Here is a 72,089-nt window from a genome sequence, read left to right as displayed (position 1 = left end):
GGAGCGAGCTCGTATCCATGCAGAGGAAATGCTGCATGCTGAGTGTAGGCAGACTCAACTGATTAACCAGGAGTGGGAAAATCTCAAAGAGGCTCGAGACACGGCCGAGAAAAAGGTCCAACAGCTTCAGGATCGACTGCGCTTGGAGCAAGAAGCTTGGTTAAAAAGAGAACAGGAACTGTTACAGAAAATGGCTGAAGTGTCCGAGAGCGACCAGAAAGTTCTGCATCAAGAGAGGAAGAAGTCGGAAGAAGCTTTAACTCTGTGTAAGGACATGGAGGAAAATATCTACTCCCTCCAGACGGAGAATAGAAATTATCAGATGGAGCTGAACGCAGCCATCAGGGAAAAGGAGAGTATGAAGGTGGAAATGGGCATTATGGAGGCTAAGTTTGAGAGTTCATGGAGGAATCTAAAAACTGAGTTACAATCCAAGATTGAGAAAAAGCTTGCAGATCAGAGAGCGGAAATTCATAGAAAGACTGAAGAATCAAAGACTGAACTACTACAGAATCACAGACAGCAGATTAAAGAACTAAATCAGAGGTACACCAGAGACATGGAGCGAAACAAGGCCAAGTACCACAGCGATCAGAAGAATAGGGAAGAGGAGTTCCGAAAGCTTACACTGGAATACGAGGAAAAATTGCAAGAGCAGAGGAATGAAATTATATCTCTTCATATTGTCAATCAGAAACTAGAGTCGCAAAAGTCAGAGATTCTAATGAAGCTACAGTACATGATGCAGTCTCGGTGGAATGAAGCCGTTCAGATGTTGGCCACTTCTCCTCAGAGAAGGGCATATGCTAGTACACCCATACAAGAAGATACCAGCACAAGCTCAAGGGATTCACCAGCCGTCAGTGAGAAGAGGGTAGGTGAAACTTCTCAAATCTCGGAATCGCAGTTCAATGGATTTAGGAATTCCTCAGAAGTATTCCACTGTTGGGAACAAGACGGAGCATTACATGAAATTGTATATCACATTGTTTTTGTGTGTTATTGAACTGTTGTTGAACAGTTGGTTAGTGGATTCATGGTAACATAAATTGTTTGTATTTGTAAATGTTATGAAGATTGTATTTGTTGATGAATTTATTACATGTGCAAAATCATTTTTATCCCCAAGATTCGAGGACGAATCTTTTGTAGTGAGGGGGTGATGTAACGATTTTGACTGTGTATATATTTGAAATGTGTGTATATCTATTTGTGGTTGTAATTTAATCCGACCGGAAGACTCGTTCATCATTATTGTATGTTTATATTACATTTAAACATGTTGTACATCATTGTTTTTACCTTATTTATAAGTCATTCTGTCATTTCACATGTTTACTTTCGTTTTCCATTACTTCCGGTCGCGGGAAATTATGTACAAGTCTTACCTAGAATGTGTCGCGAATTCGCGGTTTATAACGTCACGTTGGGTCGTGCGACGTCACTTTGTGTTAACGTTTTGTTTTAGAAGTGAGTTGGGATTTTTAGATGTTAGTAGACGGACGTAAAAATATTTTAAGAGTTATTTTGGAAGTGTCAGCCCTTGTGGATTTATATGACCTGATTATAGTCGCTACCAGACTAATATTGTGAAATGTCCAGGTAATTTAATTGGAATTTGTGATAATTTATTTATTTATATTTAGGAAATTTCGTAGTAGAAATTTACTTTAATTTTATCTGAAATTTGGGGAATTATTTGAATCTAGCAAGTGACGTTGTACGCGTGTGACCATATTTTTGAAATATAAATTGTTTGTTAATTTATTGACTATCATTATTAAATTTTGGAATAACAGAATATAATTTTTGAAAACTTTATTAGCTTTGAGTTTATTTCTTTAGTAAAAGACCGCTACCAGGTTTATTCATAATTTCGCTACCAGAAATTATAAGACCAGATATTAGCCGTGACCAGGCATATACATTACAAATACCAATTTTCTAATAAAATAATTATTTTATCCTATCTTACGAACTCGTAACGGCGAAAACGTTACACTTTAAATGAAGATAATCCACCCAGATTATGCTAAATGTATCATTTTCCACCAAGAAATTGGATAATAAACAAGTTTTGTTTTCACTTCCTTCAAATTTTGGTAGACTTTTGATACAATTCTTGACAGGGGGCCCTTATTTCCTGACAATGGAAAAAGACCTAAGGGGGCGCTTAAAGGGGCAGGGCGGTTAATAGGGATTATATGGTAGTAATTTTTATATTACATTTTCTTATCCTGCTAATGGTATTGACAATTTTTATGTCTCAGCATTGGTCCATGTGGGGTTTATATTTAACTTTTAAATTGATCAGTGATTATCATAGTGTACAAGTCTTTAATCTACATGTAAAATACAAGATTACTGTCTGGGTGAGGATAAAGAACCATGCAGGCTTGCCAATTTTTGCCCTCCCTCACAGTTTTGACCTGAGCCCAAATATTGCTTTATTAATTTCAAGACAATTCTCATTGATTTTGTATATCCTGCAACACAGTTTTACATCTGACATCCAAAACAAGCTATTTTCAAGTTGAAACTACCATAACAGTAGAATTTTTAGCGAGGATTTAATTTTGGCATTATTAGCAAAGGTTCTGAGATCGCTAAAATTAAATATCGCTAAAAATAAACTGTCTTTTATTTGCAGTAGCTCTATTAGTGAGCATTTTCATATCGCTAAAATTACGTACTTCTTGTTAAAAATAAAATACCATATTTTAAAGACAAATCGCTAAAGAACTGCGAACGATAGTATTGTTCTCCTGCCTACCTCCAAGTCAATTTTCAAAAGTTAACATATTCGATTAAATTTTAATATTTTTATAGATAATTATATGGATTTTCATAAAACATTACTTATTTGGGAAAACAAAGAGAGATAACTCTAAAATTTTGGTAAAACGTGTTTTTCACTATAGAAATCAACGGAAAATATTTTTAAAGCATCTTTCCCCCCCGTGTCACAAAAATTCCTTTTTACAGGTAATTTGGAATGTTATTTCACGAATTCATACCAAAGCTTTTTGTGTGACACGGGGGGGGGAACATATGTTTATTGACAAAAAACGATAAAAATGCTTATTTTCCACCAATTTCAAAGCGATTTACATCTGAAACATGATATTTTATTGATATATTTATGTTTTATTTATTTGTCTAAAACATTAGAAAAGATATAAGGAACATTTAATCATTTCCAAGACTAGTTCAAAATATGGTGATGCTTGAAACTCCGATTTTAGAGGAAAATATCGTCAACCCCCCCTTTTTTCAAGAGCTGGAATTATGGATAATTTACTGTTTAGCACTGGTATTAAGACAATTATTCAATTACATTGAACTGTTCTTTGTATCAAACAAAGATTTTATGGCCAAATTGCTATTTATATTGAATTAAATGGTTCCAAAATGTAGGCAGGAATCGAGAGTTAGCGTGTGTATTTCTTTGTGTCTTGCTAAAATTTCCACTTATACGGTATAATGAGGAGATGGCTTGAATATACATGTAGATGACATCACAACTGATGCTTTTAAAGGCATCGGAATATATCACTTTGTTTTATTGGATCATACATCTTAGGTCAGTCAATGCAAGAAGTGGTTGCAGGATTAAAAAATAATTATCATAATGACAATCTCAACCTAGACATAAACTGTGTTTTCAAGAGTTCTGAAATAAAATTATCTTAAAAACTTTGAAATAAATATTCTTTGAATATTTCCAAAAAGTGTGTGAAAAGTATCTGGATAATTTCCAGTCAACTATCGATATTAAACGTGTTTTTTTTGCCTTTAATATAAAGTTTTTATTGATAACAGATTGTTATAATGACTTTTTATTCAAAGTAAATACAGACTTGAATAAATTATGTCAAAGTCAAATACCAAGTAGTCGTGTTAAATTACACAGTTTCAACTTTGTTATGATGTAACAAAATTGCACTTTTTCGGGTCCTCTTCATATTGTTCAAATACATGTATAATTAATGTTACCATGCAGTTACCTCCCCCAACTATTTGAACCATCTCCCTTAAACAATATTTAATTTCTTAAAATTAACAAAAAGACTAGCCATTTTCGATTATGTTGAATAAGCTATAGGAAATAATTGATCGTTATGAGTTTAACTTTTCTTGAACTCTCTCCTTAGTGACTGCACACATATTTCAGGTGTTCATATATACAACAGTCTATTATCGACCACAGACAGAATACAAATTTTGAAGAATTTTCATGCCTTCAAATTTCATGAGTAAACAAATATTCCTTGACAAATAAATTGTTTGTCGGACCCCAAGTCCTTATCAATGTCAAAAGTGTTCTCAAATAATATCAATGTTTGAAGTGGAATTCAAATTGAAATATCGACGTTTAAAAGCTCTGGCTACTCTACAAAATGAATATTTGTTATTGCTCCCCATTTACCACTATTATATGGTCTGTTACTAAACAAACTCTGGGTAAATGGGACTCATTTAAGTAAATTTAAATTTCATTAATTTTTTAATAATGACCAAACAATAAAAATATCTATATTAGGAATATTTATTAGTTTCATGAAAGGTTACAGGAAAACCCTGATGTGTAGACTGTATATTTTTTTTCATGGAAACTTATTTCGTACACCATGGGCATCTGCCAACAATAAATAAATTACATGTAGCCTTATATAAGCACCATTTTAATAAGTCTTATTTGATATCTACCAATAATTTGATGTATGTTTAGAACCCACAGAGTGCTATAAACTAATTAGTACAAAGATTCAATCATATGAACTAAAATTAATGTCACCCACATTTATCCAAGATGTAGGTGTTATCTTTGAGATTCTGTTAGCCAAATAAAACCAATTGAAATTTGCTCCTGGGCATCCTTGATTGAGGAGACTTTAATGAGTTATAAAAGAATGAGTGGTGGAGTTGCTTTGCAAGGAAAAAAAATACTGTTGTAAAGCTGGAGTGATTCAATCAACAAAAAATCCTACACTTGAATGTAACTTACAACTATACTCACAATAGGCATACAGTAAAACATGGTTTTGGCGAACACGCATGTTTTAACATGTATTACGAATTGACACTTACATTAATGAAGTGTTTTTCATTCCCTGTGACTTTATAATATATATACATGTATTATAAACTTGACACTGATTTAAGAAAATTATGCTTACTGTATATAACAAAGGAAAATTGTCCATCCCTGGCACCTGGTTTTAAGCATGTTTTACTGTATATATGTTTTTGGGTAAGAGGGTTGTTTTACAATCTGAGATTCTTTTATTTGCATAAATTCAAATCAAAGTTGAGATATATATCCTTTCCAATTGTTTGTGCTTTGTAGAAAGGGAGATTAACAAGTGTATCATCATTAGTGACAATCATTTCACATTTGTCTTTGATATACAGGTAACATATATCCGCTAATAAATATGACACACCAGGTTATTGTAGGTGATTTTGGATGTTGATCTTACATATTAATTATTGACAAAAGGATTAGACAAACTTGGATTTCATGATAATTAATTCATTATTAGGGATTATGTTGAGGGTGGAACAGAATTAAAAATCCATAATTTAATAACCAGGGTTGCAAACATTACATGACTTCAGTATCTCACTTCAAATACAGCTTGTAATTGTCATATAGATCATAGAGCTAAACATCGAATGGAAGACATATAGATTTCTGATTAAACCTTTCTTGAGAAATGACAGCCAATCTTGAAAAACTGACTTAGTTTAAGAAGTGTATATCAGAGAAGGCCAGTGACCTATAGATCCTTGATTCTGTCTCTAATGATGAGCACAATTACCATGGAAAATGTGGCCCATCTCAAGGACTCGCATGTACATGTACAAATACATCAATATAAATAGCAGCATACATACCCCGGTATATAAAATATTAAATTGAATGGGCATTCATGTACAAGTGGTAGTATACAATGTCATGTATAAAATATTGAATTGAGTGAACATTCATGTACAAATAGCAGTATATAAAATATTAAATTGAATGGATTCATAACTTTAAGCATTAACCTTTGAACAGTTCCGTTTCATTCAATGCCTTCATATGTAGAGGAGTTTATTTAATTACTGTGCAAGACTTCAATCAATCTAAATAATCTTGAGGGACTAAATTAATAGTTTTTCCCTTAAAGCAGAATTGTAGCTCTCTGCTTGTCTGCATTTTCTCAAGCAAAGAGCTACAGTTCTGCAGCTAGTTTCTCCCCTGAAAAGGTTTTCCAGTGAAATTCTCTCCTGATCATATTTTCACATGGTCATATATTTGATATGGGTATTTTTGAAACAACAAAATTATCTCCCCTGAAAAATGTTTAAGGTCATAATTCAACAAAATATTTTACTCTTAAAAATGTCTTCATCTACAGCTATACCATCATCTGATATTCTCGGGTGATCTTCTCTTTTACTCCTAAAAGACAAGATCATCCGTGGGTATCCCATTGTGCAGCTACAGTGGAGCCTTGTTTATCCAGATGTTTTGGTTTGGATACTGAATCATTCGGATACCTGAATCACCAATTAAACATGACAAAATAACATTAAAAAATTCCGTTCCGATGAAAAATCGTCCGGATACTGAAGCGTCCGGATATCTGGTGTCCAGATATCTGAAGGTCCACTGTATACATAAAAGACAAAAAATTCAGTATGAATTGATTAACTTTCTTTCTTTTTTACAGCATAAGCACCACATCATACATCGTGATCTCAAGGCAGAAAATGTGTTCTACGCTGGTTCTCGGATGGTTAAGATTGGTGACTTTGGTTTCAGCACGCACTGTCGCCCTGACCATACGCTGAACACTTTCTGTGGTTCACCCCCTTACGCTGCCCCTGAACTCTTCAAAGATGAAAGTTATTTTGGCACATATGTAGATATATGGGCATTAGGAATTATGTTATATTTCATGGTTACGGGGGTAATGCCATTCAGGGCAGATACTGTGGCAAGACTTAAAAAGTGCATTCTGGAAGGCCAGTATACAATTCCATCTTACGTATCGGATAGCGGACAGTTTCTCATTCGGAGTATTCTTAAACCTGTGCCTCAAGACAGATTCACGCTAGCAGAAATTCAGAAAAGTGAGTGGTTAGAGGGCCAGGATTTTCCTGTGGAATTAGAACCATATAATGTAAATCCGTCTCAAGATACATCTAGTCTTTCAAGAGAGGAGAAAGATGCTCGTAGAATTTTGCAAGACTTAGGAATCACAAATGAACATATCCAGTCGGGTCACAGAGACTCTCGAAGCAGCATTACAGGAACGTATAGGATAGTTCTACATCGCGTGCAGAAAAAGAAATCGGGTTTGAGTGATTCGGAGACTGACCTTCTTGGCTCGGAAAAACCGACCAGTAACGACAAAGCCAAATCTGCTCCGTATATGAAGAAGGAATCCAAAGTGTGCACAATCTTGTGATGTTTCTTATAGGTATAGGAACTACGATAAAGTGCTTTGAAACTCTTTAAACTTAGTCTGGACTAAGGATTTAGTTCAAATGGTGCAATTTTATCTCTTTCTTTCTCCTGGCACAGTAATGAAATTGAAGGAAACTGCAGAGAGAGAGAACTGTTTGTGATCAGATGGTGTGATTTTCTCAATTTTTTACCAAACTAGAAGCTTTTTAAACAACAGTTTTGTGAGTTTTACTATTGATTTCTTTTTAAAGTAATGTTTTATGGAAAGATTTAGAAGAGTATTTTTTACAAATCTTTGTAGGGAGACACAATTGATTTTATATTAAATCTCCGAAGTCTTTAATGTCAACATAATTATAGCTTATAACATCTCATTTTCCACAGAGTTTTCACTCAGCGCAAAGTTCAAATCAATTTCTTTTTTGTCAATATAAGCAAAGATAAGAACTTTACATGTATTTCCGTACATTTTGCTATGAAATGAAGACAATGAAATATCTGTAAAATTTAAAAGAGAAGCCAAATCTATGTGTTATGTACTTGTGTTTACCCTAAGATCTAGACATTGATTTTCATTCTAGTGTATATTTGAATTTCTCTGTAAAACCCTGACCAGAATCTGTTGTGTACATGTATTATTCATTACTAAAAAGGAATGTAGCCCAAATTTCATACATTGATTGGTTGTAAAATAATGGTCTAAGACCTTGTTCATGGTTCAATGTTAGGCGATCGAGTTTGTCTATTTTGTTTTGTGCAGCATCAAGTTTAAATACCTACATGTATCTTGTTTTCTTCCCCCTTAATAAAAACAATGTTTAAACATTGTCAATGTTTTTTTTTCTTTTCTTTGTGAGAGTTTTGAATTTTTTTGTATGTTTGCAGGTTAAAGTTGTTCAACCTACTTAGAATTATCATGTTACTTTGTACAACGTGCTAATAATATAAGGTTTCCAAGGGCGTGAGCTTTAAAATTAATACAAAACTGTTTGGGTTTTTTGTCAGTATTTTTATCAACTTTGTAAATCTTGGTCACGCTTACAATATTTTATAGAAGCAAAGATAGTCAAGACTGATATGGTGGTTTAATTAAGTTTGTTACAGATGGAATCATACTATGCCATACATTTTAAATGTTAATTATTAGGATATTTTATTATGGTCATTATTTATTTGTTGCAATGCTGCAGGTGAAGTAGTTATTTACACAATCTTAGATCATTTGGAAAAAAAAAATGTGACCACCTATATCTGTTTCAAAATGAATTTATGATAAAAAATACATTTACCCAATCTATGCCAGTTATTGGTCATGGCATGCTATCCTTTAAAAATTAACAGTTAAAAATATATGAACCCTTCAAAAAATACTTCCTGCAAAAAAACTGTGACATTTTCAAATGTATATTTACAGTCATTTAGCATAAAACTCTTGTTGACTTAAGATTTTTTTTCCCTATATGTCAACAGTTTTGATATACAAGTTTTCTTAACACTTTATATTGAATTTCTTTGTTGAAATGAAGTAGAAAATTAGATATCACTCCTATTCAGGTAAACTTTACTATTATTTATATTGATATACAATGTCAAAAACATATCATTTGAAAACTATATATTTTATATAAACAACTGAAGTGTAAAATTGCCCCCCTACAAAATTTTTATTCATATATGATTCTACAATTGTCTTATAAGAAAATTCCTAAATAATCCATGCATTCCTGTGAAATCCCCAAGGGGTCGATGAAACGCGGGGGATTCGTCTCTCACAACCCGTCCTTGGTTGACCCATTGTCTGTATACCCTGTGTACAATATTCTATTATAATAGCTGTGACTGTGATGTTTGTTACTGTGTCTACACATCATCATTACTCTAATAGAGAAGTTGTTTCTTTCTATGATGATTATTTTTTTGGAAATAAATAATAAAAAATCGATCTGGATTATATTTTATTTATGATGATGAACACTAGTGTTCATCATTAATATTGAAAAACCTTAATAGCTTTTAGTCTTGTAAACTGTGAATGTAATCATCTGTTCAGTCATAAAACTAAGGACCAGTTTTTGAGTACAAATTCTAAATACAATGTATAATCAATAATTGAAAAAAAAAAAAAAAAAGATGTGTTTGTGAAACACTGATGCCCCCATTTGGCAACTTATGACAAGGTTTGAATTTTCTCAGTAGGTTGTTATACTCCAAAGGTCCTGGTCAAAAGTGTTAGTACCCAAAGGAAGGTCTTGTTACATGTACAAGGAATACACATTTGAAATATGAAAGTCCTTGGGCCAAAATGCTCACCTGAGCCACTTTCACCCGGCTATTCTTTTTAAACAGATTATTTTCAAAATATATGAATCTATAAAAATTTTCTTATTTTGAGAATTATAAAAAATTTCAACTATATCCATATTTTGTATGGGCAAAATTTAACATTGCCCTATTAAACTTCCTGAAGAGCTTGCATATCAGTGTGTTACTAGCTATCCTCTTCATTATTCATTATTTTGCTAAAAGTTGATTTATTCTTTTGGGGGAGGGGGTCATGACCAATCATCTGTTTTAAATATACACTGACACATTTTACATTCATTACAGTTGAATTTTGACTTCCTAAACTTCGGCAACTCAACACCCAATCTGATTAAAATCAGATCCTTTGATCTGCTTGTTTAGATCACTACACAAAGATCTGAAGAAACTATACATTCAGAGTTATCTTGTAGTTACCTTTCTTATAAAAATATTCATTAACATTTTGAGCATGCAAATTAGAGATTGTTTGTAAGTGGGAAGCTGAATGTAGAAATGAAAGTAGCTGTGGAGAAGATCATCATTTCTTACCAAACAAAGCGCTAAAAAACATGAAAAAAAATTCATTTAATTAATATATTTATGTACAGAAAAGACTGTGATCTTTTTTTGACAGGCTACAGAAACCATCAAACCAAGTCACAATTTCCTATTTGTGTATCCTCAGTGCTTTTACCTCTGTAACTAAATTTTGAGATGCTTCTAAATTTTTGGAAGCAAACCTTTGATTGGATAGTTAAAAGGTCACCAGATGACCCTAAATGGGGTCTCTTTAGATCTTCGTGTAGCCATCTAATGAGCGGATCAAAGGTCCAATTTTAATCAGATTGCTCAAATATGTTAAGGTGAGATGTTTCCAACTGTTCTTAATGCATTTTAACCTCAATATCTCAAATCCTCAGATATTTCTATAATTTTTGTGACTGTCCCTCTGAGTTCAACATTCTGAGGTTTTACTGCATGTACATTCCAAATAGAGAAGTTTACATTCAAATACTGTAATAAACAAATTATAACAAGATTAACACCAGTAATATTTATTTTACATACGTCATAGTACATCACTGGTACAAAAATATGTGTTTTGAGTTGGGATGACTGTAGTAACAACATGGATGGATTTGTAGGTCAATATAGAATACCTTACAACATAAATTTACAGGTAACCAACACCAAATCTGGAGCATGTCATATTCTCCAATTCTTCTGGTAAATAACAATTGTGGAACAACATGTCTTATTTTCCTTTCTTCAAAAGATGCACAAAGTACTTGGAAGCATTAAAATACCCCCCCCCCCCCCCCCTAAAATTTATAAAAAGAAGCATTTTGTTTTGGCGCATAAATTATTTTCTTGTGACAGCATACAACAAAGGGAGAAAATTCTAGTTGCAATGACATCACAATGTTCTGGGTATCCTTAAAAGCACTGAACAGAAACTACATGGATCTTCACTATTGTGAGTACAAAATAAAGGATTACTATTCTCTGTATTGAAAAGCATATCTACGTTTTATCAGCAATACAAGTGTTATCCTACCAGCTCGTTTACTGAAACTCTCTAAATGCAAATAAAATATATGTACAGCTTTCTTTTTGAAGTTTTACTTCATCTTATGGTAGCATTTGTTAATATACTTTACGTGGAACAAATTTAAAAAAATACAAAACATTTTTCTACCAAATTTACTCTTCTCTTACACAAGAAGAAAAAGGAAATAAAACTTAATTAATCAAATAATTATACAAATCCATCATAATTGTTTATGAATTTAACATGCACATCAGATCTTTAAGTTTTCATAAAATTAAACAAGAAAATCAAATGTAACATTATTCTTTTTAACTGTATAAAAATAAATCAGGAATTGCATGAAATTACTGTTTATGATAATTAGAACAGAAACAATTTGATCAATTATTTTTTTATACACATACAAAACAATATACTCTGTTCCTTTCAATTTTAAAATTGAAAAAAAAATCTTACTCCCTCATTATATCTTCTTCCATATCTAGAGCAACATGTTTTCGTTAATGTTCATTCTGAAATGGCGTTTTAAACATGCCCTTCTGAAGTTTTCCCTTTTTCAAATTAAATCTAGAATCTAAGTTTTATGTTGTCATTTTGGAGGTTCGTTATCACCATCTGAAATTTAAAAAAAAAATCAGTTTTTTTAGGCAATGGCATCCATGTATAAAAGAAAAGAATCAACAGAAACAGCAAGGCCTTTCTTTATTACAAAGACACATTCTTTAATATTACTGCTATATTTATGTACAGTGAAACTTGTCCAATTCAAAAGTTGTGTATTCCCAAATCTTGTCTATTAGGATGTAAACTTCAAGTCCTCTCAGTAAATTTAAATTTTTTTCAAAATGTTGTCAAATCTACAGTGTTGTTTTATCTCACCAGTTTCCATGCAAACAGAGGTTGCCAAATTAGACAATATTTACTGTATTTATAAACAGCTCAACTCAACAATTATTAAGGACTATACATCACTCTGTATTTCATCATTATATGAAGGTAGACAACTTATGAAGCCCTGTGAAACATGAAACGTTTATATAATTTCTATACAAAGATTTAATCTTTTACTCTATATGTAATAAAAATACTATACGGAAAGAAATGCAACATTCACTCTGATTGAAATTTGATTAAACAGCTTGTACACTTACTTTGTTGTCCAGGGTCACTTCCTGGGGGTGGGCCTCTACCAAACTGTGACCGTAGCTGTGCCACTAACTCAGGGTTGGTTTGTTCCATTTGTTGGGCTAATTGCTGACCTCTGGAAATAATTCAAATGAAACATGTTTTATTCTAAATGGTATAAAAACATTCTTATAAACTTCAGACTCTTGAGCCTAGGATGATTAACTTGATGTTAAGTAGATGCTATTACAGCAGAACTCGGTTATAACGAAGTCACTGGGACCTATGATATTACTTCACTATATCCGTAATTCGTTATAACCTTGAAAGAAATTCATTAAGTTTATATCGCTGGGGATCCAAAATGACTTCGCCATATCCGTGAATTTGCAATATCTTTCGTACTAAACGAGTTTTACTGTACAGGACAATAATATCTGCATGCAAGTACCATATTTGCCTTTATGTTCCCTAGAATCTGAGCAACTAACAATTGAGCTACAATAATTATTGTAGAATTGTGCAAGAAGCCCTATGATGTTAAGAGAAGTTTTAGATAGACTGAAAGATAAGCAGATGATTTAACATTACTCCCGTTCTTTATTTAAAAAGTGTAAAAAAAAAAACAAGAGGCCCCTGGGCCTTATAGGTCACCTGAGCATTATTCAACAACTTCCCAGTGACTGAATGGATCCTGTTTTTTTCCAGATGCTATAGCATTTACCATCTATCATCATAACTATACACTTAGCAGTTCCTTAGTTTGGCACTTTATACCCATAGGCAGGGTAGGAACAAAAAATGCATTTCAACTAATCAGTAATATTCAGCAATAATCAGTAGTGCCGCTACCACACATGAACCCTTGACTCTTAGGTTTTAATCCACACATTGCACTATTTTTGGAAAGGCATACTTGCTTTTCAAAAATATTTGATTAATACCAAGGAGCACATTTCAAACAATTCATTCATTTTCAGTACATAAGTACAGCCCCCCCCCCCCCCCCACTATGGTACAACTGACCCTGGGGCCTTGAAATTTTTCTTGAAGATTATTTCTAACTATATAGGTAATTCATCTGCTTAAAACCTAGGAGCAAAGAAGAAAATATTCAAAGATTTAATGTTTTTTCACTATACATGTATAATCAATACAGCCCCGCCCTAACACCAGAATCCCTGACCCTGGGGCCATAAAATTCACAATTTTGGCAGAGGCATTGCTTGTTCATCATAACTATGTATATATTTATTTAATACCCAGGAGTAAAGAAGAAGATTTTCAAAGAATTCATGTATTTCCTCTATATAATCAAGAGACCCTGACACCAGAACCTTTACCCTGGGGCCATAAAATTCACAATTTTGGTAGAGGCACTCTTGCTCATCATAACTTTGTACTTAGTTAGTTTATATAAAACCTAGGAAGAGAAGAAGATTTTCAAAGAATTCAAAATATAATCAATAGAGCCCCGCCCTAAAACCAGAACCCCTGACCCTAGGGCCATAAAAACAATTTTGGTAGAGGCACTCTTGCTCATCAATATGTACTTTTAAATTATATAAAATCTATACAGAGAATCCAAAGAATTCTTGTATTTTCACTACATAATCAAAAGTTTTCACCAGAATCCCTGGGGGTGGGGCCATAAAATTCACAATTTTGGTAGAGGCATTCTTGCTCATCATAACTATATACTTAGTTAGTTTATTTAATACCCAGGAGTAAAGAAGAAGATTTTCAAAGAATTCATGTATTTCCTCTATATAATCAATAGAGCCCCGCCCTGACACCAGAACCCCTGACCCTGGGGCCATAAAATTCACAATTTTGGTAGACACTCTTGCTCATCATAACTATGTACTTAGTTAGTTTTTTAATACCCAGGAGCAGAGAACTAAGATTTTCAAAGAAATAATTCATTTTCACTATATACTTATTTAGCCGCCCTAGTACAAAATACCCCAGGGCCATGGATTTCACAATTTTGGTAAAACTCAATGTGATTACAATCATGCAAACAGTTTGACTGCTTGATGTCCAGGAGTAAAGATAGAAATTTTGTTAAGATTGCATTAATTTTAGTGGTTTTGGCCCCACAGGCCCCATGGGGGCAGGGATCATGAAATTCACAATTTTTTACCCATAGATGCTTTGTGCCAAATTTGGTTGAAATTGGTTCAGTGGTTGATAAGAAGCTGAAAATGTTCAAAAGTTTACGACCGATTATATATATACGACGAACGACGTACGATGTACGACCTCAAAAACAGATAGCAATAGGTCACCTGAGTGACTATAACCTAAAAACAAGAGATGTTTGTATAACACTTATGCCCCCCTCCCCCCCAAATTAGAATTTTTCAAGTTCAAAAAGGCATAACTCTGTCAAAAATGGCACGATTATACCCTAAACAGAACTTGACCTAGATAGTCATCTGATAAATCTGTATACTAAATTTCATCTCAGTATGTGCAACAGTTGCAAAGAAAATGAACGGAAACTGCGAATTATTGGAATTTTTCTAAGTCCAAGGGGCATAACTCTGTCAAAAATGGTGCGATCGTACCCAAAAAGAGATCTTGACCTAGATATTAATGTAATATATCCGTATACCAAATTTCATTTCAGTATGTGTAACAGTTGCAAAGAAAATGAGCGGAAACTGAAAATAATTGAAATTTTTCTAAGTTCAAGGGGCATAACTCTGTCAAAAATGGTGAGATCGTACCCAAAACAGAACTTGACCTAGATATTCATGTGATATATCTGTATACCAAATTTCAAAGTATGTGCAACGGTTGCCAAGAAAATCAGAAAGCTATATGCTAATACCGTATATCCGACCGTTTTTTTTCAGCAAAGCAATATTTTTCCCTTCTTCGAAGGGGGGCATAAAAAGGGCAGACAGTACCCTTTCAAATTAATTAATAGTAAAGTTTTGCCTATAAACATGTAATCAGATGGCCATATAACATTGATGTAATCTAAAGCCAGATGTAATCTGATAGATATGCTATCATCTTAAAAAATCACACTTACGCAAAATAAAAACTTTCCCATCTACCCCTTTGGACCTCCCTGGCCCTTTCCCCACGCAAAAAAGGATATACGGTACACCACCTGACATTGATGACATGAAGTTGGCCATCCTGAAATCAGATATCAGAGTAAGTATTTTATTCATTCATAAAGGTAACCATTTTTCTTAGAGGTACTTTTACCGTACATATTAAAACCAAATATTAAACATTTTATTTATTTTTGTAATTTCAAATTATTACAGTGCCTTACATTTGTTGCATGTTTGGGTTCTGCATCATTGACTGGGCCTGAAATAAAATTCAGATTTCATAAGACACACTAAGAATCAAAATTTTCAAATCTAATGAAAAGAGCTTTTCTAGAAACCTATATTTTGTGATTATGCATTCATAATACCGTAATTTTCGGATAAAAGGTCTTATTTGCGTTTGTTTTTATTATTTTATAAAAAATTGACCTTTCTAAAACTCAAGTTTACAAAAATTTCCCAAAATCAATAAAATTTACATCAATTTCAAAGCAAGTTCTGTGCCACTTTCATAACTTTTTTCATTATTTTAAGCAGAAAAATTAATGCCCAGGTAAACTATAAAATATTTATTCTATAGCTTTCTAACAAAATAAATTCCATTAAATATCTATTGATGACAAAGGAAAAAACTTGCATTCAAGTAAATAATTCCAATGTGTTATCCATCATGCGGTAGCCATCTTGTGAAGTTAGGAAGTCTGTGTACCGTTTACTAAAAGTAATTAGCAACCGTATCAAAAATTAAAATACCTGTAAATTTGTGTAGAGATCACGATTACCGCTACACAAAGATTGGCTTCTAACCGAATTTTAATTGTCTGACAGATAAAAGGATTTACACTGTGTGTACACGCAAAGGTTTTAACACCTGTGTTGGTTTAATACCCGCAGGGCATGATTAGCAAATCCACATGCCGTTATAGGGTATTAGTGTTACACATCATTGAACAAACAAAGCCACACATTCATAATGACTGTCAAATTGTGAATGTATAATATTTTGTTAAATTTATAAATTAAACTTATAAATGGTAATATTATTTCAATTCTTTACTGTTGCTTTATATATACATTCAATGGTGTTTGCAGGTTTTAGCAAATCCCTACACAAAAATCAAAATGGCGACAACAAGTTACATGATTACACCGGTTTAATAATGTCTGAATAAAACTATTAGGAATGTGTCCAAGTTGTTCTGAAATCAGAATTATTATTCTTTGATCTCGGGTATTTCCCCCAGGGCCTATAGCTGTAAAATAAGAACGTATTTACGTGTTATTTATGTCTGTGGTTTAACAACAGTATGAAACTATGGAGGCATTGAACAGGCAAGTTGGAGAAAAATAAGTAGTAACACAATTTAAAGAAGTTTTAACAACATTTTTTTTAAAAACTTTATTTAAATGCTGTAACATATTAAAATACCAGTTTGTCATTTCTCTTGGAGATGCATCTTAATAAGGTAATTAACACATTATCTATTTTTGTAGTTTCTGTTTGTTACGTTGTATCTGCATTTGTTGCATCTTTGGAAAACGGGAAACAAAGCCTCGTCCTATATAGTAAGTTCGTCATCTAAGGATTTTTCAAAAATTAAGGCTGAAAAAGTTTTATATATACCCCATGTTTTTGTTATGCATTTATAATAACTATAATTACATTTTAATTCTTTTGTTATTGAATCATGAAAGTGTACTGACCATATTCATGAGAGCAGGATTATTCAACATCTGTCCAAAATCCATGTTTCCCATTCCCATAGGTCCCATGTTAAATCCAGCCTGCAAGGAACCACAATTTCTGTTAATTCTCTCTACCCAGCCATTATATCAAATGAAAACCTCAAATTTCACTTGACTCAAAAATGATTAGTAGGAAAACTGGGAAAATTAAGAGTAGAACTAAAAAGAAGTTATGATAAACTTTTCTTGACAAATCTCTGTTTTGTCAACAGTGAATCCTTTTCATGGTGATTTCATTCTATTTTTTTTATATGTTTCATACAAATTCAAAACATATGATATTCTGAGATTTCTTTGAAAATTAGCATTTAGAGAGAGTATGTGTACTTGTCCCAAATACGACTTTAATGTATCTCTATGATTTTTTTCAAATGAACCCTATTTTCACTTTCACTTTGTGAGGAAGTTTACCTGCATGGCTGCTTCCTTTAACTTTTGCTCTGCTATTTCTAGGTTGTTTTGGTATGACTGGTTAGTTGGGTCTAGTTCTAATGCTTTTCTGTAGCATTCTCTAGCACTCTCATGATCCATTAATGCTGTATATGCAATGCTACAATGAAAAAAAACAATAATTAAAAATAATCAAATATGCATGTAAAAAAAATATTTAAAATTTAGCCAACTTATACATATCTAAGAAACAGATTCATTGAAGTTTCTTTAAATACTGTAGTAAAAAGTATCAGACACTATGAGGATTTCCAATACTTGACACAACATTTAATATATTTTGTTTAAGAATTCATGAGTTTCCAGGAAATTTAACAATATCTTTATTTATATTTTATGCAAACTATATCCAAATGATTATGCGAGAAAAAGATGATTAATTTGAACATTATGAAAATAAAAAAAGTAAATAAACATATATCTTACCCCATTCTTCCATATGCTTTAGAATACTGAGGATCAATGTTCAATGCTCGTTCACAATCTTCGATAGCTTGTATGTTTTTATTCAGCTTACTATAAGCAGCTGCCCTGTAGAAGATCACAAGCAATGAAAAAGCATCTTTACCATTTTGACTTTGAAATACAGATTTTACTGTCTATATGATTTCATGGCATTACTTGTCTGTGTGATTTTATGGCATTACAAGGGGTGATTAAAAAGTTCGCGAACTATCTCTGTATTTACAAAACCACAATTCAGATCAGAATGAAATTTGGCACACCTATAGTTATGCATATGTTCTATAAATAGCATATGAAAAGTAATGATTTCCTCCATCATTGTGACATCACAATGTGAAAATGAAGTCAATATGTAGGCCACTCATGACGAAAAAAAATGGTTATCACTTTAATGATTACGATTGACATTCATTTGAACACCTGTAAAGTTTAAGGCATAACTTGGAAATTCCTTTGAAGTATATCTTATAATAATTTGTACAAGGTTTATGAAGATAATATACTTTCAAGACGTCCAATTATAAATTAGATTGTTTAAGTGGTGGAAGGGAGATGGTTAAAAATGAAGCTTGTTTTTTTGTAGCCCAATGAAAGCAAGCTTGGGAAGAGATGTGTCCTTTGTTAGGGAATTTGTTACGAAAGATTACAAAGTAACAACCAGAAAAATGGCTGAATATCTTAACAATAATGTTATTAATGAATCTCTGAAATATCATTTAATTTAGACCTTTAACATATTAAATATGATAAAAAGAAGGTCTCCACAACTATATCCATATTGGATAAACGGTGTTCCCAAGACAGAGAAATTGGTTTGTAATGGTCACCATGTTCTTTCTGGGAAAGGATATCCTTATCTAACCATCCTATTTCCGAGACATGGTCATTTCTGCCAAATAGACTGTTCTTATTAAAAAAATTAACTTGCATGGTAAGAAATACAAGACTAGGAAAAATATTTTAGCGTCCATTAACAGAATGCTTCAGAGCATGTCACGTGACCACCTTGATCACGTGATTCACTCATGTGCAGAACAGAGGCAGATATGCATTAAAATAAGAGAGGGTTAACTTTAAAAAAAATAATGAACACCGAATTCTAATTTTATTTGTTTTATGTACGTTGTTCAATTTGTTTGCGAACTTTTTGATCACCCCTCGTACTTCATAACTCTTTCATCTTTACAGTTATGTGTATATCAATTGGGAATAATTTGGACTGCATGACTTCATTTCATTTTAATAAATTAAAAACGTTTACTTACCTGTTACAATAATAAACTGAATTTTTATTATCAAGTTTTATTGCCTGTGAATAGCATTCTAAAGCATCTGAAAATTTCTCTTCTTTCATGAAATTATTTCCTGAAAAACAAAAGCAACTATTATATACAGGTACATATCAACAATAATTCAATGAACAAAACAATTTATTCAGTAATGTTTCCTGTTACTTCATAGTTTTCTGTATGAAGCATTAATGGTAACTAAAAACTTTATAAAATACAATGCCAAATGATTGAGTCCTGAATAGTTAATTTAATATACAATTAATTAAATGTATATGTTTATGCAGTTATTTCTATTTTAAAAATTCAAATATTTCACACAACTATCAATATCAAATAGTTTTTCTCCATTAGAATGTATACAAATCTATACCTTCATTCTTTAACTTCTCAGCTTGTTCTTTTTCTTCTGGAGTGGGTTCATGTAGTGAAAGAGTGGAAAATTCTGATTCAGGCTGTAATTACAGGAAACTGTATTAATTAAAGTTCAATACACCGAAAACATTTATCTTCACCAGTGCATTTATGATCAAGATTGTTGGGTACAAACTACAATGCAGAGAATTTTCATTTTACCTGAAGAAATGTAAAAGTTTCAGAAACAACTTTTACTAACCTCTGAGCTTATTTGTGAATTGAAAATGTCTAAAAGATTCCTCTGTACTTGATATCTAGCAATATGTGACTCATCCTGGGTGTCTATATTGTAGGCAGACTCCAAACACTGGATGGCAACTACAAACCAAAGCAAAAGAATCATTCATTTAATAAATAAACAGTTAAACTGTTTATTTTTGGTTAATGACTTGGTTTAATGAAAAATGTACAAAGCACTTTGCTGGGTAGAGTCTATCCACATGATAAAAACTGAATTTGAAATTCTGGTTGGGTACCTTTAGTTTAATTATTTTCAGAGTTTCAGTTGTTTAGTTTCCTGACAACTTTTGCAATTAAGAAGCCTTAAAAGCTATGTCAGGTTTAGATCTCTAAGAGAAACTTAAATTAAGAAAAGTAAACTGTAGTGCATCTAGCCAGACTAATTGACAGAAAATTGATTACTCATTAAGCTGCTCAACAGCAATAACAGTCGGTGACTAGTTTGGATTTCTTGTTTCTTATTTTCTCTTCAAATTAAGAGGACCTGTATTTTCTTCTTGGGAAAAACAATCTTGATTTTTAATCTGATTTGGTATGAATTTATACATACATGTTCCTTTGAATATATTTTGCATATTTGTATCTCTTAATTTGGATATCTGAAATATTCCATAAATCAAAAAAGTTAAAATTTTGGTACCGATTTCTTCCTCGGCAGCAATGACAATATTCCATTAAGAACATAAAAAAAGTAATACAGTAAAATTCGTTTAGTACGAATACAGATATTGCAAATTCACAGATATTGAAGTTATCTTGGATCCCCAGCCACATAAATTTAACAAATTCCTTATATGGATATAACAAATTACGGATATAACAAAATAATTTCATAGGTCCAAGTGACTTCATTATAACCGAGTTTTACTGTACCTTTTTTTTTTTTACCATATTACTACTACATGCTTATGTACTGGCTGATTTTCAATTAGATTTGTCTGCTTCAGAGATAACTCTTACCTTCTAGACTCTCTATAGAATCTTCTGATAAATTTTCCTGTGTCGTTTGGTCCTTTAAGAATTTGACAATGGAAAATACCAATTTATTCACATCAGCCATGTTTTTTACCTACAAAGAAGCATCAAAGCAGACCTTTAGGATCAGACGCTGGTAAATTAGATAGATCATCCAATCAATAAAACGAGATTGTCCAAACCCAAATTAATGATAAAATTCACTCTGTGTGTTGTGTTGGCAATGCAGCAAAATAAACAGGGGCAGTTATTTAGAATGTTCTTATTGTTAGCATCATGTAATTCAGAGCAAGAAAAAAATGTTGAGAAAATGAAGTGAATTTCATGTTGATTTTATTTTTTATTTTTTGAAGGCAAAAGACAGTAAAATAGCAAGCTCAAAAAGGTTTGATAAGATTAAATTGATAATTTTCGGTTTTCTTGTGTTTTATTTTTTAAATATAGTTTTGGAAAAGATATACTCCACTTTGCTACATTGCAACTATATTGCTTGTTTAATTTTGAATAAAGAAACCCTGCTGTTTTTCCAGTGTTTTTATTGGTTAAAAAAAAAATAAAAATTTCCAATAGTATAAATGCAATTTTCTCATTTTGGAAGCTTCAAATTGTGATTTTTTTAAGTAGTCAAGCAAAAATTGATTGAAATGGATGCAATATTTGCCAGTAATAAAATTTATTTTTAAAATGGAAATTGGTAATACAATTGCACTAGTTAATTGAGAGATTTCAATAAAATCTGTGGAATTATATTTCACACAAATGCTTTGTTTATTTCAAAAAATTACAAAACCGATTTGTGTAATTAATAAAAAATAAAAATACAATACAAAAATCGGCAGAGGCAAATTTCATATCCATTTGTTTGACAGGTTTTTAAATTACCCCGGATTTAATGTTTTTATGCAGTGCTAACCTTTCACCAATGCCTCTACTTTTACATAACCTAAGACGTCAATATCTACCACTTTGCTACATTGCAACTATATGTGGGATATATTCTTAACTGTGGTGAGGGCTTATTCTAAGATACAGTTTTACAATAATTTCAAGGTTTGACAATAATGCTGGTCCATTGTAGTCTCAGCTAGGTTTATTTTATACATTTTCATTCCAACTTATAAAATCTGTGGGTAATTATAGATACGAACAAATAAAAATTTCAAGAAAGCAATATGAATAAATTACAGATGTTTGATTTTCGACAACTTTTACTGAAAACCCCTGCATGTAATATTGACTTTCTAGCTTTTGGTTAAGTAGTCAAGCAATACAGGGTCAATTCAGCATTGAATTTTTTTGATTGATCGATATGAAGTAAATGATTGAAGTGATCATTTAGTACAACACATAAAAGAAAGATGTTGAACATTTTTAATGTTATGAAAAAAGAATGAAATTGGTAATACAATTGCACTAGCTAATTGAGAGATTTCAATAAAATCTGTGGAATTATATTTCACACAAATGCTTTGTTTATTTAAAAAAATTACAAAACCGATATTGTCAGGAATAATTAATGTTAAAAATATTGACATTTCTTTCTTGTTCTATTTTTATGGACCCAAAAATCTCGTGCTGGATAGTTAAAGTAAAGAAGCACTTGTCCTGCTGGACTTAAGCCTTAAAATGCTAGTGTCAAACCTCGAATTTCATATTTCTTGCCATATATATGCAACACACTAAACACTATTCAATCTGGTCATATCACAACTACTTTTCTTTTGATAGTTCTGTATAAATCATAGTTATCACGATCTGTCTCACGAGTATCACGTTGACAATGTGAAAAACAATTAGGTATTTTAAAAATGAAAGTGTCATGCTTTGACGAAATTCGGGCTAATATCCGATGTATCGTGGATAACATCATTAGGTATGTGTCATTTATATTTTCAATTAAATCTCAAGTTCCACGAATCTTTTGGCGTTTGCTTGAATATACATATAGTAAACATACATGTTCAGCACATAAAGTTCAGTGTAAAATGAATATATTATGTTTTTACTACCTAGCACTAACTGGCTCGGTCAGCAGCAGGCAAACCGGAAGTTGTCTTTTTACATGTGTACCTTAGAGATTAGGGTAAAAGTAGAGGCATTGGTGAAAAGGGAAGACAAACCTTGGCCGGGGTAATTTTCCGCGATGGATATGAAATTTGCCCCTGCCGATTTTTGTATTGTATTTTTATTTTTGTATTTACACAAGGGCTCTACACATATTGTAGGTTCCTGTATGTGGGATTCTCCATTTTACAAATAAATTTTATTACTAGCAAATATTGCTCCATTTTCAATTTTTCGTTAAAAAAAAAACAACACAGTTTGAAGCTTCCAAAATGACAAAAGTTGCATATACTAGGACATTATTTTTTTTAACCAATAAAAAACACTGGAAAAACAGCAGGGTTTCTTTATTCGAAATAAAACAAGCAACAGAAATGTCACTCATTCGCCAAATTCCCCAAAAATAAATCTCGGGATCGAAATACAAAAGCAACGTGCTCGTTGAGAAATCTTGAAGTTGAACTTGAAGTCGAAGTTGACGACTTACTTGCAATTTAAATTTTTTTGCAAATTATTCGCCGAAGTCAAGAATCAGCGAAAGAGAGGTAAACTATTGTAAAAAAGTAAATGGCAACATTGTGATGTTTTATGGAAAAGAATGTGAAGAATGATTCTTACAATGGTTCAGTTTAAAAAGCAGACGATAAAAAATGCAATCGACGTGGAAGAAAACATGCTGTTAATAGTAAAAGGTCCAGAACAAATCTCTTGATTAAGCTATATAGCTTGAAATAACACTTTTGAATATAAACTTTATTAATTAAGCTATTCTGAATTCATAATAGCTTGATAAAGCTATTAATATGCAGTTTTCTGACAAAAACGTTTTTGTAAGAGATAAATAGAAAGTCACAAGTCATTTGACATATATGTGTATATAAGCTATATAGCTTTTTGAAATATTTTTACAAAAGAGGATTTTTCTTTTGAATATAAACTTTATTAATTATCATTTGCAAACTATTCTACCTGAGGATGATTCCATATATTCCATCACAAATCAATAGCTTGATAAAGCTATATATCCCTATAAAACTGCAGTTTTCTCCCCGGGGGGTCACAAAAAACTTAAATCTGTTTTTGTAAGAAATTTTTAAAGATTTTTCCTATATATTCCTATGAAAGTCACAAGTCATTTGACATATATGTGTACTATCAAAGATAAATAAATAAATAAACCAAAATAAAAAATTGTTCTAATTTTGCAGCTGTTGAATATTTTTAAGCAAAAGAGGATTTTTCATTCCTGGCCCATTGTTTGTAAAACTTGTAACATATTTGAAAAAGAATCTAACATAAGTTCATGATTTCATGGTTCATTTTTTAAAAATTCAGAAATTTTTCACAAATTCATAATTATCTCCCCTTGGAAGGGGGCGTGGCCCTTCAAAAAACACCCCTTCAACTTTGTGCCAAATCTGTGTCCAGGCACCTTTTAAGGTAATTTATGTAAATTTTAATCAAACTCTTTTGAATTTCAAATCTGTGTCCAGGCACCTTTTAAGGTAATTTATGTAAATTTTAATCAAACTCTTAATTTTTTTTTGCAAAAAATCAAATGACGTGATCCCTTCAACAGCTATGGGGATGTTTGAGGATCTTGCTGCAAGGACATTTGAGGGAGACAAGTACATGCAAAATTTTGCAGAATTATCTGTATTTCACTTAATATTTTTATGTAAAACATAATTTAATATACAAAGATTTTTTTTTGAAAATGGAAGAACACATTACAATTTTCATTGCTGCAATGAATAACTTAGAAAGAGTTATCTTTCTTTACCCATATGAGGACTGCCTGTTATCCAATCCCTTTCATTTTTTTTAAAAATCAAAATTAAATGTGATCTTTGACCATTAGAAAATAAATCTCCAAAGAATATATACACCTGTATTTTTGATATTAAAGAGTATATCTTCCATAACTGATGCTTGTTAAATCAACTAGTTTTTTTCTCAAACTTGCTTATTAGGATCGAACAATTAATTTTGATATTAAAACTGTTCATTAACAAGCAAAAATCATTGGGTCTAAATTAATACATTCCTTTTTCATCATCTAAACATTTTTCAATTGTTCTCTAAACTACTTGGTTGTTTTTAATAAAATTTACACAGAATTTTAGATTAGATGAATTTAATTTTTTGTAAAATAAATTTATAAATTTATTAACACTTTTTTGTATACAAATTAGATAACTAGATAAATTGAAGAACTATGACTGATAACTCTCGAATCTGCCTACACTTTACACCCATTTGATTCAATACAAATGGAAATTTGGCAATAAAATTTTCGTTTAAGACAAAGAACAGTTCAATGGTAATTGATTTGTTATTTTAATACCAGTGTTAAATAGTAAATTACATCTATTTCCTGAGCTTTTGAAATACAGGAGGTAGACTGTCACAATATTTTGAATTGAAAAAATTGGGCTTTAAAGCCTCACCATATTTTGAAATAGTCTTGGATATGTCTAAATGTTCCTTAAATCTTTTCTTATGTTTTATGCACATAAAATTAAACACATATATTAATACAATACAATGTTTTAATTGTAATTAACCACTTTTAAATTGGTGAAAAAGAAGCATTTTTGTCGTTTTTTGCCAATAAACATACTTCCCTCCCATGAAACACAAAAAGCTTTAGTATGAATTTGAGAAATGATACTTCATATAACCTGTATAAAAGGGGAAATTTTGTTTCATGGGATCACGGGAGAGGGGATTTTTGAAAAATGTTTTGCAATTTTCATTGATTTCTGTAGTGAAAAACACAAGTTTTAATTGCCAAAATTATAGAGTTAAGTTATCTCCCTTTAACTTGTTTTCTTCAATAATGAAAATCCATGCGTTTTTGAAATCAATATAAATTGAAAATCATTTGAATATTTTAACTTTTGAAAATTAATTTGGAGGTAGGCGGGAGAACGAGTACCATCCTTTGCAGTTCTTTCTTGATCCACTATAAGCATGTATAAATAGTTTGAATAAGATATTTTTTAAAACTTATACAGTATAATTTGTCCAAACCGGCTATCGTCGGTTCCATAAAATTCGGCCGGTTTAGACAGAATCCGGAGTGCAGGAAAAATGCAAGAAAATATTAATAATTTAGTTTTATTTGGTTTTATTTACAAGTACAGCCTATACATAGTAAAATATAACTAAATTATAAAATCAATCAATATTTTGGAGTCTAGAAATTTTAAATAAAATAGTCTTGCATCACTTACTGTATTTATTTGTTTGTTCACGAAGTTTGAAAGTCGGGGTGAAATATTGCCTATATCAAAATCTACACACACGCATATTACATGTATATAATATATCAATCGGACCGGTTTTGCAAGTCATAGAGCCCATTCAAGGTATAACCATAACACACTTATTTACGATTTGATAATCATTGGATAGAACTTTTAATTTTCATGTAAAAAATTACATCTTCTTCACAGGGTTATGGCGCCATTTTGAAATGCATTCGATTTTTAACTTTTCCCGATTTATATTTTTATTTGTAAATCGTGTATATATATATATATATATATATATATATATATATATATATATATATATATATATATATATATATATATATATATATATATATATATATTGTATTTATGTAATATTGTGGTAAAATGAGTTAAAACAATTTTAACGTGTATTTTTTTTAAACTGTAATTTAATCATAATTTTTTCAAGCAGGCTCTGTCACCGCCGAATTTCAGTTCGTCTCATGGCACTAATAATGCTAATGTAAACACAGATAAGGCTTAGCACATCCACCACGAAAGGTGTCAATTGCTTTGAAGTAACTCATGTAATTATGTGTGGCCGGATTAGAGGAAATAATTATCGTTAATTATGAGCAGTTGGGACCAGTGTGACCGTTCGGAATACAGAATAGACAGTATCCGGACTACACAGAATTTTTTCTAATGAGTTTGTTAAAGAAGTTTAAAATTTATAGACGGAATGGACAAAAATCCGGAGTACACAGAGTCCGGATTAGAAAAGTCTCTGAAACTCCTATCACGAAAATAAGGAATGAATTAGTCAGTTTGATATGCAAATCAGCAGTCAATAGCCCACATGTTTGTTGGTTCCCAAACAGTTACAGTACATCAAAGATTCAGAAAGCCCAATAGCTTTTATAAAAAATCTGTTCAACTCTAAATAAGATGGCAATTGCTACACCTGGGCTTATGTCACTTGCATTCTGATTAAAGTTTTAGGAGCATGCCCTTGCCATTCTATAAAAGCCCTAGTTTGCCCAAATTTCCATGGATGATTTATCTAGGGATATAATGTTGTGGATGCTGAATGAGTTCAATTTCCAGATGAGTGGCCAAAGTTTTCAGAGCAAGCCCATTCCCAAGTACAATGTACCTATAAGTCTTTATTATATCTTCATTGTAGTTGCTTAGTCCTGAAATAGACAATAATATCCCAAAACTTAAACCTGGTTACTCATCTGGAAAATGAAGTTCACATCCAGCACAGGTAGCATCTAAAAACTTCAGCATTCCAAAAACTTTTACTATATACTCGCCTATAAGTAGAATTTTTGGGAGTTAAACTTTTGTCCAAAACTCTATGTCCAGACGTATAGGTGAGCTGTAAAAAGATTGGTATTTTAGAAGGTCATTCCCTCTAATATAAGCTTCAAAAATACAACCGACTAATAGGAGGACCGACTTATAGGCGAGTATATAAACCATTATTGGTATACAGGCGGTACCTGTTCATTCATCTGGAAAATGTACGTAGTTTAGCTTTAGCAGCCAAAGTTAGGCTAGTTGGTCTTGAAACAAAACTTGCATATAGATGGATCTGAGGATTGACTCTACCAGAGTTGCTTTAGATGCTTTTATTTTTGGTCATTTTAATAAATTATATACATGTAAATGTTTCTTTACCAGTAATTTTAGAATGAAAAATAATATGCATTTTGCAGCTCCAAAATCTGCATTACCAGACTCATACATGCTGTCATCTGATATATGGTCTTTACCAAGCTATACAATAGTTTTTATAGAGAAAAATGTCTGCAACTGATGTTGATTAAGGGCAGCAGGTAGCACTTTGTCAATAGCTGTGGATTGCTGGAGAAAGAAATGATGTCCAAGCATCTTTGTGGCATGTGGCATATCTTCGGATGCTCTCTGCATTAGTTTTGCTTTTTCGAGGATAAGGACGCCAGAAATTATTGCACTTTGCAGCTGATGTTCATTTTTCACTTCTTAGTTGCCAGTGACTATAACTCAAACAATAAAAGAAAGGTCTACAGTTGAAAATGCTTTCAAAATATTATACACTTATCCACTGGTTGTGAGTGGGATAGCTCTTTTACCAAACCCGCGAAGAAACAATTACCCTCGGGCAACCCGAGGGGAATAGTTCCTGTCAAGGGTTTTATAAAAGAGCTATCCCACTCACAACCAGTGGATAAGCGTTTTATTATACTGATGTATAATATAATTTTTGAGGTTCGATTTTTTTGGAGTAAGATAATACTGCAAGAATAATCTGAAATCCTTATGACGTCACAATCCTTCTGAAGTCATTATGACATCATAATGTCTATTGATTTATCGCTGGAAATCAAAATTGGCGGCAAAAATGTCATGAAAATTTTCCGAGGGTGGATAGCAAAAACTATACCCCGGGGTATAGCTCTGCTATGCGTGGACTATACAGGATAGTTATTTTACCTTCTAAACTTTATATAGGAAACATTTTAACAGAAGTATAATAATTAGCATTATTCAATATTTATAGAAGAGAAATTGATGTCTCCCAATATATCCTAATGTTGATGTATCTGTACAGATATTTTTGTACAAATGGGATAGTAATTAAAGGACCAATATCCTATATTAGGTGCAGATGCACCTGTTATTATGACTTCTGAATTGCAGCCATTTGTCAGCAAGTTAACATACAACAAACATTAAGTAGGACTCTTTCAAGTGCCTCTTTTTCACTACCTCCGATCCTAATGAGTTACAGCTGTTGGTTTCAATAAAACACCCATATCTTAGGGTGATATGTAAACATGCCGGAGATTCTATAATTTTCACCTCAAACTGACAGCAGTAATTAACAACAAATTCAGACTGATGGGAGCATGTCTAAGGTGTTGAAGTGATTTGTTTTTTTCTTCAGGTGTAAACTTTTGAGGTTATATGGGAGAACACAAATTTATTTGAGAAGTCCACAGGGCAAACAGAGGAGGAATTAAAGCGAATGTGATACCACCCATAAAGGAAAAACAGGTAGATTTTGTTTTTAGTTTCTTTACAATCTTTAAATTTATATGGCCAAAAAATTATAGGAATGGCTTATTTTTAGCAAAGACAGGTGTGTTTATATAAAGATAATAGTACCACCTTGAAGATAATGGCTTATGAAGCAGCAACGAATTTTGATAAAGTTCAGAATAACAGTAGAATTTGGAGAACTCAAGGTGGTACATGTTTTGTGATTTATTTGTTTAAAATTGTCCACAAGAAGATTAACACATTTACTTGTCTATATATGTCTTAATGCTGCAAGTTGTTTGTCTTTTAAAACTAAATCATGTTGTATTTATCGGCAATGCATTTTAAGTTTTCCACGTTTGTAATATCCTGCCGAGAAATAATCCTCTATGATATGTGAAAAAGCAATCTGTAATTCTCAAAATTAACTTTTATTTAACATGTTAAAGTAGGATAGAAGTTTTACATATAATTTATGCAATGATGTACTATATGACCTTTGGGAAGGGGGATACATGTTTTGTAGAAAAAGGTGAAAACAAGTAAAATTAGTTATAAATTCCTTTCTGAAAATTATCACTTCTAGGTGAGAAGATAAATAGAGAAATTAAAAGATATGTTTTAAAAATTATGTTTTTCTGTTTGTTTGTTGGTAAATTCAAAATTTATGTAGATATGATTAATTTAGCAGATGTACTGTTGTTCTAATAGGATAGATACACCCTGTAGAAATATTATCAAAAATAATTCAATACTACATTGAAGAAAAAAATCAAAATTAACATTGGTAAGCTAGAGATATCACTTAATTAAACACTCTTCTTATAACCAGAGTCACTCAAGCATAAAATGTAGGTCAAATACAGCATCCATTGAGCATTCAGTTGTCAAACAAAGATTCTACATGCATTGTATACAATATAAGCAGAATATTTTATTAAATATTCAATATTGGCATTATTAGCAAGGATGTTGAGATTATTAAAATTGCATATCACTATCAATTCATGAAGCACTATTATTAAGGAAATTGAATACCATTTTAGGTTGGACTGAATACCATTTGAAATTGGCTTAGATGCCATTTTAGATTGGTTTGAATACCATTTTACATTGGTTTAGATACTATTTGAGATAAATTAATCTCTAAATGCTAGATGTGTAGGTAATAAAAAAGTTATATGGGACTACACTTTTTCCTGTTACCTACTATTTCATAATTGAGCATGACTTGGCACTTTTTTTTTGAAGTCAGTAGGTGACAATTTATAGAAGAATTCATGTTATTCATATTCATCCAAATACTGGAGTAATTGTTGTCACATAAACCCCTTTTATAATAGATTCAAATTTGATGGGGCCACAGAATTTCATAAAATGTCCTAATAGGCATATTAAATTCATCAGAGTGGAACTTCATCTTTTCTACAGGTTTTTAGGTCATTCACCTTAACACTAGTTAACAGAGAGAGGTACATACTTTGTAACATCAAAAACAATAATTTTACTGGATGGTATAAGATAAAGAATTGTCTTTTAGTGTCAATGTTTTTTTTTCTTGAACTCTTGTATTGAGCACTTAGCATTGTCTGTTTGTCTATTTACCCGTTTGTCTGCAAAATCTTGCCCATAACTTTTGATTGGTCGGGGGCTATGGCATTCAGATTTCCCTGTGTTTTTCCTTGTGACAAGGCCTCTCTTTGGGTACCAACATGTTTTAGGTCTTGACCTTGACCTTTGAGTTTGACCCACTCTTGCAATAATTTACCAAACTTTAATTAACCTTAGCTGTAACTTATGAGCAGTTAGTGCTAGCTAGGGCTTTTATGCTTCACATGAATATATATCCATACATGTTAACTCTCCCGATTTAGGCGGGAGTCTACCGCTTTTTCACTCCATCTCCCGCCTACCGATTTAATTCAGAAATCTACCGCTTTTCTACAAAAGCTGCGTCTAAAGTATTTTTGGTTCGCTTGGGTATCCATTTTTGAAGCCACTCTCATAAAATCTCGCTAGATATCGCGTGATTTGACTCAGAATCATGTAAACGCTTTTTTTGCACATAGATTTCAAGCACGGATTTGACAACAACAACAACATAAGACTACCAGTGATTACATTGGTTACGATAAATTAATCAACATCCCTGCCATGAAAAACGAGATACAGCTTTTGAGAATTAGATGAAAACATTTGACATCGTCTTTAAAAGCACAGAAGCTCACAACTTTATCAAAAAAGTCAATAGAAATCACTCGATTAACCAAGCCATGTGGCACATCTCTACTTTCGTTTTCGATCATCGCGGGAAATCTGATTTATATAACGAAAGATACGAACTTGTTTTAGATCTCGATTAAACCATGCCATCATTTGTTTTGTTTAAAAACTGAATGAACATTCAGAATTATTGCTTCTAGGCTATTTCAGCAAAGTTGAAATCTTTGCCAAAGATCACTCTTCAAAAGGCTAAGTAAAGCAGCCAATCCAAGCAAAATGATGAGCATGAACAATATTTGAATTTGTACAATTTATGTCAAACTTAAGGTGTTTCTGTCTTCTTATTGCTGTTGATAATTAAGATTAATTAGTGTAGGTGCCTGATTTCATTTAAGGCTTATAATATACATGTATATTACATGAAAGATATCGATAATCAAAGCGTTAAACAACACGCGCGCAATGCTACCGCTTTTGAGGTCTGAATCTCCCTCTTTTTCATCACAATAGGTTAACATGTATGATATATCTTTCAGTGGGTATAGATTTGTAATACATTTGACCTTGAACTTTGAGTTTAACCCACTTTTAAAAAAATATTAACCTTAGCAATAACTTATGAAAAAAAAGTACCAGGACCTAAATTCATATTTCACAAAAGTCTTCCTTATGACAAGGGCTATACCTTTGATACCAATAATTTTGACCTTTTCTTGTTGGCCTTGGCGTTTGACCTTCTTCTGAATGACTTAAACCTTGGCCATAACTTTTGAACAGTTGGTGCTAGGTCTTTGATATTTCACTTGTGTATTTTTTATGACAAGGCCCCCCTTTGGTACTTCTAATTTGAACTTTTGACCTTGACTTTGTACTTTGATCACATTAAAAAAACATAAGTCTTTGTCATAACTTTTGAATGGCCAGTTCTTGCTTATGGGCTTTCATATTTCACAATTTAGTATGTATATTCATTTAGAAAAGTCATTTTTTGGAGGGGGCAACATTTTTTTGTTATCTCTTGACCTTCGAGTTTGAATTGCATTTGAAAAATCATTGCCAACAGCTATCATCACTCTTTCACAAACTTGTTTCACCATGGGAATGTACACTGTACATGTATTATGTTTTATTTCATTAACTCACTCAAATTTTAGGCTCAATTGAACTCTCTAGAATCACTAGGTCATTATTAACCAGATTTTGCACAAAGCATCCTTTTAACAGGGTATCCAAACATTTTATCTTTTGAAACTGCTTCACTTTCTTGAGGAAATATCCTGGATTTATGATTTTTTTGTTGTTGTTGTAGTGTTGCATTGCTTTTATCCTTTTAATGGTTGATGACACTAAACTGCCTTGTATGGATAAAATAAATAGCTTGTATGGATATAAAATATGAAGTGCAGAACTACACCCAAAAGACACATATATATTTATTGATTTTCTTCATTTAAAAATTTACCAATATTCAAACCTATTTTTTCTTCTAATATTTGACAGTCTCTTGTGCTGTCTAAGGGAACTTGGTAAAAATATTAAATTTGCTGTTTAATTAAGGATGCTCTTCTAAAGCTTGAAATACTTATGTACAACAACTGCACCAGTGAAGTCTTCTTAGGTAGTATTACATACCGCATTAAACTTCTTAAGGGGTTTATGCCCTTAAATTTCTTCCACTGCTGAATCATCCTCCCACCTTTAAAAAATGAAGACATAATTCATTCATCCTTTCCTTTTATAGACCTTACCCTACAGTGAGTTAGTGAACTCAATTCCTAAAAAAATAAACAAGGATAAATAGTTGTTATGATGGCTAAGATAGAAAAAACAAGCTGGGGCCAGATAATAAAGATTTATGTGTAATAAGACAAATTGATCCATTGGGCTTGTAATTCCATCGCACTGTTTGACTTTTTTCAGCTGTGCTTTACATTTCGTAGTCTGAGTGCACATGTAATACAATCAAGATGCTTGGTTTTGTTCATACCTGCTAGAGAAAGGTATATTTTCTATATGAGATGTTAACTGCATGCTGGTGCATTCATTTAACAACAGGTATGTTTCATATTTTAAGGTTAATGAAATAAATTGATTATTCATGAAGCTATAATACAAAGTGTACTGGTAACTAGAAATCAACATTACCATTATCAATGAATTAAAAATCTTATAGTTTTTTATAGTGAATAGTTCAGAGAGGCGGTATACTGTACAGCTTCAGAGAAAATTGGGAATCATTATATACAGTTAGAATTTAATCTCAGAGTGTACATGAAACATTACATTTAGCAATTTTTTTGTAAATTCAAATCTTGATTTTTGACAAATCACTTAGCTTTGCTATAATAGCCAAAGGTTTATGGTCTGCTCTTCTCCTTTAGATTGGTACAGATTGTCAACCCGTTGCTAACATTAGTGAAGATGCAAATTCGTAAAATGCAAGGTTCACTTTTCGTTTAACATGTTTCTGTCTATATAGGTCTTATAATGCACACCAGGTAATGAATTGTTACTCAATGTTTCAATCAGCTTTTTTACATATAAGAATATATATTTTATCATTACCTTTCAAATGTTTTGCACCAGTACTTGGTCATTGTAACCAATTTTGTGTACAATATGGAAAACTACCTCAGGAATTTCTATACATATATGTATATCAAGTTAATCAAGGTCATAGCAAACTTCAGGGGAAGGCAAGCAGAAATTAATGGATGTTTTAAAATGGAAATGTTTAGGACCACCAAGGTAATTAGATAATAAGCTCAGGTAGCAATGAAGGAATTCCATTTTATGTATATTTTATAGGAAGCTGATTTCCATTCTAATACCTTAATAAAGTTAACACATAAAGCAAAGGTCACAATTCACTGTAGTGTATGCTTTGAAAATAATTTTTATGCCCCCTTCGAAGAAGGGAGGGCATATTGCTTTGCTGCTGTCTGGTCTGTCGGTCCACTTAGTTTCCGTTCATTTTCTTTGCAACCGTTGCACATACTGAAATTAAATTTGGTATACGGATAAATCAGATAGATATCTAGGTCAAGTTCTGTTTTAAAGTCTGCTCACCACAACTGCACGGACTGACAATATACTGTGTGTATGTTTTGCTTTCGAACATTTCTACTCTGAATTTTCTGGATTTTAGTTTTAATATTTTTCCGTATACACAACAAGATTTCCACTTTTCTTAATTATTGAAATTAAAAGTAAAATTTGTGAAAGTGCAAGGACTTTGTGTCAATCAAACCCATCTAAAAATTTTAAGTTTTAATAACTTTTAGATGAGATAAAATTTTTAATATATTTTTTTGTGAAATGCTATTAAAATATATAATTCGTAATATTATACAGAAAATATTAACTTCAAATCTGTGTCCATGCACCTTTAAACTCCTGAAAAACAACCAATTGCAAATTGATCAAACTTTCACAAAATCTGTATTTCATATTGGGATTGTGCATCTTAATTTTTACAGAACCTTTATTACAAAGTGCCAATGATGACCTCATATTTTCTGTTTAGATCATACCGATATTTGTTTCCAACAGAATAAGCATCAATCTGAGAGTATTGCATTAGCAATACATGTACTAGTCCCCTACCGGCAATGGTAATTGGTACCAGTTTCACCAGTAGGGGACTGAAAATATGGACTTTGCAATTCTCAAGATCGGTACACTCTGGGATAGCCATCAATGGGGGTACCCATTCTCTTGTTCAAACTTCTTTCATAACCAAATTTTATTTATACATTATCATATTACCGTGATTTGACTATACTGCAACAAAAAGTGAGGGTGGGGGGATGCCTTTCAATGAACATTTTCAATAGTAGGTGTAATGTTTGGAAATAAAATGCCCTCCAATCACACTATTATAAAGTCTATTCTTATCTCCAGCCATCCCAGTCAGTAAGTATTGGTCCCATTGTGACACTCTAGATTACCGGTAGTTGATTTTCAATTAAATAACCGTAATAATTGCTAATATAGAGAAAGATTCAAGTTACACAAAAAAGGTTTTCTGAACCAGTTGAGCTACAGTCCCATAAGAGACTTCATCGGATTATGTCATATGCATTGAGTGCTAACATGAAAACTGTTATCCTAGCTATTATATTTGTTCATTGTTTTAATTAAACAAAATATATTAATCTGAATGAATCATAGAAACATATGTAGACTTCCTTCCTGTACCTAGAATGATGTAATTTTTTAATTATCTCTGATGTATTTTGCAGCTTTGAGTAGTGTGACAAAGCATGAACAAATTTCAAACAAGTTTAAGATACAAACTGCTGGATGGGAAGAAAATCACATGCTGAGGTTACTTAATGCAGTTTTGAAGCAAAGCACAATCTTGTGAAAAAAAAAATCATTGATTTCTTTGTTTCTACCATTTAAAAATCAATCTAGCTCTGATTAATTACATAATTCCGGTAGGTGAGCATTAGTAATAACGTTACTGTGTTCCTGGATCGCTATTGATACAAGGCGACTGCTCCACACGACTTCTCCCATCCCGCAGATCTTCAAAACTGACTGGATAGCACTTTATCAGATTGATTTTTGTTACTTTTCTTTGGACGGGGGGCAAAAAAAATCTATCGAGAGTCCAGACGCCCACTTTCAAGTGTATTGACAATAAAGGATGATGATTTAAGAGTGAGGGGTCTTAAAGAAAAAACAAACTATGGCTTAATGTTTCTTGACATGAATTGAATGTCACACACATTCTTGGAGAATGTGTTTTAGCTGTGTGGTGTTACTTATTGGTACCTTTATCATTTATTCATACCAATTAATGCTTAATTTCATTACCTGCAGATGAAATTAACTTAATGAAAATTATATCTTTCTTGATAGATTTTGGAAAACAAAATTTGTGGCATTTTTGGTGATGGAGCTTTTAGGTTTTTTTTAAGTTCCAAAGCAGGGTACTCAAAAAATTTTGTTTTGATAGAATATTGACTCAATAATGATTTTATCTGTGAAAACATATGTTGTCAACATTTTGCATCATCCCATCTTTGCAGGGAAATAATAATTGGGAAAAAAAAGGAAACCCATGCAATCTTATCCAGATAAATACAGAAAAAAAGATTTCTTAATAAATTCATATTATGTTGTTTATACATTATAAAGTACTGTTAGAAACAGTCAGAGATGAAGGTCACTATGAATTATTTAGTATAGTGATAGTTTATTTTTATCAATAATTTCACAAGATCTTGGAAAGAGGATAGCCTGTCTCAGAGACAAGGTGAGCAAAAGGTAAACTTTTATGATCAGCAAAGTGCTAAAAAATTTTTTCATGTTTTTTAGGCATTGGGGGATATATTTGTTGTAGGTAGAAATAAAAGGGAAGCTTATGGAGTATTTACCATCTTGTTAAGTTCAACTGCCTGCCAAAGCTACGGATGCAGGCACGCGCAACTCCAATCATTTGTGAAAGATAAAAGCTGTTTTTCAAAGAAATGGGTGATGATTAGGATTTTTTCACTATGGGAAGTGATTTTAAATGCTAATTCCATTTTTTTTAAAGAAGAGAATTATACAACCAAGTGTAAAGATATTAATATACAAGTATTGTGAGGGAGCAATTTTTCTATCACGATTTGTGAGCTGCAAAAAGGAATCAGGTTATAATTTGAAAAGGTTAGTTTTACAGTTAGGTATATAGTTTTGAAGAATCTTGTTTAATATTAATAATTTGAGGCTAAATGTTAACAGATTTAAGTAAATTATTTTCTTGTTTTTTAAATTTTAAACTTTTAGGATAATGACAGTGTACAATTTTGAACCTATAGCTGGCTTAATAAGTACTAGTTATCAAACAGCAAAATATACAATAAATGAAGACTTTTTTAAATTTAGTTTTTAATTTTGTAAAATGAATTTATAAGACAAAATCAGATTATTTTTTATGTCTTTTAGCCTAGTTAAAATCCTTGAAAATGCCAGACATAGTGAGTTGTGATGGGTGGTCGTATTGGACAGAAAAAGATTTTTTTTCTTTGAAGTTCTTGGTTTTCTTTCTACGAATCATCTGGAATTCAGGCTTTCCTAACAAATTTCTTTTCAATGTCAGGTTCAATTTGTGATTCTTTTTTTTTTTTTACTTCTCTTAAAAAAAATTGAATCTCAAGTGAGGGGGCATTTCATTTTGCTCACTATATATATAATACCCTTATTAAATAGGAATTCTGTTCTTTTTCTATGGGGGTATATGAATCCACTTACTGGTACATGATTTCAGTCTTAATTAATTAATTCTGATGATGAAAGGTTCTGAGCTGTGTACTCTGTTTACCTAGTGCTGCTTTTGTCTGTCTGGCGGGAGTGAGTCATGAAAAACATCATAGGCAAGGAAAAAAATAAGAAAGAAATCTGTCTGAGCCATCAGAGATCTCCAACACAAGAAATGAATTTGTTTTGGAATTCTTGATTGATAAGGGTTCCAGATCGCAGAGGTTTGTTGTTTTGATCCTAACTGCCATACCTGCTTTGTAGAGAAATTGGTGTGTTGAAAGATAGATAGATTTCTTGCAGAAGACCATATCTAAACTTGCTGCCCAGGATTCAGAATGAATGTGTCATCTGATATATTGCTATGTACATTTATTTACCTAGAAGTTGCTGACACTTTCTCTTGCTGGGTCTAAGATTGCATCTCAGGTTGCATGTAGATTTGCCATTTATTTAAAAAGAACTGTGACATGGCGGCATTAATGATTCCTTCATGGATAATGGAAGTTTAATGGTTCCAGGGAACACCATTCCCAAGTATTTCACTGATGATTGTTCCTTTGTCTTTGTATGTTAATTTTAAAAGCAGGAGATTCTGCGTTCTCATAACCTGTTAGCAGATTAAAAAAATAAATTATCATTAGAATGCCCAATTGTAGGTGATTAAAATCAAATACATGTATCATTCTTCATATTTGTCTTCATATGGCTTTCGTCTTGCATTTCGAGACTTGACTAATGTGATATTATAGTAAAATGTAAAGTTTTATCAAAACATAGAAAGGTTAGAAAAAATTTTAATTGCAAAAATTTTTACTAATAACCAATGCAAGAAATTATTCGAAACATCGAAGTACACATAGATCTGATTTGTTTACAAGTATCATACATTTTAAGTGCTTAACATAATGTCATTATATGTCAAGGTCAAAAAATGATGATGCAGTTGAATAGCTCTCATCATTTTGTATCAGCATATTTGATTTCACTTATAATATAATATAAGGATTTCTTTAAAACTGAGCTAAACTTTAGTTTAAGAAAAAGTGAGGTCAAGGTCAAAAGAAATGTCAAGATCAAAAATTGTTGATGCACTTGAAAGACATCAAACATGTATCAGAATATGAAGATTGATAACACTATCTTAAACGGTTTCATAAAGCTGAGCTTAATGAACTGAGCTAAATGCCAAGTGCAAGAGAAGGACAAAAGGATGGAAGGACAGAAGATGGACATGACGAACTCTATATGCCACGGCCATGAAGGCCATATTCACATGGCGGGGCATAAAAATTGCCTATTGATAAAAAGTTTCTGAGTATTTTCCTTCAAAATAACATTTAGAGATATATGTTCTTATTAGTGTGAATGCCTTAGGGGGATCTGGACATGGAGAAAGCTGAAGAAACCAATTTGAACTTCATCAATTTACAAAGCACTATAACACCACCATAAGACAGCTGACAGGCGTGTTATATGTATGCTCTTTTGTTTCCTCATGTAAACGGCTAACAATCTTACCTACGCTGTAGACCAAGGCACACTTTCTCACTTATAACTGACAGCAGGAACCAAGCTAATCATACATATTTAATTGTCAAGTATGTTGAAATCATTGTGATACTTTAGGTGACCATTCAAATCCAAAGACTTTTGTGTTGTATCAAAGACCTAGCTCTTTGATACAATATAGTATTGCCTCCAAGTGTCAAATGCACAGGAATTGTCACCATGCTAATAGCATTTACCATATTATTTTACAAAGAGTAAATTTTCATAAGCATGTACAAATTATAAGATTATGATGTTTCGGTATAATAATGTGCATATACCCCGTCTATGTCTCATTCCTATACGTTTTATTTATGGTCTAATAAGGACTACATCTGGTGAGTCTTATAAAGGTCCTTAGACAATTAGTTTGTCTTCAGACAATTCGTCTTGAGAGTGAAATGAGATTTGGGGCAGCACTCAGCTGTATTACTGTATTATTAGTCAATCGAGAGGCATTGCCAAGGGAGGTAATTGTTCTTTTGTGGTGAATTATGCATTAGTGGAAATAGTGCTGGCAAAAAAAAATTTACCCCAATTCTGTCTTACTCTATATATGGCTGTTTTATTTCAAGTTTATGTAACAGACAGCTAATTTGAAGGTATTTAAGTCTGCTTGATTAAAAGCCAAACTATTAACACTGAAGAAGTACCTCACTTGAAATTCTGCAATAGAGACAAGAGAAAATTGAATGGATTTGCGATAAGTCAGAGATCAAACTATCGAATCAAAAGTTATAGGCAAGGTTAAAGTTTTTGTGGACAAACAGACAGACAGATGGGTGGACAGGACTTGTTTCTTTAAAAATGTTCCATTCAATGGTAGAACATTCATGTTTCTAGAGACACATTTCTAGTTTCTTAATCAAGCTGAATTTATTAGATGACATACAATATTATATAAAAATTTTAGCTAAAAAAAATTTTAAAAATCATAAATTCCTTGATCTTTCAGTTTCTGTTTTGAAAAAAAAAATTCTCATATTGTGGGCATAAGTGGGAAGGTTAAATTTAAGATAAAAGGTTAAACAGCTTTAATATGTACATCTTGTGTATTCAACTTAACTACAGTCGTTTGGCCAGTTCTGAATTTTGACCAGTTCCGAATAATTATTAATTTAAGAGCTGATAATTAATACATTCAAAGGTGTAGAAATAAATCGAAACCTATGGTAAGAAGGCTTACCTATTTATGAGTGTTTGAATTATGTGAAGTTTATATTTTTTGCCGTCAGTTCGGTTTCTTTATCGTACTTGAAAGAGTCAACATTCTTTCAAAATGCAACAAATCTGAATCACCGTGACGCGTAAGTTTGCAGAAAAACCTCTGTAGAGACATCAATTTTTCGCATAAAACAACATTCTAGGTATCAAAAGTAAGTTTGATATGTACTCTAACAAATACTAAAAATTTGTCTAAAATAAATATTTAGAACACTGGAAGATGTCGGAATATTTTCCTGTTGTCATTTTACTAGTTCTGAATACCCATTTTAAACACTATTATAAATTCATTCTTCGTTATTTTCTTCAATGTAAACGTGACTTTTTATACCCCCGCTTGAAAAGCAGGGGGAAGGGGAGATAGTGATGGAATGTTTGTCCATCCATCTGTCTGTATGTCCATCCAGTTAGCTGTACATCCGTCCGTCTGATACGCTTTGGGGTACCCATTTCTTAATCTCAACTCCTCTTTTACCACGGAATGAAATTTAATTAGGCTTCACATAATTTAATGAGACTTTCCAGAATCTTTGTTAAATAGTGCCAAAGTACCTTTTCTATTTTATTTTTTGATCTGGCACATAATTCTGGCTCCCTTAGCATTACATGGATACAGCCATTATTTCTAATATTGAAGGGTATATCCATCTCTTATCCACAATTCCTCTATTCCACTGAATAAGATTTAATGATACTTTTATAGATTCTTTATAACATTGTACATGTGATCTCATTATATTTTTTTGATCTGACACAAAGTCGGGTCTCCTAGCTAGAGCAAAACATGGACTTTGTCATAATAATCATATAGGAGGCATGGGGTATCATTAAAGTGAGCTCAGTGTTCACAGTACCCCTAGTTTCTCTTTATCCTTTGGAAATACAAATAACTTATTGGTAAGCAATTAATTTAACTTTTCTTAGGCATGCCAATGGATAATGTGTGGGATGTATATTTTTCAATTCAGGGTTGAATTGAATGGGTACCGCTAGGGTATTCGGAACTCGTCGGCTTATTCGTAACTGGTAAAATGAACACCTATGTTAACTTACGAAATAAATTTTTCGGAGGGAAGGCTGAACTTTTATGAAACAATATTTAATTCCACAAGTCATTGAACTACCTTGACAAAAAACTTAAGATTTTGAAATAATGCCTCGTATATTCATAGCAACCCCTTATCCGTTTCTTATTCAGAACTGGTCAAATAACTGTACATGTATCAGTATAAAACAATCAATATTTAAAGAGTCCTCCAATAATTAAGAGTTAGTAGACATTAGCTAATTAAGAAGTTTAACACTCTTATGACCAAGCTAGCATTGGAATTCCTTTTGAAATGTGACAAAAGTTCCAACAAGATGGTTATAAGTGTATGTAGAAGTAATTCATTCTATTTGACATAAGACATCTGTCCTGCGTCCTTCTCCCGTATTGATTGTTTGTGTTCAAATTCAGTTAGAGAATCAGCTATACCAATTCCGTTACTCAGCCAATAAACATTACTCTTCCTACTGGACAAATGAATTTAGACATAATTAAGGGTTTGGCCTGTCACTGTTCTCAAACTTGATCTTTGTTTTCTCATCTTCAAAAACACCATTCCCCAATTAGTCAAATTGGTGCGTAGTGTTGATTTAGTTTTGTTCAAATTATGCCCCCCTCAAACTAGGATAGGTCCAAAGAAGGAAGTTTTGCAGAGAAAAAAAATATTTTGATAAAGTAGTTGAAATAATGTATTTTCTTCTCAAATACAACAAGGGGCAGCATTAATCAGAATTGATATTTTTGATTCTTTGTTTAAATCATGAGCCATGACTAGATGGATGGAGGACCTTTACATAGGAAAAAAAAATATTAAAAAAGCTTTTCTCAGCAACATCAGGGCCCAAGTTATTTAGATTAATATAATTTACATCTTGAATGTTGTCGATGTTTTGAATATGTGGCATATTTTATGCCACAATAGTATTTTAAAATTTCATAGGTTTTGATGCTAAAAAAAATTTTCTCTACAAAAAAAAAGAAGATCAAGATAATCATGTTTGCTAAGAACATTTACTGGTAAGTTGCTCAATTCTGGAAAAGGGATGTAAAGGAAATGTGAGTGACCTGTGTGAGCATTGTAACCCACTGAGGACACTATGACCAACTCAGTATTCCTTTTATTTTTTCCAAGTAGATAGTTTTAAAATGGGGTTGCATGTTAAATTTGAAAAATTGTTCTTTCTATGACAAAATCTGAGTGCCAAAATTGAAAGCAAAGTAAATGAATTGTGAGCAGAATTAAGTTCTTGTACTTCCTCATTCTTTGAAAAAAATTCTTTTCGGATATTGAGCTTTCAATTCCATTACTAAGAAATTGAGGGGGACTTGGAATATTTGTTTTTGATTGATCCCAGTATCAAGTACAACCTAAATAGGTTAACGAAGATGATGTCCTCCGAGATGGAAGTCTGCATGCACATTTGCATGTTCTGTTGCTGGCTGCATGAGTAAAACCAGTCAAAAGCTGGATCTGGACTCTTATCATTTAGGCACACTTCTATTTGCCTTTATCAGGAGTACATCTTCATAGACCTTAGAATGTTAGGCCACCAATGAAACTACAATTTAGATCATTACTAGATATAAAATTTCTGAAGAAAATGTCCTCCCAAATCCCGGATGGTGATCGTTTATTTTGGAACGTGTACTTTATCTAAAGGGAAGATCACTTGTTTTTTGAAAATGTTTCTGTGCAAGCAATCATGTTGTAAACTAATGAATTTTATCATCTGAGTTTTACTTAAAAAAAGAGAAAAATTAGACCCCATGGTTTGAACAATCAAGCAACTTGTAATTCCCTTGATCAGATTAATTGTTATGTAATGGAGGAAATCTTTTTTACTCATGGCACCGAGACATATACAATGATTCTAATCAGATAATTTCATTAGCACAAATGGAGAGAGAGAGAAATTAAGTGAATAAAGTTGACACTCATTAATCTTAATTAAGGGGATTAAATTAATCAGTTCAGAAATTTCTCACTACAGAATACCGCATATGAAAAAAAAATTGATTTAATAATTAACTGCTGAAAATTGTGAGTCAGTATTCTTAATTAAGTAACTATTGAATACAAATAGAATAAGGAATTTAATGGATATTGAGATTGCTTGAACTGCAGATAACACTTGTAAAAGAAGAAAATATTCTCTTTAAGGGGAGATAACTATAATTGGCTGTTTGACAGTGATAAAGTTCCCAGAAGGTGGTCCATTGATTGATTGTTAGGAAATTCTTGATTGATCAATAAAAAAATAATCAACCTCCTAAGATTGCAAAATGCTTGTGCTAAAGTTAGGTTAGGTTTGAGTCAAACTAGTACTATCACTTTTTCACACCCATTTGAAGAAAATTTGTTATGACACTGTAATTATGTATGATTAAATCAGAAAGCAAGTGTCATATAGCTAGGGGGCAGTTTCACAATTCTGAGCAGATTTGATAAGTTTCTTGTAGATTTTTATTAGAGGGAACATCTTTTGATTCCCGATGTGTTCACACATTGACTTTACAGAAGATAGTGAGGTGTGACCATTGGAAAGAAACCGTGTCGCCACTCAACCGATAACATTTTAACTAAGTTTTATGTGTTTTACAGAATCTGAGGGGATAGGGTTCATGAACATTTTTGACTGACTTCACACACAGGTAAGGAACATTTCTTATATTATGCATTTATGTAGAAATGCAAAAAAGCTAAATTAGCTGCAGTGAAGCAGTACATAAAGATTTGTTAATTAATTGCACTGCTGTTTTGTTGAATGAACAAATTGCATTCCTGTTTGGTCTTTAAAAAGTCTTGCTCTATAGCTGTAGAGAAAAATTCACAAAAGCTTTACTTTCATCAGTACCAATATTGTCCTTAATGCTGCCCTTAGAGTTAATACAATATTTGTCTATTTAATTCTGTTACATTAGCACATGTCATATTATTATAGATCACTTGTTTGTACATGCTGGTTTAGTCTAGGGTACCGATTCGTTGTTTCCTATCTGGGAACAAATGTGATTATATATTGTTAGTTTTATTGACTAAATTGTTACGATGTCCTCGTTAGATATATTTATTTGCTGGATTATATGGAGCTCTTGTCGTGCATGCTAATTAACTCAATTGTTTTCATACCTTCGTTAGAAAAGGACATACTATTTAGGTGTGATGAACTGGGAGGTTGTATGCTATGTTTTATTAAACATCTTGTATATTTTTGGTTGTGGTGTAATTCATTACCTTCTAAGAAGAAAGTGTCAACTGGCTTAATATTCATTTTAAAAAAAGATTTGTGGATGTAAAGTGAATATGAATTAAATGGTTTTTGGACAAGAATTTATTTTAAAATACAATGGATGCCAGTGAAAATATTTGAATTAATGAACTAGGTAAGTGAAATATTTAGTTAAGCTTTTTTTCTAATTTATGAACTTTAATTGCCTCCTCACCCAACTACCCCCCCAAAAACATAACTGACAATTAATAATTTTTATTGTTTGAAAACACAGAATTTGTTCTTTATATTTTAAGAATAAAGAACAAATAAAAAAGACTGAAAGAATTTTTATATAGACTGCGTGGTAATATATATTTGAATAAGTTCTCTCAATTTGTCATAAAGATAATTACATTGTAAACTATAGACATTAATTGTTGTTGGTGGGATAAATTTATGAAGGGAATATGGTCAGGATTTTTCTGTAGAATTTGTCACAATGTACCTGAGGTGCATTGAAGACATACAGTGGCAATCCATTGAATCCAAGAAATCAGCATTTTCTACCCCCAGAATTTACAGAAAATGTGAGTCTAGGTATAATTATGACCCCATGAGGGAAGAATATATTTACATTAATATTGAGTATCATAACATACCCTGAAGAAAGCTGAATCACACTGGAGACATGTCATTAATGGAAACAATTATATGTATTACAAATGTTGGAAACAGTTATCTCAGTCACCCTTGTTCTTACATGTTACACATTAATTTTAAAATACATATGATTAATGGTTATAGTTTGAGATTCAAAGATGCCTATTGCAAAACTAATGTAATCAGTGGAGTGTGTACATGTATATTCATGCACATTTCTCAAGGTTATGCTCAGTCGGTAGAGCGCTTGCTCTGCGATTGGAAGGTCGTGTGTTTGAATCATGACCGCCACTGTCCTAAGTCAATTAAAAGTTTGTACAACTGTTCCTTCACCAAGCACTTGGCATTTTGAAGTGAAAGTTGTGAGTCATTCTGAAGAGAGGCCCCTTGTCACAGTAGGTCTTTGCAGGATAAAGATCCATCACTGCTCAATGACCCTGAGTGCAGAGTAAAGGTCTAAATTCACTGGTATATGGGTACATCTCTCTTTGAGTGAAAAATCTTGAATTGGGATTCAAACATGTGACCTAAGGATCAACTAATCTTACTCCATGATGTTAGAGCAGACTCTCAAACCACTGTGGAACGTGGGTGACAAAAGCCAAATGGTATATGTATCTTCTCTAATTTACTCTTTCTCACTTACTGGATAAGTTTTTCCATAGCCCACCCTTTGTATTCCCATGACTATGCCCATTTTAAAATGGATGATCAAAGTATGATTCCAAAAAATTATTAAAGTCATTAGAAAATATTCTACTGTTTAAAAAAAAAACACTCCTGTCTTACTGTTATTTGGCAGAAGCCACCAGCCAAGGAGAGAGGGTCGTTAAAAAAAAACTTAAAATTAGGTAAAAACGTGATAACAAGAATCCCAAACACTTGTGATTTGGATAAATCTCAAATCCGAAATTACAAAACGTCGGGAGATATAGGATTACCTGTATATCCCTATCCTGGGTCATTGACCATGGGAAAATTTGTAGTAATCTACTTAATGAGTAATGACAGTGTAAAAATGTGTTAAAGGGGGATCATGATATCATAGAAAGATTTTCATGTGTGGTTGAAAATGGATTGAGAATTGTTTTATGATGGCTAGAAAGGTTCTTTTGGGTTATGGTTGGGGTCAAAAGAGAGTTTTGTCAACTGACAAAATTGGACCATAAAATCTTAATGTACTTGAAAACAAGTCCTTACACACAGATTTTATCTTTCAGAAGGTGTTGAATGTAGCATAAAATTATCTTAATTCCCAACACCTATGTTTGGAGAAAGCAATTTAAGTTTAATTGTTATGTTAATTTGTTTTAAATTCATTTGTTTTAAGTTTTTATTGTGCTCAGATTTTTATACTGATAAAATATTTTGATAAATATACCTCGACCTCAATATTTTAGCCTTTGATTTATGTTGTACTCTAAATTCATTGTCCTGTTTTCATTGTCCACCCTATGTTAATCATTAAATGATGGGAGTAGTGCTCTAAGGCACCATTTAGTTTACTTTCAAGGCCATTAAATGAAGAGTTACTCCCCTTTTGTGTAATGGCCGTGAATTCTAACACCATCTTTCCCTTTATCAGAAAAGGGAATCTGTATACAATTAAAATAATAAAAAAGCTTTTAACTGGACATGGACAAAAAGATTATGGAAAAGTCCACAGAATTTTTATACAAGGTGATAGAGTCTTGATATTTGAAGAAGTTGCTGAGCATGATCGTTTATTTATACCCATGCTGGTACATGATACTTTAATTGTTATTGCAGTTGAACCATGAAATACTAAATATCTGTATACTTGGAATAAGTCAGGCATTGTATTACAGTACATGAATAAGAAGATTTATTCACTTTGTGATAATTACACATATAAAAAAAAATTGTGAAGTTCAACAACCTCTGAATTCACATTTTCTTTCATGTGTGCTAGAATGATTATTATAATTTAAGATCTTTTTTTTACATTCTTTCTATTGCTTTGTCCTAATATTTTGAGGTTCCTTATTCCTATATTTATAACTGATAACTAGAAAAAGCAATTATGTTCCTGGAGAAACCACTTAAAATTTGATGAATGATGAACAAATAAATTAGTACCTGACATTATCAATAAATCTTCGTAACATAAATACAAAAAATATTTGCTTTTATTAAAAAAAAATCTATACTGCAGTGCTTATTGAATTACTGATATATATATATTTTTTTTGTTTGAAGAAACCATATATCTACATAGATATAAATCTGAACAGTATGAGTCACACCTAGAAGACAAAGATTATATAAGACAGACCAGTCAAGAAATGTCCCCAATTTAAGAAAAGTGAGAGACACCCCCCACCCCCCACCCCCACCCCAAAATCAAAATATGTAATTGTAACATATGATTTATCAATTAGATTTTCTAGACCTTGAGATTTACGGCCACTACATGTTTATGTTTCTCTTCAATTGATCCTTGTTTTCCTTATGTAACTAAAGGATTTATTGTTTTAAATACAGTCAAACCTTCCTATCTCAAACTCAGTGAGAAAAAAAAATTCCAAGATACCATAGAAATGAAGGTTTAGAGGGTAAAATACTTATTAAGAGTAAGTGGTTTGGACTTATCCAGGGTATTCGAGCTATCAAATTCAATTGATCTAAAGTGCTAGGAAATCACACATGCAGAAATTTTCTTAGCTGCAAAAATGTATAGCCCTCTCTCCCCCTTTTAAGGGGGGAGGGGGGAGAGCTCTGCTTATCAGACTTCATACACTTATACAAATTTTTATTCTGAATTATTCATACCTGAGGTATACCCTTGACGGGGCATTCATGTCCATATTTCTTGTCCATCTTCATTTTTCTGGCAGAAATGTAAGCTATTTTGGAAAAGTATAATTGTTATAAAAATAATAATTTTCAGGAGTGTTACAACATTTTGGTTATATAAGTCATTACTAATCCCAAACATTTTTATCATTTATGTAGATAACTAGACAGTTTTATGTTGTCGATACATATTTCAGGGCTGTTGTCAGACATAAGACCCTGAAATCTTGATAAATTCTTCTCCTGAAGGTTAGATTTATTTAAATTTTGCATGTTTTATACCTGGAATCAGAAGATAATCCATAATAAACTGCAGTAGAGAAGTTGGATAATTGGCAGTGTGCTTGACTTGGGCTGCATAGGTTTGTTGATTGCCAACAGACCTGCATGATGTTTTTTATCAAATTATCACCGTTTTATTTTTCTTTTGCTTCAAGACTTGTGCAAGAAGCATAAAATTTCCAAGATAAACAATGTAATAACTTGATACCTTAGTATCACGAGGTTCCTTATCAATTAAAAGGTGCAGATATTGGTATTAATTTATACAGCTTAAGGTGCAGTATGGGAGTTTGGTTTAAATAGCATTCACCAGAAAGACACAGTACTTTTAAATTTGTCAGGCCTTTATTGACAAGATCAAGACAAACTTGCAGATTGGTCATTCACATATTAATGTATTTAGTTCTTAGAATTAAGAGTATAAATTTTTTATTCCATGTTTAATTGATGAACATTATAAAATCATAAATTTGTATATAAATAAATCTAATTGGCACATTCATTAGGATTATGTTGATTAAGCAGAACAATTAATCAAACTACATTGATCCAAAATTTTATAATAAATATAGCTATATGATAGACATCAAATTTTACAAGATTTTTATGCCCCCGTAAACAGTTTACAGGGGTGCATAGTTTTTGCCCTGTATGTCTGTCTGTCTGTTTGCCTGCCTGTTAAAAAATGTCCGCAAAAACTTAAACCTTTAAACTTAGTAACTTTTGAGTGGGTGGGGCCATGGCTTTCATATTTCTCAGGTGTATTCCTTATGACAAGACCTTTCTTTGGGTACCACCAAATTTGACCTCTTGACCTTGACTTTGAGTTTGTCCTACTTTTACAACATAATACCACATATAACCTTGGCCATAACTATTGAACAGTTGAAGCTTATACAGCTTTCATACTTCACATGTGTATTCATTGTGGCAAGACCTTTCAGTGGGTATAAATATTTGTGACCTTTTGACCCTGACCTTAGAGTCTGCCCACTTTTTAAAAAACTTGAAACTTGGCCATAACTTTTGAAAAGTTAGAACAAGAGCTTTCATATTTCATAGACGTATAATCCTTGTAACAAAAACTGACCTGTGGGTACCAACACTCTTGACCTTTTGACCTTGACCTTTGAATTTGACATGCATTCGAGAAAATTGAACCCTAGCCATAAGCTGCCATACAGGGGCACCAGTGTTTCTCTAACACATCTTGTTTTCTAAAAAGCTCGGTAAAAAAATTTCAGTAAACTTTCATAAATCTTTTAAAGCTGATTTTAAATTTCTGTACCTGTAGAAATATAGGACCTATTCAGAATGTTGTGTTTATGAGGCACTTCATTTTGAGGCATCCCAGAACCCATAAATCTTACTGTCATTGATAATATTTTGATTTCTAAATTTTATAGATTATCTTTAAAAGCACCCAAAGGGTTTTTATGAATATTCATATTGTATTTGAATTTGAAATGATGGAAATGCTGCATTGGAATATTTTTGTGATATTAATAGTGGGAAATTTCAGTTTGTCACTTAATGTTTCAGATGATATTTTCCATTTGCGTCATTTTTTAACTCAATTCCCCCAAAGAACTCTATTTTATTGTAATTATTTGAAAGTCTGCTCACATAATTTCATTTGTATTAAATGTTTGTAAAACAGATGATGGAAGCTCAAGGCCAAAGTGCAAGTGTTTTAAATGTAGTCAAACTCCAAGGACATGATCAAGAGTTCAAAATATTGATACTTATAGGAGAAAGATCTATTCATAAGAAATTTGCATGTAAAATATAACAGCCCTGTAAGTTCCAACCATTCCAAAAATATATGGCAAAGGTGGTTTTTTCCAAAAAGAGGTCATGATTGAAGGTCAGTGTCATGGGGAAAAAAATAATGGTACCAAAACAAAGTTTTTGTCACAATAAAGGCATAATTTATTTCAAGCTAGATATGAAAGCCCCCAGTGGCAACCATTCAAAAGTTATAGGCAAGATTAAAGTTTCAAATGCAGGTTAACTCCTAGCTAGGTCAAGGCCATGAGGTCAAAAATGTTGGTATACGTCCTAAAAGGTCTTGTCACAAAAAATACAAATATGATATATAAAAGTCAGTTAAATTTATTCTAAAGTAGGTGAAACTCAAAGGTCAAGGCCTTAAGGTAAAAAGTTAATATCTTTAAAAAAAAATCTGGATACAAGGAATACGCATGTGAAATGTAAAACTCCTAGCTTTAACAGTTCAAACGTTTTGGCCAAGATTAATTTTTTTTTTTCAAAAGTAGGTCAAACTCCAAGGTCAAGGTCTAGAGATAAGATACATGTATATTGGTACTCAAAGTAGGTCTTCTCACAGAATGTGAAATATGGAAGCCCAAACATCAACCATTCAAAAGTAATGTGGAAGGTTAAATTCTTTTAGGGCAAACAAACAGATTAACAGACAACCCAAAAATTGTATGCCTCTAAATCTATTATGGTGGCATAAACATGATCATGATAAAAAAGTTTAATTTAAAAGATTAATTTTTTTTTTTCAAAAGTAGGTCAAACTCCAAGGTCAAGGTCTAGAGATAAGATACATGTATATTGGTACTCAAAGTAGATCTTCTCACAGAATGTGAAACATGATCATGATAAAAAAGTTTCTCTCTCTCTTTCTCCTCTCTCTCTCTCTCTCTCTCTCTCTCTCTCTCTCTCTCTCTCTCTGTGTTTCTCTGACTGTCTGTCTGAGTCTATCTCTCTCTTTTTCTCTCTCCTTTAATTATTATTTTCTAGTATGCTAAAGTACAGGTTCTAGAGCAGAGCGTAGTTCATGTATTAAAAATACATCACATTGATAATAACATTTTCTTTAATCTTGAGCACCAATAGCAGCAAACTTTTTATTATGTTAAACTTATAGAATGGAGATCTCAGAATTAAGGTTGTTAATGAAAAAAATACATGGATAGAAAAGTATCCTGGTTTGGACATATTTTGAATAGAAAAGATGAAATAATGCATTCTAAAAAAAAAAAAGGCTTTTAGCTTATGTAGGGTCACTATACAAAAGGGAACTGGTACATAATTTGCTAAGTCCCAATGGGTGTATTGTGCCACAGCAATGGAATGATTGCTGCATCAAGATTTTCAAACACATGTAAAAGCAGTCATTATTTCATTGTAGTGCAGTAATTGTCCTAAAGAATATTAATTGACAAGTGCTTAGCAGAATAAAATGTCATTAAACGCAATCTTCAAAAAATGATATATGATTGGCAGTACGTCCTGTGAGTTCCAGGTAGGAGACATTTGTTTCTTATGGTTATTTTATGCTTTTTCTAAGATGTACATATACATTTCATGATGAAGGACCATGAATCAGAGCAAGAATCCTTCCTTGAATGTCAAAATGTTTAACACCCACTTTTTACAAATTATTAAGTGATTCTGCTTTACTTTGTTTGGACAATTTGACAGAGTCATTCCTCACATTGGACTGAATATTACATTGTCCACCCCCTCTAAGATTACCTCCTAACTGAAAGGTTAGGTATTGGTAATCTTGATGACAGGTGATGGGGATGATAAGTCGACTATCGCATACATTGACAGACATTTAGTCCAGTATTAGAAGGAATCGATGGTCATTGTGTCCAATTTATGTAAAAGGGTCTTCCATCAAGCTATGAATGGGGACTTTTGGGAAAGATGGGAATTACTGTTATTTGTGAGACATAGTCCCAGAATAGGCCAAAGAAAGGACTTTGGTATTGATTAACTGAAGAGGAATGAACTAGTTTTCTACTTGGTTAAATTGTGTTTTTCATTTGATTACAATAAGCCGGTGAGATGTTCTGTCTCATAGATGAACACTAAAAAACTTGCAAATGCTCTTTTCTTCTATGATCCATGGATGTGTGTGTAAGAAATATTGTGTAATAAAATAGATGCATATAAAGAGAATTTCCATATTGATTCCTAGCAATGCAGTGCTAGAGTTTATGAGATGTAGCAAGCATTGAATCATGATGCTAGATGCCTGATAGGAGGGGAAAAATCATCTTGCACTGCAATCAGGACTATAGGGGCCATGCTCACTTAAGATACTACCAACACTCTGTAGACTTAACTCTGTTTGATTAACAAAGAAGTGCCATTGATAGGATAGGTGACCTTATTGTCTGGATTTAAAGCTTTCAGCTTTCACTTTTTAAGGTAATTTTGGTTTCATTGAAAAGTTTTTAAGTTTGAAGTTTGTTTTTAAGTTGTAAGTTTTACCTAAATTTCCTTTGTTTGATTCAAATAGAGGATCTAGGTGATGGTTTAATAGAAACATGATTGTTTTGAGGTTGGTTTTTTTCTCCTTCTGGAATGGGGCATAAAAATTTATTTCTTTTTGAAAGTGATTTGAAGAATTTTAATCAAATCTTCTCTATGTAAATTTTAAAAGAAAAAACCCACACAAATATTGAAAGATATGCCAGTAAGTGCATAATTTCTTGTTTTACAACATCTTGTAAACATTTCTAACTTGTAAACAAAGAGTAATGATTGAAATTACAATAATTTGTTTGGACATCAAGGAAGACAACATGTTTATATTACTTCCACTCCCTCTAGTGCATCCCTTATGATGCTAGAGAACATCAGTTTGTTTACCCTTGTAAATGGTCAACAAGAAAATTAGATTTGTGGAAGGATCCAGTTCTAGGTGCATTGCCCGCTGTATTAAAACAATAAAATGATTCCACAATCTTACAGTAGGACTATAGTTTCCCATTATCCAGGGGGCAATCAAGGATATTCTCCCTTTAAATGTGAATTCTGGTCATCAGATAGCTATTTTGCTCATAGGTCTTAAAACATTTCTGTAAATTCATCATACTTACTATGGATAATTGATTGCCAAGAATGTCAGCCAAATTATACAGAGTAAAAACAGGTTTTTCAATCATTGTATGATCTTTCAGCCAGTCATTTTTAGGTACACACTTCATTTATTACATGATCTGAAACGATTAAGTCTTTACTGTCTGTCTGTATAATAGAAAATGTTCAATTAGTAAAAATTGTGTAGGTTTTTATTTATTTATTTTTCTTATTTTTTCTTTTCTCCCTAGAAAATTAGAGCAGTACAGGTGAACCATTTTCTCTCGACTTAGAGAAGATTTCACAGGTAAGAATTCATCTTTTTTAGACATTAAGACATTAATTTCTCTCTAAAAATGTTTACATGTATTTTTTTTGATTTGATAGTAATGATTATATTGAAAAGACAGCTGAGTAACTCAGGTGACCTAGAGCCAACAGACATGGTTGTTGTATTATCCCTTTGAAAGAAATCATATTTTCTCTAGAGACATCTAGAATTCCTATTTCTTGCTTAAAAGTCTACAAAATTTATGAAATTCATGTCTATATTTTTAAACTCTTAAGGTTTAGACCTCTGAGTGTTTGGCAAACTTTGATGTTTTAGAGAAACTTGAAGTGCAGAGTATAACAAGGACCCTGAGTCCAGTTCCAGTCATGAATGTGGGACACCTGAAAAACTTCATTCTGTAATTTGGTGACATTTTTCATGGAAATTACAAATCTTGTTTGTTTTTTTCTTCTTATCTCTTGACCAATCACATTAAAGACTTGGCAACAAATAATCCTTTACACATGCATGCATTGAGGTGTCAACTTATGTTTCAAGTCAACTTAAGTTACATTTCAACTCGTGAAATCCCAAATCTTATTGGTGCATGTCATAGACAGAAGAAAGCCCTTGAAATATTGAATGAAGTTTGTCAAGGGTCTCATGTCCAGGAGTAGACTCATGTCCTGACATTGTGAGGATAATACATGTTATACTGATGATAAAGTTCAAATAAACATGCAGGATGGTTATTTCGGTCACTGATTTAAAAGTTCTGTTATTTCATTTCAAGTTTATTGATGATTTTGTACTCAGAATCCCTCTGTCTCATACCCAGGAGGAGATAAATCTGAACCTTGTTTTAATCACTTGAAAAACATTTATGTGGAATAAGATGCTAATCAAGTGCTGTATCAAGAGAAGTATTAAATTTTAAAGGATTATTCAAGGTTTGGCCTTGGATTCATACCAATGATCACTGATAAAAGACTGCCACAAACTACAAAAAAACATCAATTACAGAATGGGTTATAAAATATATACAAACATTAATTTGTATGCAGAGAGATAGTTATCTTGGAATTGGTTGATGAATCTTCCTTCGAGTTTCTGGCTGAAAGTTGAACAGATTTTTATTTTGAACCATTTCTATATCAGGGTGGTTAAATTTGTCTGCTTGAAGGTTTTGATTGTTTAAAGTGTTGAAAACTATACTTTGTATTTCATGGTGATTTGTTGAAAGTGATTCATCAAGTGAATTGGAATTGAGGATGTTTTTATTATTTATAAGTCTTTACAAGTAAGACAATCAAAGAGACTATAACCACTATACATGTGCTACATGATGAAAAATTTGTCCGAATGTCCAGTTTTTGTGGTTCAGTCAAATACAAATTTTCCATATTCAATTGACTATTTGCTGTAACATGTGTTTTTTATGTGAGCATTAATTGAAATAAAAAAGAACACAATCCTGAGTGTCAAATTTTTAAGTCATCTAAATCAGGGCTCTTTGATACTCAGGTGAGCAATAAGGCCCATGGACTCTTGTTTTATGAAGTGGAAAGCCAGAAATCTAATTCTAGAGACCAAGCTTCTATTTTTTTGCTGGTAATTTAGTCTATAGGTCTCAATATCAAATTAAAGAACTGTAGAATTCTCATAAAAGTTCTATTTTTGTAAGAATATTTTTGCCCTGTGTCAGCTTTATTGTCACGTACAAATTGAAATAGAGGTTTCTTTATGTCACTAATAATCTTTCATATTCTGAAGTAATCATTTAGGCTTAGCTGTAGTACATATAGATATATTTGAGAGAGGAAGCAAAAATTCTGATGATGATATAAACCTTTGCAGAATTATGGCACCATATTGCACATAGAATATGATTAACCATTTGCAGCACGCTATGAAGAGGGATATTTTTATTGCCAATTAGAAGTCCCAGTTCACTCCGCATATGAAAAAAATATACTATGAGGAACCCCAGTAAAAAGATATCTATTTTCTCTCCTCAGTTTGATGTATTCTGTGAGAATTATGTCACTGAATCGAAGCAAGCTTAACAATTACTTGTCTGTGAATTTGCTTAGATAATGACATCAGCCAAGCTTCGATAGAAATCGGTGTTGGGCCTTCTATCTTAATAACACTCCATCGCGCACTTCTATTGCGGGCTGTCAGGCCTGGCTTGGAGGAGAGTACATCAAACTGGCCAGTGGTGTGGGGCTCCGTCAGACAATATGTCAATTGTTTGATTATAGAGCAAAGGTATGGATTTTTGTGCTCCTCAAAAGGAAGAAAATGTCATCGATGTGTACACGGAGGACCTTTGTCTCTCTGATTGAATACCTCATTAATGGATTTCCCTAAGTTACACATTACCTCTCAGCTATAAATAAAGCTGTTTTAGTGTTGACTTTGGTCAATTTGTTTTTTTCAGTAATGTTTTCTGACTTCTTATAAATGTTCTTGTGATTTTTTGATTTCTTGAAGTTGAAGTATTTATCGTCTTGACAGACAGTTTGCTTTCATAAGCAGCATCATGTTACTGAAGAATAACAACTTTGATATTTTAAGTATCAACACTGGATTGTGTTAATGTTTATTTTAATTAGTCCTTCTCAAAATCCTAATTGATAGAAAATCGGCCAGTCTAAACACAACCAAGACACAATTAGCTCCCTATTTGCACAAAAAAAAAGAAATAAAGAATTGCGAAAAAAAAAATGATAATATTAAATGAAACACAAAAATTACTAAACCTGTTCTCAAATTCACATGATGATTTCCTGTAGATGATTATCTATTACATATTAGATGGTGTGCAGTTGGTAAGATCATTGCTACTTTATTTTTGCTTAAATTATAGCTATAGAATTTTGTAGCCATTCTTAGACATCATTATTGATAGAGAAATAGTTTACTATAGATTTCTTTTTTTTAATGAAGGTTCACAAATTAACACCTCAACAAATATTGATCTAATATAGTAGATAGGCTATATCATTTAAAGCTCCCAACGAAAATTGAAAGAAAAAAATCTACAGCAAAATATCAAAGTAACAATGTATTTGCTTCATTTTCACTTTTGATTAATTGATTGATTGATCAATTGATTGTTTGTTTTGTTGATAGATAGATTAAAATGATTGCTTGATATATTTAAGGTTCCACAGGGGTTTAACTGTATTTCAGCATTATAATCAAAGTAAATGTGGCAATTTATTGTAGCAGGCACATCCTAAGCAGATTTTCAGCTTTTTAATGACTACTTTATGAGTCCGTAATAGCTATGTTTCTTTTAGCTAGAGTTGCAAGTGGTTATATTATTACTGAATCTTTCCTGTTCTCAAACATGTAAATGCCGATTCAGTGTAATGGACCCCTTTTAAAAAAAATTGAAGACATGGGTTTTGGGGAAATATTTTTAGTTGATTATCTAGAGTTGTCTTGACTTGCAATGGAGATTGGTTTTAGATGTGTTTGCAGTTATTATTAAAAGTCAGTTTGAGGTAATTGCAAATCACTCCATTTGTGGAATAATTTGGCATCCATTAGTATAAAAGATCGATAACAAAAAAAATTTAGGCTCCCAAAGTCATAACTATTAAGATAGTCAGTGTATTAATGTTACTGCATGAATATAAACAATCAGCATCATTGTAGCTCTTAATTGTTGTTATGTGTGAAATGCAAGAATATAGGTATACATGTATAAGGAAATGTTAGAAATGTATACTGTCCTTATAATTCTTATTTTTGTGCATATTATTTTCATTTATCGTATTTATACTGAGGAAGTGACATCTTTACAGATCAAACCAGAGTTTTTCCCCTTTTATGAATCTTTGTTGCCCGGAGTGCCTTTCAGCTTTAATTAAAACCTGCAGCAAGACTTGATCAAATTGTATGAGAAGTAAATGATGTGGTGTCCTAGATAGAAATTCAAATGTCTGTTATGTAAAGTTCCTGTCTTCATTTACATAAGTCTTAACTCTCTCCAGGGAATTATGGGAAGGGAAGAACAGGGAACGTCAATTGAATTGCAAGAACAGTAATGTATTTTCACTTAGCTTGATGCAGATTTATATTAACTTCTGCAGGCCTGGTCGTATTTTGCTGCCTTGCAAATGATGTCAGTAAATGACATTAAAAGAAGTTATTTCAATCCTGTAAAAGTGTTAATTAGATTTCATTTCATAGAAACATGATTTTTATTTCTTAGGGATAAAATGTTCCCTTAAATGAAAATAATTTACGATTTTATGCTGTTGCGCATTTTCTTTTTTCAATTTTTGTCTGTACAATAAAAGTATTTTAATGTTTATATATAGATAGTGTGAAAATGATGAACTATTTAAATGAAATTTTCCAGGTTAATATAACAATTAAATGTTATTGATGACCAGCCCTGCATTTAAATGTAATTTTAATTTTGTTTCTGGGAATTGAATTCCACACCCGATGAAACATGAAGCTAGTTCAAGTACCTGTTAAGTATTCCGTTATATTCCCTCTGGTCAGATGTAACTGGCAACAAATTAGATTTAATTATTTGCATAATGTGAATTTACTGTATGTTTTGTCAGACTTAGTGAAACCCATTATTGATTTACATACATTTCATGGCACGATATTTTATTTCTTTACAATATTAATTCATCATTTATAAAGGAAACCTTTCGGGGGCATTTGGTATATGTAGTGCAAATATTCGTACATTAATTCTGACACTGAATCTACCCGTAAGCCACCTGGTGGGAATTTATTTCAGTTAAAAGTTTCTCTTTCTGTTCAGCATCTGACTAGATTAAAATGGGCATTTGAGAATTGTTTAATAATTTGAATGAAGCATTGGAGGCATAACAAACTCTGTGATAAACTCATTTTTCTGAGTTAATTCACTTATTCCTATTTATATAGTAGAATTTCATGGGAAAATCTATAGTAACATGCTCCCTTAATGATAAAATTAAATCATTGCCATTCAAATTATAAATTTTCTTCAGTATTTGTATCAAAAAAAAATTTCAATTATAAAATATTTTACATTTATGATTATAGTGCACTTATATTGTGTTATTAATTTGATTGATTTGCATTTTAAATAGTGGAGATTGATTGAAGACTTAATTCTGTTGTAGATACCAATATATTACAGGGATATGGAGGATACATGTGATAAAATTGTTTAATTGAATTCTTGTCAATTCAGACTATGAAATCTGATGTTTTGCAATATAGTAGATTAGTTGCCATTACATGTAAGCTTCTGTGATTTGACTAGTGGCTGCACAGATTTAATGAAGAAAATAGGAAGTCTATTTCCATTAATGGAAATTTTATCAGTAGCAAATTGTTGTAAATATAATCTGAGACTCAACACTCTTTATATCACTCGATTCTGTCAAAGTGTCGAGATTATTGAACAACATTATCATAAAAAGTTTTTGTTTCTGAAACCTTTGACAGTCTATTCTGTTCCAAAATCCATAAAATGATGGAGCTCAAGTTTTAATTAAAGAAAAAAAAAATATTACGAGAGGTTGTCAGAATTTCTCTTTAATCATGGCACAGATTTTTCTCAAGTCAAGTCTTCCTTTAATCAGTACAAATGAAAAAAAAAATGTCGGATTAACAGTGTGTTCTGTTTGGTCTAAGGACATATTACATCATATGACTGATGGATTATGGCATTTGCTAAAAGGTAAAACTTCGACCAGAATTGCCTTCTTCCTCTCCTTGCAACGGCAAAGTAACAATTCTTATTGAGATTGATGGCTCATTGAATAAATTATGTGTGCGTTTTAACTTGCACATCCTATAAATGAAACGGGGAAAAAGCCTCGGAAATGTTTTATAGTTCACAGAGGTGGAATTTCATTAAAATTTTGATCTAGGAAGACTTATAACTCACAGAATTTTTGAGTCAGTTTAATTGGCACCAATCAAGTTGACAGATGTCTAAGGAACAGAGATCAATTTTGATCATAGTGGGATAAGTGTTTAACTCGGCACAGTTGAATGGCCATACAGAGTTCTACTTTATAAGTGTATAGGTTTCTGTGGAAACTCGGTACATAAAATATTCATTAATACTTTGGTGAAATCTAGGATCTACACATGCTCTATGTTCGCTTCACATGACTTTTAATTTGGGTGAGTATACATTAATGATCTCTCATTGTCTAGGGGTAAATTTTTATGTGCAGCTTTATGGGAGTTCTTGGTGGGAAAATAATCACTTTATTGAAATTTATATTGTTGAGAAAATACAAATATACCGGTAATAGATTCTCTTCAGAAATTTAAACATTATTTTCAATGATCATTGCTAATGTGCACTCAATTGATGATGCATTTTCAAAAGAACTAAAATGACATGAACCTGTGAAAGTAGAAATTTACTGTGTATTAATTTTTTATCTTTAAAATCTGATGGCATTTATAAATATAAAAGAGACAATTAAAAGTTAAAAATCTTTAAAAATTCTCTTTGCTATAATAAATCCAAAGTCCTCTCTGATTTAGAGATTGGTTTTGGTGTTTGAACATGTATCTCTAAAGCCTGATGTATTGTGTTGTTTACATGTTAGATACTATTTAGCTCACATTTCTACATTACTATGGCTTTTACTAAGGCCATAATAAATAAATTGCTGAACTTTTTTTATCACCCATTTTATATTTTTATTTTTTCAATTTTGCAGATTTTTTATTGACCTGGTCTGTAAACATTTCACTCACATTCACCAATCTTTTTCAACCAATGCCTGCATGGCAGTTACCATCTTACTAATCCATTACATTTTACACAGAATGTGTTGGGCCTTACCAATTCATTACATTTCACACACAGTGTATCCAGAGGTCTTACCAATCAATTACATTTTATACAGTGTGTGAGGCCTTACCAATATTCATTACATTTCACACACAATGTGTACAACCCTTACCAATTCATTACATTTCACAAACAGCGTGTAGGGCCTTACCAATTCATTACATTTCACACACAGCATGTAGGGCCTTACCAATTCATTACACACACAGTGTGCAGGGCCTTACCAATTCATTACATTTCACGGATAGTGTGCAGAAGTCTTACCAATATTCATTACATTTCACACTCAATGATTGAGGCTTTAACAATACATTACATTTCACTCACATTGTATCCAGGGGTCTTAGCAATTAATTATATTTCATACAGTATGTGAGGCCTTACCAATATTAATTACATTTCAAAAAGAATGTATGGGGCCTTACCAATTCATTACATTTCACATAGTGTGTGGAAACTTACCCATTTGTTACATTTTACACAAGTTTGAGGCATCTTATTCATTACATTTCACACACATTACAAAGCATGTATGTGTGAAAATAGTAAGTTAAGTATAATTTCTGAACAATAGGTGTAAAAGTTGTGACCAACTTTTAGATGAATCAAGTTTACTCAAACTATGGCTTATATGACCAAACTTAAGGCTCCATACTTGGAAATTTTCAGTGAGAGTTCAAGAATTTGGGTGAGCAATTTAGCCAAAGGATCTTTGATTCGATAAAACCCATAGATATAACTCATATGTACATGTCAGGATTATATTACATTCCCCACTCTTGCTTCTTGTTATGATAAAAAAAAAAAAGACCCGTAGAAGTCAATATGTAGGGTTAAAGGTCTAAAGGATATGTGAACATAAGGTCTGCTTACATCAGTCCAAAAATCCCCAGGGAAATGAAGAAGAATTGATCTGTTCATTTCTTGCAATTTACTTTTTCTATTTTGGCTCAAAGGAAGCCACCAGAGACATTACAATGTATGCAGTGTGGTCCAAGAGCAGAGTTAATAACTGGCAAGATCATATTCAGAACAATTAAATTAACAGCAAATTATTAAATTACTGTTGACTTGACTGGTGCGAGGCCTGAATTATGTAAAAATTGCCTATCTGTTGATTTATTATGGTTGTTATTGAGCATTACGGTTGATCATATATGGCGCAGTATTGGTGCAGCGTGTGCAGATGTTCGTTTCACAGAGATAAGAATATCGGTCTGCATCAGTCATTTTCAAGCTGATTTATGTATGTAGTTTGTATTTTTTAACATCAGTGTACACATGCTTTTGATCAAAATTTGATTTCATAAGATATACATGTATGTTTATGAAGATTTAAGCCATATAGATGTGGCCATGCATTATTGAGGAAAATTACTAAAGACCCACACAATATCTTTAGTCTGAATTGTCAGTGCTATAATTGTATATAGTCCAAAAATAATTGTATATAGTCCAAAATCAAGATCCTGGAGAAAAAAAATCAGAGACTTAATGAGCTAAGCATTGGGGTATAGTGTAGTCTGATTAATTTGAAACCCTTCAACTCCAGAGTCCTGTATTGTTCGAATTATGTCAAGTCTGAAACCTCAGTAATCATTCCACTATGTAAATGGAGCTTTATGTGTGGATTTTTATTGCAGGCTTTCACAGAGGTCTCTGATTACATGTTTTATTCCATCATTTGAGATAAATGTATCTTGTTTTATAGCACGTTCCATTATCTTTGTAGAGTTCTTTTTTATTACCCATGGATTTGTGTACCCTAAGCTCTGCCCTACAGTGCCTCTACATATTAAGCATCTCTCTCAGTTAACTGTTAGTTAACTCAAATGTCTGGGTTAACCAAATATAAAACTTTGAAAATTATCAATATATATTTCATTTTCTGGGAGTTGGATGTTTAAAGTGCAGGTTCCATCACAACTTTTGAGAGAGATGGTTCCTGTGCTGATCTAGAGCATTTTGAAGTGATGCAAGAAACAACTGTCTAGCATTAACTAGATGAGTCTGGAAAATTGATTACAAAAGTGAGAAAGTTTGAGGAGAAAGTCATTGTATTCTTGACATTAGCATCATATCCTGGACTCCAGAGCCAATCTTTCCTATGGTTGCTGTTTATCTGAAAATGGAATGATATGGACGATCCATAACAAAACATTAAAAGTCAGAATTTTTGTTTTTTATTATATAAAATGTGAAGTAGACCCTGTCATGGTATGTACTGTAATAGAAATTTTGTGACAACTTGTGAGAATGCTAGAATGCAAATGAAATGGAATTATGAGTTGATCTCTCACTCCCTCCCCATTTTGTTTTCCAGTCTCTTGCTTCATATACTTAATACATACAATTACACTGAGACACATGAAACTCAGTGAACTGTGATGAATGTTTGTCCTTCAATCTACAATTTCCCCAATAATGTCGGTAATGGACTGACCATATGACTTGGGAATGGTCAGGCCAGACCAATAATGAGTGTGATAGCTCTAATAACAAGGCTCCTTATTGGGGAAGTTGCGAGCGATCCCACAGGGGGCAAGGCTGATTATTGGTTGAGTATAATGTACAGGCAATTTGTAATAGAAAATATTCTGTAGCTCTGTCACCATTACTTAGCACAGTGTCAACAGGAAAATAAACAACTGAGAGGGAAGAAGATTTTGACATTTGTTTTTCTATAATCTTTATTTAAATGAAATCATCCTATTTTATGCTTGTCTTTTTTATTACAAGAGAGTACTTTTGGCTTGTGTGCTGAGCTAAACTTGCACAAATAACTATCCTTGTCTGATGGAGTCAGATGAAAAATTATATTCACTCCTCAGAGAATGAAAAGCATAGAGTGTAACCGCACATTTTAAGTGCTGTGAATGATTTTATTTAGCATTATTCCACTAAAGTACATCCATAAACATCAGTTAATGTATTTTTGTTGTTTTGGGGAAGGAAGAGAATTATTCTGGATTTTTTTCCCCAAGGAATAGTTTTAGTAAAATTGTTTTTAGAAACCAAATCATAAGTTATTCAAGCATCCAAAGTTTCCAAAGAATTATCAGTCATGGAATATTTCACTTAAAAGACCCAGTTTGGAGTCGGCCTCTTTTAATTTAATAAACAGAAGACATTTCTACCTTTTAATTCTTTTTAAGGAGGCCAAATGCTGAATTATATTATTGTCTGATACAAATTTGCTTCCTTTGTTCTTCTGATCTTCTCCTCTTTGAATTCTATTTTTGACAGCTCAAGAAAAAAAAGATTTGGCATGTTTTTGATTCTGATGAGATTCAACCTGGAGTATTAATACTTAAAAAAGCTTCAGCACAAAGTAACATTTGGTTTAATGATGTAGAAGTTTAGTTGTGTTCTGAGGCCAAGCGTTTCCAATCTTATTGCTTTGTCAATCAAAAATCATCTATCAAAAGTCTGAGGGTAAAAACTTGAACAGAAATCTGAAGACTGAATTGTAGTAGTCATGCATTAATTAATGGAATCAATTTAACAGGCCAGAACATAGTATTCTAATTGTTCTAGTTTCCTGTACAACTTAGAGCTCAGTAATTAATGGGAAACAACTTCAGAGGTATATGAAGCTAAAATGAAATATAAATTATTGACAGAACTTTTTCCAATATAATATCTCCGATCCTATCAAAGTCACTCATGAAATAATTCTCTGATGGAATGTGATGGTAATTGATTGCTTTCCATAATAATAACGAGCGAATTTCTAATGAGGGTGTTTTTTTTTATTATACAACAGTGTAAAAATTTATTTATTGCAGGAAAACATTGATAAGATTCTCATAAAATATATTTCATTGGGGCATGTTATAAAATTGCAGATTTGAAGTTTGGCAGGTGTTAAAAGAATGTGAGTTGTTTCTGAAAGTATAGATTATTGTTTAAAACTGAAAGGGGCAATAACCCCTATGGATAGGAATCAATTTCAGACTTGTATTATATACCTGAAATAAGATTTCACATACAGTATTGTGGCTGTGTATTCTGAGAGAGGTCAGTCTCATGGTCAGGATATTTATTGTCAAAAAACAAAAAGCTTGAATGAACATAAGTTGCATATGATAGGTATGAAACTTGACATAAACAATTGTAAACATTTAATTACACAATCTTTTTGCATGCTTGAGTACCTTACAAGTAGCTGAAACATTAGTAGTTTAATTTTTTTTATTTAAAAAAAAACATTCTACTGGACAAAATCCATCTTTTAAGGTTTTTTTAAATTACAGTTTTTTTTTCTATAAAATCTGACTTTTTCAAAGCCTTAAAAAAAAAAAAAATGCACATCTATATTTTTGTAGACAAAATCCACTTTTTAAAATGGTATTTTTAAAAGTAAACAGTAACATATATTAGTAGTATTATTTATATATAATATAGAAAGAAAAACTAAAAAAAGTGTACTGAATTTAATCTAAACCCATGTTTATCAAATTCAAAGCCTTTGCAACTCTAAAAAAACTAAATTTTCAATAAATAAGCACATCAAAATTTTTGTTCTTTCCTTGGTAGAGGCACAAAAGAATTCATAACACTGTTTTCAATGTAATTATAAGTAATGGAGCACTCAAACAAAAGAATGACGTCACAGGTGGATTTTACTATCCTTTTTTTATAATGAAGATAAATAATCTGCCATTGTTTTCATATTTTGAAGTATAATACCTGTAATATAACCAATCTCTTGATATTTTGAATTGTAGTTTAGTAGTTGTACCTTTCTCTTTAAATATTGAAGTGTCATTATCAAACCATTCTCTTCTTGTGTTGAAGTGAAGTAATAATGGTACAATCCTCTTCAAATATTGAAAAAAAAACTCTTTCAATGGATTCTAAAAATAAAACTAAAAATATTTTGTTTGATGAAATAAGTAGATTTTTGTTGCAGCAAGCTGTTAATTTTTTTTTTTAATGAAAAGGTGATCCATGAAAATTCTTTTGGTCAGTTTTGGATTTTGATGAACATCATTGCCAAGGTTAATCATTAAAAAAATTTAAAAGTTTTTTGTAAAAACTTTTTTCTGAAAATGGGAAATATCTCAAGAGCCTCACAGCCAACTTTTGTCAAATTTGTCACAAAAGTATCTTAGCTTGCCCAAGGACACTCATTCGTACTACCGTAAATATAGGGATGTGACTCATATCTTACTGAATTCTGAAAAACTGTGTCATTTGCTACCTTTAAAGGTCTAATTGATCTTGTTAAAATTAATTCAAACTTCTTTGATTACAATGCAAATAAAATTTTGATACAGTCTATAAATTCCTCTTTTCCAGGTAAATAAGATGGGGAACAAATCATCCAGTAAGAAGCTTCCCAAGGAAGACTTGGAATTTTTGTGCTCAAATACAAAATTCACGAAGGCTGAGATTAAAGATTGGTACAGGGGTTTTATGGTAAGGAATTCACAGTAATTAACAAAAAGGAAAGAAAGAGTCCATTGTCATTAGTAAAACTGTCTACTTCTAAATCTTAAAATGCAAAAAAAAGATAAAAGATTAATGTATGTAATATGTTTGTTATGTTACTTTCATTTTTAATAAAAATTTAGTTGAAATATGCAAATCAAAGGGTACATATTTGTTTCCATGTTCTTAATATGTCTGTCTTCTTGTGGTATAGCATGTTGGGGAAAGGTATGTTGTCACCCAAAAGTAGGTCATTTTGACCCTATTTTAGAATTTATGACTATATATATAGTCAAATAAGGTCATGTTCAGATCTTATATTTTGAATTTTATAAAAATATCAATTCTTGTAAGTTGATGCATCATGATTTGGAGTTGTTGCAGCCTAAAACGCTTTCATGGATATGGATAGTTAAATAGTGTTAAGGAAGCTCTAAACACTGCACACTAAAGAGTTCTTTTTAGGTCACCTGAGTAAACTCAGGTGACCTATTGCTATCTGTTTTTGTCCGTCGTCAAGGATGTCATGCATTAACATTTGAATTTTTAGTTCTTCTTTGCCACTCAAAATTTCACAAATTTGGCATATAGCATCTATTGGAGAAGGGGAACAAAGATTAAAGATTCATGGTCCCTGCCCCCCTGGGGTTGGGGGGTGGGGCAAAAACCACTAAAATTAGTGCAATCTTTAAAAAATTCACATCAAGCAGGTAAATTGTTGGCAATAATGTAATTAGCATTGAGTCCTCTACCAAAATTGTGAAATTCATGGCCCCAGGGTCAGGGGTTCTAGTGCTAGGGCGGGGCTAAACATGTTATATAGTGAAAATGCATTATTTCTTTGAACTTCTTCTTTTCTGCTCCTGGGCATTAAATAAACTAACCAAGTGCATAGATAAATTGAAAATGACCGCCTATTCCAAAATTGTGAATTTCATGGCCCCAGGGACAGGGGTTCTAGTGGTAGGGTGGGGCTATATAGATTAGTATTCTTTGAAATTCTTTTTCTCTGTTCATGGGCATTAAATAAATTAACCAAGTGTATAGTTATGTTGAATAAGGCTGCCTCTTCCAAAATTGTGAATTTCATGGCCCCAGGGTCAGGGGTTCTAGTGCTATGGTGGGGCTATATAGATTATATAGTAAAAAATGAATTGAAATATCTTCTTCTTTGCTTCTGAGTATTAAATAAACTAACCAAGTACATAGTTATGTTGAATAAGGCTACCTCTTCCAAAATTGTGAATTTCATGGCCCCTGGGTTGGGGGTTCTGGTATTAGGGAGGGGCTTTATTGATTATATAGTGAAAATGCATAAATTCTTTAAAACTCTTCTTTTCTGTGGTATTTAACCAATGAACTATGTACATAGTTATGAGGAGGAAGTCATGCCTCTTTGAGATTTTTGAATTTCAGGGTCCCTGGGTTAGGGCTTCTTATGTTAGGTGGCTCTAATGTTTATATAATGAAAATGCATGAATTCTTTGAAAATCTTTTCCTTTGTTGTTGGGTGTAATGCTAATGATCTTTGTATATATTTATGACAAAAAAAACTGCTTCTTACAAAAATGGTTAATTTCCTGGCCCCTGAGACAGAGGTACTTTGGGGGTAACATAGTCTGAAATAATTTAATGCTTTGAAATCTGCACTTTGGTATTAATCAACAGCATGGATTTTTTAAAAATTCCAAAATTTTGAAAGATATTGGTTCCTGTGCATTTTGTGGACCCGCCCTAAAAATATCCCTGAAATTCACTAGAAGTGGAAATGCATTTTCTCTTTGTTACTCTGAGATACCCCTGGGTATTAAGTAACCAAAATAAGCATGCTGAGTGTATAATTATGATAAGCAATGGTGCCTCTTTCAAAATTGTGAATTTCATGGCCCAAAAACATGCAAATTCAATTGTTGGAAAGTTGTCGCATGATACTCAGATGACCTATAAGGCCCATGGGCCTCTTGATTATAGAGTGGTTTTATGCAGTTAGAGTGATCTGCCCTTAGATGTAAGATTAAGGAAATTGTTATTTACAGTTAATTACACAATTTGTAATAGATTAAAATTATTTTAGAATTATATAAGACCAAGAGTAAGAAATTTAATTAATCATTTTCATTAATTTTCCCAATGTAAGTAAACAACAGTAATTTCTGCTCACACAGAGTCCATATTGTCTTTGAACATTTTTCCTGCAAATAAGGCACGTACCCTATGTTCTAAATGAATGAAAAAGTCTCAATATGCATATCTTTATATGATATATTTTTCTCCTAAAAAACCGTGTTAGTGTATCACTTTAATTTATCTAAAAATATCCATCAAACTTGTGTTTTAAAGTTCTAAATGGGCATATTATGTATCCTAGTGCATCACTTTATTTTTTAAAATAGCATCTTTGAAAATTTGAGAATTTTTTCCCAATATATGATTGGTCATCTCCTTATTTCAGAGGGACTGTCCTGATGGATTGCTGTCAAAGTCCAAGTTTCTTGAGGTGTATTCCACATTCTTCCCCACAGGAAATCCAGACAAGTTTTGTAACCATGTGTTTAGGTCCTTTGATGGAGACAACAGTGGTAAAATTGACTTTAAGGAATTCTTGCTTGCCATTAACATCACCTCTGGTGGTGATCCCAAGAGCAAACTGAACTGGGCCTTCACTATGTATGATATTGATGGGAATGGAACCATTGAAAAAGATGAAATGGTGGAAATAATTGGGGTAAGTTTAGCACAAGTACCTGTCAGTGGCAATGAAATTATTCAGTAATATTAAACTGGGTTCCTAGGTTAATCAAACTGGGTTCCTGGGTTAATGAGGAAATGTATGTCCTCTTTTGTCTTGTAAGAGAGAAAAAATATAATAGCCATAATATTTTCTCGGAGTGCTGCTACATAGATGAATGATTGCAAGCAAAGGGTTATATTATGACATTGATTGCCGGTTTTATAACATCATCAATTTTGAAATGAGGGGTTTTTATTAATCAATAATTCTGTTCATTACTAGTCCAAACTATTGCGAACGGAGGCCACTGCTTGGGCAATAAGTAGGTTAACTGAGGACATAACATGTATGAAGCACCAATATTGTTTGATTGTTATCAATAATCTGTTCAGTTGGATTTTTTTTCTTGAAACTCTCATATGGTTCAATTCAGATTGTATGAAATGTTTTAAATGTTTTTTTTTTATCAAGTTTATACATAATGTAGAATGGTGAAGATAAGGAACAATGATTAATCTGAAAAAAAAAATTATAAATAAACAAACAAAAATGTTAGGAGAGCATAAAAAACTCTGACCACTAGAAATTCCAGAGGTGGGATCAGGTCCCTAAGAGGAGTAAGCATCCCATGTAAACAGGTCACTCCCGTCCTGATCCTTTTGTATTGATCAGATAGAAGGAACATTCTGTAGTCAGATTCATTTGAAAAACAGAGGCTTAGCAATTGTTATGAAACAAGTCAGCCAAGATGCGAGCGTTTTAGTAAATACATATAACAAGAATATTATCAGCACACTTAAAATTAGAATTCAGTTTGAGAAATGTTTAGCTTTTTGAGCACTATCTCTTGTTTCATTTCATGAAAATTTTAAATAACTTTTGCAGGCAATTTACAACATGCTGGGAAGTGCACTGTGTGGGCAAGGAGAGGACACACCAGAAAAAAGGACAGAGAAAATTTTTGAAAAAATGGACGAAAATGGTGACGGACATTTAACAAAACAAGAGTTTATTGAAGGCTGCATGAAAGATCAAGTTCTGTATCAAATGCTGACAGCAGATGCAGCAACCAACCAATAATGGTACCCTCAAGAATATTCCATTTCATTCAACATTTCACAAAGAACAGTTTTATCTGCAGCATGAGAGTTGTGTATACACTGAGGCATTATATGTGATAGAATCTTATTGTTCCAGAACAGAGCATCTTCAATATCAGATTGATTTTTTTGTAAGATACTGTAAAATGGAAATAAGAAAATATTGGTAATTTTTCAAATGTTTGAAGGTCAAATTGAATTTGTATTTTAGCTAATCAAATGAAAAGCATTATGTTAACATAAATGAGAAAAAATGTAAAATGTAGAGAGATCTAGTTGTTTGTATTTTTCTGAATATCACTTGATTCCATAAGATTTGATTATTATATGTGATACAGTGTAAAGGTAACTTGTAGCTTCATGCCAGTCTGTTTTTCATTCCTCCAAATCATGTTTTTGTATTCTGAATGCATAAGATTGTCAGCTAGAACAATGATATGTAAATATACCACCATAACTCAAGTAATACACCTAGGATTGGTGCCCAGTTTATTTTGGATGTCCTTTTGCAAGATAAACAAGATTTGGTTGTGTGCTCACAATATTGAGAACATATGGTACAGTTATATCATCACTATACATTTATTACAAGTATGATAGTTTCTTTCGTAGAATTTTTCAACTAACATAATATATATTGCCTATACATGTAATCAAGATTTCGCATATATTTTAGTTCTTGTAAAAAGCCAAGCAATGTATGTCTAAAATCTAAGCACAGCTTCCAGAGCTTAGTAATTGGTTAAGAAAGTTAGGAAAACAATTTAGTATTCTAGTATTTCTATCCAAACACTTTCACCTTTTTCTAGGGAAAAAAAAACAAACCAGTGAAGCTCATAGTAATTTTTGGTATTCATTGTTGTGCATGAAGAATGTTTCATCAAATGCCATTCATTAATTCATTGATTTGCATGTGGCTGTTGGCATAAAGTATTTGGTAATTATTCTACAAATTATTTATTTTCAATCTTTAATATGTACATTATGTGGTTCAAGTGGACTTCATGTTATCCGTTTACAAACTGATTGTTGTAATCAAGTCAGATTGTTTTGTATCTAAATCTCAGTGTCACCTTTAGAAGTTTATACAAAGTTCATCTCATAGTATCTTCTTAAAGATGTCAACGAAAAAGCACTAAGGTGGGAGACAATATTTTTAGTATTAGAATATGGAAGATCATTTAAATAAATCTCTGTAAATTTAGTGACAGTAAGTATTTTTAAAAAATGACGTTTATATGCAAGTTTAGTGAATTCAATAGAAAAGGCTAGATATTTCATGTTTGTAAGTACCAAAGCTCACTCCTTCTTTTTAAGGTTTAACCTATTTCTAATTTCAATGAGATTTGAAGATTATATTTCATTCTTTTATGTATTAGACATAAAATCAAAAATTTAAAATGATGGATCAGAATTAAAACTTGATATGTCACATTTAGTTCAATGTAGTTGCAATCTGTCATTCCAATATTTTAAGGGAAAATACTAGTATTCTGATTCCAGTTCACAACATAGTGTTAAAAACCTTTTCTTAACAGTGTCCTATTTTGTTTGCAATTTTTGTGTTCAATTATTTGATGATTGTGTTCACTCCTTTCTGAAAATTTGGTGTTCACCTTTATATTATGATGAACTATGTATTTCTTCTGTTATTTTTGTTACTTTTTTGCCTATTTTACACTAACTTTATTGCTGGACAATATGCTGATTAGATTATATATTATACATATTATGTGCAAAGCATTATCATGAAATAAGTGTTCGAATAAAAGAAGATTATATGAAGCCTTCGTTTTATCTTCGTTAGAGCAGTATATGGAAGGAAAGATAACTCAAGGAGATTTCAGATTGTTTCAAAATGATGAGCAGTATCAAAATTGAAAAGTTAATTTGTGACGATACTGACTTGTGAGACATGATTAAATTACAGGAAAAATAATTTTCTTTTTTATGTAAACTTTCTACATTGATTTTTTATAATTATCCAAAAATGTATTTAATGAACATACCAAATTGCCACATGAGAGTAATTCATCAAAACTATTAATACACAGAGGGATTGGTCCCCATCATTTGTTCATTGCTCTTTTAACAAACTTTTTTTCTTTTTTTTTCTTTGCTGAAAGTTTTCAAAAATAGGTATTTTGCA

The 72,089-nt window shown here is 32.0% G+C and overlaps 4 protein-coding genes across 12 annotated transcripts in view; 3 read left to right on the top strand and 1 right to left on the bottom strand.

Moving 5' to 3' along the window:
* LOC134230379 (uncharacterized) overlaps positions 1-1,723 on the top strand; it is a 3,030-nt gene extending 1,307 nt beyond the window's left edge. The window contains exon 1 of the mRNA XM_062712161.1: positions 1-1,723. This exon is cut by the window's left edge and continues 1,307 nt beyond it. Coding sequence (XP_062568145.1) covers positions 1-1,006 — 1,006 coding nt within the window. The 3' untranslated portion in view covers positions 1,007-1,723.
* The window catches only part of LOC134230381 (serine/threonine-protein kinase NIM1-like), an 85,872-nt gene extending 76,468 nt beyond the window's left edge, over positions 1-9,404 (top strand). For both annotated transcript variants that reach the window (XM_062712168.1, XM_062712167.1), the window contains exon 4: positions 6,723-9,404. In XM_062712168.1, coding sequence (XP_062568152.1) covers positions 6,723-7,463 — 741 coding nt within the window. In that variant the 3' untranslated portion in view covers positions 7,464-9,404. The remainder of the gene's footprint in view (positions 1-6,722) is intronic.
* A 2,227-nt stretch (positions 9,405-11,631) lies between these two features.
* On the bottom strand, positions 11,632-23,193 carry LOC134230369 (small glutamine-rich tetratricopeptide repeat-containing protein beta-like). The gene is made up of 12 exons (XM_062712128.1): positions 23,112-23,193; positions 21,088-21,196; positions 20,087-20,205; positions 19,844-19,925; positions 19,447-19,546; positions 18,143-18,247; positions 17,678-17,816; positions 17,225-17,305; positions 15,742-15,779; positions 15,490-15,599; positions 12,470-12,586; positions 11,632-11,933 (listed from the first exon to the last, which is right to left on the bottom strand). The coding sequence occupies exons 2-12, from the start codon at positions 21,185-21,187 to the stop codon at positions 11,908-11,910; spliced, it is 1,017 nt and encodes a 338-aa protein (XP_062568112.1). The 5' UTR covers positions 21,188-21,196; positions 23,112-23,193; the 3' UTR covers positions 11,632-11,907.
* Positions 23,194-29,186: 5,993 nt separating this feature from the next.
* LOC134230371 (neuronal calcium sensor 2-like) lies at positions 29,187-71,731 on the top strand. 8 transcript variants are annotated; one of them, XM_062712132.1, is made up of 7 exons: positions 29,187-29,453; positions 33,582-33,696; positions 44,322-44,388; positions 53,808-53,862; positions 65,978-66,097; positions 68,562-68,834; positions 69,726-71,731. In XM_062712132.1, the coding sequence occupies exons 5-7, from the start codon at positions 65,987-65,989 to the stop codon at positions 69,918-69,920; spliced, it is 579 nt and encodes a 192-aa protein (XP_062568116.1). In that variant the 5' UTR covers positions 29,187-29,453; positions 33,582-33,696; positions 44,322-44,388; positions 53,808-53,862; positions 65,978-65,986; the 3' UTR covers positions 69,921-71,731. The 8 variants fall into 8 exon arrangements, with proteins under 8 accessions (XP_062568116.1, XP_062568115.1, XP_062568117.1 ...); XM_062712131.1 differs by lacking the exon at positions 33,582-33,696 and having other exon boundaries at positions 44,339-44,388; positions 53,807-53,862; XM_062712133.1 differs by lacking the exons at positions 29,187-29,453; positions 33,582-33,696 and adding an exon at positions 37,030-37,322 and having other exon boundaries at positions 44,339-44,388; positions 53,807-53,862.
* The last annotated feature ends 358 nt before the right edge of the window (positions 71,732-72,089 follow it).

The sequence above is a fragment of the Saccostrea cucullata genome, unplaced genomic scaffold (assembly GCF_032062105.1).
Source record: "Saccostrea cucullata isolate Sc308-1 unplaced genomic scaffold, CSIRO_AGI_Scuc_v1 ctg315, whole genome shotgun sequence".
NCBI classification, from domain to species: Eukaryota; Metazoa; Mollusca; class Bivalvia; order Ostreida; family Ostreidae; genus Saccostrea; species Saccostrea cuccullata.
This window is presented reverse-complemented; position numbering and strand designations above follow the sequence as displayed.

Coding starts and splice junctions, on each gene's coding strand:
- LOC134230369 (XM_062712128.1), bottom strand. CDS start 21,187: ATGGCTGATGTGAATAAATTGGTATTTTCCATTGTCAAATTCTTAAAG. Junction 15,600..15,741: donor AACCCAAACATGCAACAAAT/GTAAGGCACTGT, acceptor ATCTGATTTCAG/GATGGCCAACTTCATGTCAT. Junction 12,587..15,489: donor TGGGAAAGTTTTTATTTTGC/GTAAGTGTGATT, acceptor TCATTTGAATTA/TTTCCAGAGGTCAGCAATTA.
- LOC134230371 (XM_062712131.1), top strand. CDS start 65,987: ATGGGGAACAAATCATCCAGTAAGAAGCTTCCCAAGGAAGACTTGGAA. Junction 66,098..68,561: donor ATTGGTACAGGGGTTTTATG/GTAAGGAATTCA, acceptor TCCTTATTTCAG/AGGGACTGTCCTGATGGATT. Junction 68,835..69,725: donor AAATGGTGGAAATAATTGGG/GTAAGTTTAGCA, acceptor TAACTTTTGCAG/GCAATTTACAACATGCTGGG.